Source organism: Hibiscus syriacus, unplaced genomic scaffold (assembly GCF_006381635.1).
Source record: "Hibiscus syriacus cultivar Baekdansim isolate YM2019G1 unplaced genomic scaffold, ASM638163v2 tig00110419_pilon, whole genome shotgun sequence".
NCBI classification, from domain to species: domain Eukaryota; kingdom Viridiplantae; phylum Streptophyta; class Magnoliopsida; order Malvales; family Malvaceae; genus Hibiscus; species Hibiscus syriacus.
Genome location: NW_024062731.1, coordinates 663,066 through 735,154, shown reverse-complemented (window position 1 = coordinate 735,154; position 72,089 = coordinate 663,066). Strand labels below are relative to the sequence as shown.

The window sequence follows — 72,089 nt, the reverse complement described above, 5'->3', positions numbered from 1 at the left end:
GATGTCTTATATTATATCAAGATATCGCGAGATAAAATGATTGTGATATGAGGTGTGATAAGGTTGTCTGAGTCATGAACTTTTATTTAACTTGGGTAGTCATAAGGTCTTGGTAAAGACCACTTATGATTTGTAGAATCAAATGTGATTATTGCTCCTCAATAATAATTTAAGATAATGAGGTATTTTAAATATTTTAATGGAGTTATTTATTATTTGAATTTAAGAGTTAAGTTTGTATTAATTTAACATAATATTTATTTATTATTATTTCTTTATTTGATTCATAAATAATATTAAATAAATTGTTTATTAAGTTTTTATTGAAATTAAATTACTTGTTAGATAAGGTATATCATTTAAATTATTATTTAATTTAAAATAAGTTTTAAATTAATTAATTAAAAATAGAGGATTTAATTTAACCCTAATCAAATCATATATATAAATATTATATGCACGGGACAAAGTTAATCACTATTTACATCTGTCCAAAACCAAAACCATAAAAACTGTGTAGACACCCGTTTTGTCCGGGATATTATTATTATTATTATTATATTATTATTTTATTATTAATAATAATATTAACGTTATTTATATTATCATTTTGCAGGCCAAGGTACACCGAGCACAAATCAGGTCCCAAATTACAAACAGTGCACGCCATCCATATTGATCACCAATTTTGAACATGTTACAAGTATATTTGGATGAGGAAGTCTTCATAACATTTAATCCTCTATCTCTTAGCTTTCCAACGCACTTTTAATCGTATCAATCCGATATCGATAGCTCAAGATATGATCAGATAACTGAAGACTGTGCAGGCTGGAAAATCAATACGGGAATTACGAATTCAATTCAACAAACCGTAGTTTTCTTTGCAACAGCACATTAGACCATGACTCACGTTGGGACAACTTGTTGAAACCCTTGGAGACATAAACAGCTGATAATCCACTCAAACCAGATTGGATTCACTCCACAAACACGTCCAAACTGCTGCACGTGGATAGCATTCATCTGCTGGAATAAAACTGCACTACAAGCTCACAAGTTTAGGCAACGTGTTGAAGCATTTTTCAAGGCATTTCCAGCTCATAGAACATGACAACAATGGGTGTTAAAGTATGGCACATATTTGGCAGCATATTGGAGCATTCTCAAGGCATTTTCCAGCACAAAACACGGCAATATGGGCTAATAAAGAATGGAGAACGTTTTTCAGCATGTTAAGTACTTAAGGACATAAACAATTCATCAAGGGAACATCAAGAACATGTCCCATGATGCACGGTTTAATGGAGCATTATCAAGACTCTTTCCAGCTCACAAAATACACCTTGTCTTGAGGATTTTCGGCCAGCAAACATTCTCCTTTCATTGACCGAATATATGAATAGTTTATGCATAATATTGAGAAAAATATGTTGGATTATATGCTAAAGGTTACCACATCAACAAAGCACCATTCAAGCACATCAAAGTGGGACATTCGGCCAGAATATAGAGGAAAAGAGGGGGGACGGTAGGGAGACCGGCAACCCTTGTTTTGGGGGGATCTTTTCTTACACAAAGGGCCATCAAGAAAAAAGGTCGGCAATTCAAAGAGTGGGGGGAAGAAGGTTCACGAAAGGTAGAGAGAAAGAAAAAAGAGAGGCTACGTGGAAGGGAGCATTCATCAAGAGAGGAAAAAATTAGAGAGATTTGGAAAGGGTCTTTCCTATCTCTATTTTTCTTTCAGCAGAAACAATCAATGTAAGGGGTTCTTCCCAAATATTCGAAGCAATACAAGACACTTTATTTTCATTTTTTGGGTTCTAAAGGCAGTATCATTTGAAATTCCGAAGCAATCAAAGAGGTTCATCAAGGGTATTTTCGTTCCTATTCTGATTCTTTTTTTCTTTTATTTTCATTTATGTTCGTGTGTATGCATGTGGCTTTTTTTAGAGTGTTAAAAGCAATAAAAACAGTAAAGAGAAGAGCCTATTGTTTTACCTGGCGTTTGGTCCCTTCATAGGTGTAGATTGGTCCACCGAAGGCCCTTGTGGCCATCCATGTTGGGGTCGAGGGTCGTTCATGGTTTAGGGGTCGAGTTAGTGAGTCTTAGCTTCGGTTTGGTGGTCTAGAGGGAGAACCGAGGAGCTTGGTTTGTTTTAGGGCCTTACCCGGTGGTGGAACGGTGTCGTCTTAGGGATATAAGGTTCATGTTTTGTGCATGGTTTATTCGGGTTAGGGGTCACTGTGGTTTCTCCTGAAGTTCATTTTAGTCCCTAGGTCAAAGTTTGCATGTATCTAATTCTGTCTATTTATTTTATGTTCATTTAATTTTCGTCCTAAATGTTGATTTGTTTAATTTCTGTTGTTTAGATATTAGACTTTAAGGTTTTTGCATGTCACATTTTAGTCATGTGGGTATGTTATTTTAAGTTTATGTGATGTGGCATATTTGGCATGACATTTTCTCGGTTTTCATTTTAGTTTTATAGGTGGTCTCGGTTTTATTTTGATCTTGGTATATGTAATGCATTGATAGGTTTTTTGTGATCTTCGTTTAATAGTGATTTTACCTTTAGATTTATTTACTCATTTATTTTAATCGCATGTTTAATTAATTTTTACATGACATCCTTTTTGCATAATTTGCATGATATCCTCATATGCATAACACGACATCGTTACATAATTGATTTAAGGGTAATACCCTTTTAATTTAAAATTGTTTTAAGTGGGTTGTCTTAACTGATTAGATATCCGCTTTTGACGATTTTAAATTAAAATCGCATCCCATCAGTGACACCTAAGAAATTGATTTATCACTTTAAAAGTTTGGGAATGGAAGAAAAAGAAATATTCGGTTATTTAAATCTATCGAGAAAAGGTTGTTATAACTGATTTAAGATCTGGTCTTGATATTTGTAAATAATCGAATATTCTTTATCTTTCTAAAGAATGGGTAATTTTAATTTAACCTATTTTGGTGCTAATCCTTCCCCACGCGTAATCGACTCCCGAACTAATTTTCTGGTAACGCGGACCTAAATTTGTTGTTTTAATTAAAATTAATTTTTATTTAAAATGACAAAAATGTTTTTGGGTGCCCAATCACACCCTAATCAAAGATTGGTGGCGACTCTTCGAACCTGTGTTTTATCGTGAATGAATTCCCAAATTTTTGAAACGAGAGGTTTTCTAAAATCACATTGTTTTTAATTAAAAATTATAATCTTAAGAGAATAATTAAAAATAATGCGGTTTTCCAAATCTCGCTTCCCCACCCGTTTAAAAATCGTTTCGACAGCTTGGCGACTCCGCTGGGGACTTTTTAGAGAGTCAGGCCTATAGTCGATTAATTAATTGTCTTTGCAAATGAAAGTTAGAAATTCTTTTTAATTTGGTTTTTGATCCCCTATTTGGTTTTAATGTGTTTGTTCAGAATTTGATTAACCAATAAATAGTTGTACTGATCTGTTTGTTAATGGTTTCAGATTAATTACGTGTTTAAAGAAGTTTGATCTTTTGAGTGTTTAAGTGAATATGTGTTATTTTATTTTCGCTTTTCCTCACACACTGTATAGTTGCATTTGCATAACATGAGCTAAAACCTCGCTCTGTCCTATTTAAGTAGGAGTGAGAGACTACTCCCTCGTGTGGTTTTCACCTCTGTATGGGATAGTGGATCACTCCTGGAGCTCACACCTTATGGTCCTCGTGATGGTATTCACCTCCGCATGGACATAAGGAGATGTGTTCCCTCGAATTGAACTCGGTCCCAAAAGCCTGTGATGGGCAGGATTGAGGGTTCGGTAGCCCAAGGGGGCACCGACAAGGACAATTTGAGAACATATTGCTTTAGAACCTAACCCAGCATGTAGTGAACATAGAGCCCAAACTTAGGTCAAGTTTGGTCCGAACGATAAGAGTCCTGTGAGGAGTGTACACAAGGAAAAGCTTTTTGAGTCGTTTATTTTCGCTTTTTCGAATAAATGCATCCGAACTAAAAATCATGCGGTTAGGTTTATTTTCTCGAACAAGCATGCGAATTAGATATCATGCTGTTAGGATTATTTGCAAATAACAAAAGCATGGGGGTAGATATCATGTCGGGTAGGATTTACTAAGCATGATTGGGTAGTCAGCATGTGAGGGTAGGTTTTATTTGTTACGATACTCATCATTTTATTGTTTATATTATGTGTACTAACCCATTTTGGTTTTATGTCTATTTTATTTTGAATTTATTGCATTTTGCATATTCATGTCATCCAAAGGTGTTAATTCGCAAGTGATTGACTAATAAGAAGGCTGGTCATAATGAGGCAAGAAATTCTTAACCACGTAGTCAAAATCGGGAGTCCAAAGACGTTCAGATGATTCATGAAGAAGGACATCTGATGAATGAAGAAATCTAAAACTGATTAAAGATCGATCTATGAAGAAAGACATCTGATGAATGAAGTTTGAAGTTGATCGAAGACCTCTTTCAAAGGGGCGAAGACCAAAGATGTTCCAGGAGATAGATGCAGTAATACCAGGGACGAGAAGACTCTTCACAAAGACATGAAGACCACTTTGCATTGAAAGTAAATAGAAGATCCAAGATTCAATTTAAGGACGTCTGGCATCATCAAAGGTGACAAAATACGCCTACAACTGAGGGGTGCAATGTTAGATTCCACGAAGAGTATGATTCATGGAAATAAAGAAATTAAGAATCATAATTGTATTTTGACTACATGGTGTAATGAAATCTTGTTGTCTAAATGAAGGTTGTTCTATAGTGGTCATTTTTGGAATTAAAACCTTTTGCATTTGCATTTGGCATCCACGTTTGCATTTACATTGCTTTAATTTAAGCATTTTTACATGCGTCAATCATGAAAACATGAGAGTAACTCATGAAAGATATTGTGATAAAAGCTTTGAAAGATAATTAAAGTTACCTGGTGTGTGTTTTCTGGAAATATAAAGAACAATGAATGAGATATTAGCACATATTGATAGGATCGAGAGAATTCATGAGTAAAAGTTGGAAAAGGGTTAGGAAGTCAATTGCAAGGATTGGTTAATCCAATTTACCCTATTACTAAAAGAGACAGGTTTGGTTTAGGGTATCAGTCGACTTTGAAGAAAAACTGAAGGGCATCAAGAAGATTCAGGAATTGAGAAAGACAAGATTGATTAGTGAAAACCCGAGCTGGGAACCTACGACCTTCCCTCCATTAAGCATCACTTTCATATCAGGAAGGCATATGTTTCGAATTTGAGGAACAGTAAGGTGATCGTTGAAAATGCCTTGGAGGATTTAGGCATTAATGTTATAACCGATGAGGGGTTCGAAGAAATGAGAGCTATGGGCATTTATTCTGCGCCACCGGGCTTTGTGTTGAACAACTGGACTGTGGAGGAACTGCCTGTAGTTTACAAATCTCTTGAAGAGTAATACACTAGAACTCTTCCCTATTGTTCATACCCTGGGGCAATAGGTGATCTGATGTAAAAGGTTAAGTTGTGTGTTTTTACTTGCTTTCAATAAAGGATGCATTCCATTGATCCAAAATGGCAAACATTCTCCCATGCATTTTATTTTTGGTTGTATAATGTATATATTATTTCTTGTTATTTATTTATATGGGAAAAGATTCTCCCATTTATATATGTATATATATATTCTCTTCCGTTATTCTTTCAGGAACTCAGATATCAATGATACAAGTGATAATGACTCTGACCCGGAGATTGATTTCGAGATGCCCATATGTCAAGGGGAAATCGAAGGTTGTGATGATAATGAGGGATGTGAACTACCTTATTAATTGCTAAAGATGGTGGAACAGGAAGATAAACAGATCCTGCTTCACGAAGAGCTTACGGAGATCTTGAATTTGGGCACGGATGAGGATAGAAAAGAAGTAAAGATTGGTACTACCCTATCTATTGAGGGAAGACAGAGTTTGATAGAATTACTTCAAGATTTCAAGGATGTATTTGCATGGTCGTACGAAGATATGCCAGGTTTGGATACAGAGTTGGTTGTCCATAAACTGCCGATAAAGCCTGATTGTAAGCCCGTTCAACAGAGATTGAGAATAATGAGACCGGAGATGCTGTTTAAAATTAAAGAAGAAGTGAAGAAACAATTTGAAGCTGGTTTTCTTACGGTGGCCAAATATCCTGAGTGGGTAGTAAATATTGTCCCAGTGCCGAAGAAGGATGAGAAAGTGCGAATGTGTGTCGACTATAGAGATCTTAACAGAGCCAGTCCGAAGGACAACTTTCCTTTACCTCACATAGATACGTTGGTGGACAACACTGCCGAAAATTCCTTATTCTCATTTATGGATGGATTCTCCTGCTACAATCAAATTAAAATGCACCCTGAAGATATGGAGAAAACAACGTTTATCACTATATGGGGAACGTTCTGCTATAAAGTCATGCCGTTTGGATTGAAGAATGCAGGGGCAACCTATCAGAGGGCTATGGTGACGTTATTTCATGACATGATGCATAAAGAAATTGAAGTCTACATCGATGATATGATAGTCAAAGCCAAGACAGATGAGGAACATATCGAGAATTTGAGGAAGCTTTTTCAAAGATTAAAGATGTGCCAACTAAAACTTAACCCAAATAAGTGTACTTTTGGGGTGACCTCGGGAAAACTGTTGGGATTTGTAGTGAGCAGAAAGGGAATTGAAATAGACCCTGATAAAGTAAGGGCCATTCAAGATTTGCCAGCCTCAAGAATACAGAAAGAGATTCGAGGATTTTTGGGAAGATTGAATTATATAGCCCGATTTATCTCACAGTTAACAGAGAAATGTGATCCCATATTTCGCCTTCTTCGGAAGAATGATTCAGGAGAATGGAGTGAGGATTGTCAAGAGGCTTTTGAGGCGGTAAAGAGGTATTTGTCGAATACTCCGATCCTAGCGCCACCCATCTCAGGCAAACTTTTAATTCTGTTGAGTTAATCGAATGACGAAATTGGCCAAGAGGGGGGTGAATTGGCAATAAAAATTTTGTGGAAGCTTTTGCAGAAAATTGAAAGCAATTGCACAGCGATTTACAGTGGTTCGACTTTCTCAAACAAAGTCTACGTCCACTACCTTAGCTATCCACACTAAGGATTTTCCAACAAATTCACTAATTTGTTCTTTCTTTTGAGGCCAAAGAGATAACCTTACAATTCCCTCAAGAGTATACCCCAACTCTTGAGAACACTCTTTTCTCAAAGAGAAGATTACAAATTTGCAAACTTACAAGAAAACCTCACAAGGTAAGATGTTTGCACAATTCTAGAACAAAGAAAAGAACACTCAAAGATGAATACAATTGAGCACAAAAAGTGTTCTTGAAAGCAAAATGAATATTGAATGAAAATGGGCTTGAAATGCTCAAACTTGAGGTTTGATGCTTTCTCTTTGATTCTCTCTTGATTCTAGTTGCTTGATGTTTCTTGTTATTGATCAATGGCTTCTAAGCTTGCTTAAATACACCTTGAATCACTTCTGAACGTTGGGGATAATTAGAGAAGATATTATAGCCGTTTTAGTGTGAAAACATTTAATAAAACAGCTTGGACAGTGGGGGGAATCGGTTCCCTATCATAGGGAATCGGTTCCCTAAGTGTAAAATTCAAATATTTCGACCGTTGAACAGGGGGGAATCGGTACCCCCTTGGGGGGGGAATCGGTTCCCTCCGAGCATTCTGGAAATCTCGGAGCCAAACCATTCAGGGGGGAATCGGTTCCTCCTATGGGGGGGAATCGGTTCCCTCTGAGTATTCTGGAATTTTTGACTTTGAATTGGTTCGAAATACTTTGTAAAATATTTTGAAATTGTTTTATGATTAAAACTTAATTTTACACTTAAGTAAGGATCAAAAATGATTTTTGAAATATTTGGAGTAATGTTTTGATATTCGAATAGTTATATCGAATATACTTAGAAAATCATTTGGAAAATCTTAAAATCCATTTAACTTAATTTGTTATATCGAAATATTAAAATGTTTCAACAATCTCCCCCTTTTTGATATAACAAAACATTTTAGTAATTTTAAGATTTTTGAAATCAAGTTTTGAAATTAGAAAATTAAAATTAGAAATTACTCCCCCTTACTTTAACACTTATTCTTCTCCCCCTTTTTGTTAAATCAAAAAGACATTGTAAAACAAGGTTTTGTAAATCATTTAGCCAATTGATTTATTAATTATAAGCTGAAGCTGCTAAGATCATAATCAAAAGAGAGGTTAGCCATTAGTTTCATAAATCAATATTCATAAATAATGTGATATGGCAAAATTGGTCATATTGCTAATGATAATGTAAATGATGCAAAAATGAATAAAACACACCAAACATATAAGTTCACACCATTCATATATCCAAAATTCAACAATCCACAAATAAAACATATCAAAATGTTGAAACAATATTCATTTTGTTCAAAGTTTTAAAGCTAAACATAAAATCAAGCATCCGGATCGGTAGGAGGAAAACGGGCTCGCATGGCGGCCATCTCGTGTGTGAGTTCATTTATACGAGCGTTGGTTGATTCATTGTTTGCACGCATCTCCCGAAGAATCTCTAATTGTTGAGCTCCCATTGTGGATAAATGAGACTCTATAGAGGAAAAACGCGAGTCCATGGTAGCGTATCGGTAATCGAATGTCTCCATAAAGGATTGAAAAATATGGAGGCATTTGATGCGTTTGTTGTGCTTGCTCCTCGGGCTGCTCTTCGGGCTGATCAGGTTCTTCTTCAACTTCATCAATATCCCTCATTAATTGTTCAAACTCGGGATCTTCGTCAGCTTCGGGTGGAGCTTGTGAAGAACTAGCTCCCGGAGTAGAAGAACGAACCCATTCACCGGTTTCTTTGTCCTTTACCCATCCCGCTCTCGTTAAGGAAAGAAGATTTATTTGTTTCTTAAGAGGAAAAACGGCATCTAGACTTACTCTAAGCCCAGCTTTGGAAAACAGATTACTCAAAAAGCAACCGTAAACTAGAGATGAACAGTGTTTCTTGTTAGGAACAAGATTTACGGTTTCAACAATTTCAGCAAAAATAATCTGAGGTAGGTTAATTTAATACGGTTTTCGAAACAATGTAACCACCAAAGATCCAAAGCTCTAAGAGTAGAATAACGACCTCCGGATGGTCGAAACCACCAAGAAATCATTAGATGAAGAAAACGCTCATGTAGGTCTAAGACACTCGCACTATCTCTTCTTTTGTAACGAGAACCTAAAATTTGTTTTTCATTCGAGATACCATCATTATCTAATCCAAATGTATTGGCTATATATGCCGGGTCAATATATAAGAATTGTCCTAGGAGGTAGAACGAATTCCTATAGTTTCTGTTTCAGCTTGGTTTTTAACACATACAGCATTAGAGTAGAATATACGAACAAGTTGATGGTAAACGATAGGTTCAAGATCAAATAGTTTATCAAATTTCCATTCTTGTAAAATGGGAAGATATTTAAAATCGATAGCTAACATAGCTTGACGAGAAGGAATACGTTCTTCCCGGATTTTGTAAGAATCGAAATATTGATAATACCAATATCGGTGATTTCTAGACCCAGGATGATTGAAACACGAATTTTGGATAGTCAAGTTAGGATCAGTGGGATTGGGATTAGAAATTGGAATAGAAGGAGGATTTTGAGGTGGATTTGGTTGACGACTAGAACGACTAGATGAAGACCTAGGACGTTTAGGATTTGACATGGTGAGGAAATCGGAATAGATATAATAACCTGCAATTTTAAAACAAGTGTATGCAATTCAATTAATCCCAAAACTCAAATGAGTCCTCAATATTTCAAGATTCTCTAAAACAATCCTAATGGGCAAAGTTTTTGAAAACTTTTGAAAAATATGGTTTTGAGAAACAATATATGTATAGTTTTCATAATAACAATATAATTTGATCAAAACACAATAATTTGAAAAATAACATTTTTTTTTATTTCGAAAATTTTAAAAAAATTTGAAAATTCTTGTGTTTTTGATGAAATTAGTTGTAACATCTAGTTTCTAATCACTAAATAATCAATGCCCGATCACTATTTCAACCTAGAACTAATTGAAACTAATCATATGTTCAAAAATAATGAAATAAAGAGTTTAGAAAAATTACCTTGAAATATGAAGATTGAGTGGATTTAGATGTTTTGCACGATTTTAATGATTCCAACAGGTTTGGAAGATGATTTATGAAGCAAATTCCGATTAATATCGTTGATTTGAGGCAAAAATGGAGATTTGAGGGGTTTAGAGGGTGAGAACGGCGGAGAGAGAGAGGAAGAGGGTTTTTGGAGAGTTTGGGGTTATTCTGCCCGATTTTAGCAGAACCCAGGGGGGTATCGATTCCCCTGTGGGGGGAATCGGTTCCCCTTCAAAGGGGGAATCGGTTCCCTCAAGGGGGGAATCGATTCCCTCTGCACCAAAATGCTAAAATCCGAATTTTTAAGCACAAAATGCTAAATTAATCTTTTCTAGTGGTATTGGCAACTCATATATCAAACATTAATTATGTTCAAATAATTAAATTAATCTTTAATTGATTTTTGAACATAAAATTAATTTTCATTAAGAATCACAAACTCCCCCTAACTAATAGCAAGAATGCAATCAAAAAATATAAGCATTTTTCAAGATTTATTAAAAGTGCTAAAATTATTTTAAACACTAAGTGAAGATAGATTGGTCAAACCTAATTCTCTCCTAAGTGTCCAAAATCTTTCCTTGTCTAAGGGTTTTGTAAAGATATCCGCTAATTGGTGCAAAGTATCAACAAATTCTAGAACTACATCTTCCTTAGTGACATGGTCTCTAATGAAGTGATGTCTTATTTCAATGTGCTTAGTTCTAGAGTGTTGGATGGGATTTTTAGTGAGACAAATAGCACTAGTATGTCACACTTGATAGGAATAGTACCTACTTCAATTCCATAATCAAAAAGTTGTTGTTTCATCCATAAAACTTGTGCACAACAACTACCAGCTGAAATGTATTCAGCTTCAGTGGTAGATAATGCAACACAATTTGTTTCTTTGAAAACCAAGAAATCAGCATATTTCCAAGGAATTGGCAAGTACGGAGGTGCTTTTCCTATCTAATTTGCATCCTCCATAATCCGCATCAGAAAAAGCATGCAAGCTAAAACTAGAGTCTCTAGGATACCAAAGTCCTAAATAGGAGTGTCCTTAAGGTATCTAAAGATTCTCTTAACAGCTAGTAAATGTGATTCCTTAGGACATGATTGAAATCTAGCACATAAGCAAACACTAAACATAATGTCCGGTCTACTTGCAGTTAGATAAAGCAAAGAGCCAATCATTGACCTATATAATTTAACATCTACACATTTACCTCCTTCATCTAAGTCAAGTTTTGTTGAAGAGCTCATTGGAGTGTTATGAGGTTTCCCATTTTCCAGTCCAAACTTCTTGAGCATATCTTTGACGTACTTAGCTTGATTAATGAAGATGCCATCTTTCTTTGCTTGATTTGGAGTCCCAAGAAAAATGAGAGCTCCCCCATCATGCTCATCTCAAATTCACTTTGCATTAGCTTAGAAAATTCTTGACAAAGAACATCATTAGTAGAACCAAATTATATCATCAACATAAATTTGAACTACTAATAAATCTTTACCTTTTCTCTTTAAAAACAATGTAGTGTCAACCTTTCCTTTTAAAAAACCTTTTTCAATTAAAAAATTTGACAATCTTTCATACCAAGCTCTAGGAGCTTGTTTTAAACCATAAAGAGCTTTTGTCAATTTTAAAACATGATCCGGAAAATTTGAATCTTCAAAACCTGGAGGTTGTTCCACGTACACTTCTTCTTTTATAAAACCATTTAAAAATGCACTTTAACATCCATTTGATATAATTTAAATTCATTGAAACATGCAAATGCTAATAACATTCTAATTGCTTCCATCCTAGCTACGGGAGCGTATGTTTCATCATAGTCTAGCCTTCTTCTTGAGTATAGCCTTGAGCAACAAGTCTAGCCTTGTTCCTCACTATATTACCACTTTCATCAAGTTTATTTCTAAAAACCCATCTAGTACCTACAGTAGATTTATCACTAGGCCTTACTAATGTCCATACTTTACTTCTCTCAAATTGATTTAATTCTTCTTGCATAGCCATAATCCAATGTTCATCTTTTAATGCTTCTTTGATGTTCTTAGGCTCTATGCATGAAATAAATGCAACATAATTACAGATATTTCTAAGAGAAGATCGAGTAGTTACCCCTTTTGATAGATCACCTATAATTTCACCATCCTTGACATAGTTGTACTCTCTTGGAAAAGATACTTCCCTTTCTTCATGGTTGGATTCTCGAGGGGATCATGAGTTCCTCATCTTTGTTTCTTCCTTTGATGATGATTCTCCAACGTAATGTCTAACGTCATTTGCTTGTACAATACCTACATCATCATTAACAGAAGAATCCTTCCTCGGAAGGGGATTATCATCGAAAACAACATGTATAGACTCTTCTACAACTAAAGTTCTTTTATTAAATACACGATAAGCTTTAGAATTTAAGGAATAACCCAGAAAAATTCCTTCATCACTTTTAGCATCAAATTTACCAAGATTTTCTTTACCGTTGTTTAAAACAAAACATTTACATCCAAAAGGATGAAAATAGCTAATGTTAGGCTTTTTATTTTTGAGAATTTCATATGGAGTTTTCTTTAAAATTGGCCTAATCATTACTCGATTTACAACATAACAAGCGGTATTTGTGGCTTCCGCCCAAAAATATTTTGGCAAATTATTTTCACAAAGCATGGTTCTAGCCATTTCTTCTAAAGTTCGATTTTTCCTCTCAACAACTCCATTTTGTTGAGGGGTTCTAGGTGCTGAAAAATTGTGGCTAATACCGTTAGAATTACAAAACTCAATAAATCCAAGATTTTCAAATTCAGTTCCATGATCACTTCTAACACTAGTGATAGAGTAACCTTTTTCATTTTGGATTATTTGAAAATGTGATGAAATTTTCTAATGCTTCATCTTTAGTACTTAAGAATAGAACCCAAGTGTATCTAGAATAGTCATCTACCAAGACAAATGCATATTGTTTCCACCCAAGCTAGTAGTTCTAGTTGGCCCAAAAAGATCTAAATGGATCAATTGTAATACTCTACTAGTTGATACATCATTAATAGATTTAAAAGAAACTCGTTTTGTTTTCCTTTAGCACAAGCATCACAGATTTATCATTATCAAATTTAAGCTTAGGCAACCCTCGAACTAAATCACCTTGAATTAGCCGTTGCAAAACACTCATACTAGCATGACCTAGTCTCCTATGCCATAACCAACTATCATGCTCATCCTTAGCAACTAGGCATAAATTAGTCATATCAATAGAATCTAAATGCACCATGTAAATGTTTCCTATTCTATGACCAACAAGCATAATCCGATTAGATGCAATGTCAATGACTTTACAACCATTAATTTCAAATAAGACATGAATCCTTTATCGCATAATTGACTAATACTCAATAGATTATGCTTTAATCCATTCACATATAAAACATTTTTAATTTGTATGGAAGAGGTATTACCATTGTACCAATACCTTTAATGTGACCTTTTGAATTGTCTCCAAAAGTCACTTCTCCTCCATTTTTGGCGTTAAGCTCAATGAACCGGCTTTTGTCTCCGGTCATATGTCTTGAGCATCCACTATCAAGGTACCATGAGTTTGAATTTGTTTCCCGTGCCTTGTAGCAATGCTCCTTTCCCTACAAACATAGATTAATTTTGATTTTTGGTACCCAAATTCTTTTGGGTCCATATTCATTAGTTTCCAAAATCCTAGTTCCCTTAGGTATCCATTTTTGTAGGATATCTTTATCTTTAGTAGTAATGAGTCCTTTAGGAACCCATATACTTCTAAATATTTTACCATTTAAGGTTCGTTGAGGATTTCTATGATTGTAGTTTCTAAATCTTTTCTAACAAAGTTGGATTTGAATTTTCTCCTTTTTCAAAACGTTTTGTTCCAACTTTTTCAAAAGAGATTTTAAGATCATCAATTTTCTTTTGATGATCATCATTGACCTTTGAAAGTAAATTTTGCAAATCTAAATTTTTCTTTTCAAACTCTTCTAGTTTGATTTGCAAATCTTTAATTTTACTTTCAAGATCATTGTTGGTTTTGGATATGAGTTTATTTTCATTTTTCAATTTTGAAACATCATTTTTATATTTAAAAATAATTTCTCATAATCCGAAGCCAACCCATTATATTCCTCTAATAGCTCATCATAAGATAAATCATCAAAATCAGATGAGTTAGAGGTTACCTTAGAATCTTCCCGAATGCCATCAAGCACAAGTTTGCTACTTCTTGTTCCTCTTCATCGGAACCTTTTCATCGCTCCATGTAGCCACATGAGCCTTGTGCTTATCTTTGATTGACCTTTTTCTTCAATTGTGGGCAATCATATTTGACATGCCCCGGCTTTTTGCATTCATAGCAAATGATTGGGTCCTTCTCTTTTGGTTCATTTTGAGGCCTTCGTTTCGTTTGAATTTTCTTCCTTGGTAAGGTCTCATCATTTTTCTGAACCGTTTGGCAAACAATGCCATTCTTCGTCATCATCATCATTAGAATCACTCTCATCTTTTGTGGATTTGAGAGCAACTCCAATGTTTTTCTTCTTCTCCTTCTCCTTTGGTGTCTCTTCAACTTTATCAAGGTCCACCTCATCTTCAAGCATCATCTCATGAGTGAGGAGTGAACCGATAAGTTCTTCAAGAGTTAAGGACGATAGGTCCTTAGACTCGATGATTGCCGTCTTCTTTGATTGCCATGATTTTGGGAGGGAGTAGACTAACTTCCTCACAAGCTTTTCATTTGAGATGATCTCTCCATATGATTTGAGACCATTGACAATCGTTGAAAATCTATCCGTCATAGCTTTGATGTCTTCATTTGGTTTCATCCTGAAATTTTCATAGCTATGCGTTAGAATACTAATTTTTGATTTCTTTACCTCATCTGTACCTTCATGTGTGACTTGAAGTTTGTCCCATATTTCTTGGCGGTTGTACACGATGAAACTCTTCCGTATTCATCTGGTCCAAGAGCACAAAAATAATATGGATGGCTTTGGAGTTGAGCTGGAACATTCTTGTCTCTCCTTCACTCCACAACCTTGGATGAGTGAGAGGTTTGATGTATCCTTCTTCTACAGCATTCCATGCTCCCATGTCACTTGCTTGAATGAAGTACATCATTCTATTCTTCCAATAGGCATAGTTAGCTCCATTGAAGAAAGGAGGCTTGTTGACGGGCATCGAATCAAGACCGGAGTCGAAGTTTGAAGTGGAGGCCATTGATGACTTTGTAATCGATGTAACTCTTCCCGGATCGACTCAAGAGGCGATTAAACCTTCAAATGAGTTAGGCTCTGATACCAATTGTTGAGTTAATCGAATGACGAAATTGGCCAAGAGGGGGGTGAATTGGCAATAAAAATTTTGTGGAAGCTTTTGCAGAAATTGAAAGCAATTGCACAGCGATTTACAGTGGTTCGACTTTCTCAAACAAAGTCTACGTCCACTACCTTAGCTATCCACACTAAGGATTTTCCAACAAATTCACTAATTTGTTCTTTCTTTTGAGGCCAAAGAGATAACCTTACAATTCCCTCAAGAGTATACCCCAACTCTTGAGAACACTCTTTTCTCAAAGAGAAGATTACAAATTTGCAAACTTACAAGAAAACCTCACAAGGTAAGATGTTTGCACAATTCTAGAACAAAGAAAAGAACACTCAAAGATGAATACAATTGAGCACAAAAAGTGTTCTTGAAAGCAAAATGAATATTGAATGAAAATGGGCTTGAAATGCTCAAACTGAGGTTTGATGCTTTCTCTTTGATTCTCTCTTGATTCTAGTTGCTTGATGTTCTTGTTATTGATCAATGGCTTCTAAGCTTGCTTAAATACACCTTGAATCACTTCTGAACGTTGGGGATAATTAGAGAAGATATTATAGCCGTTTTAGTGTGAAAACATTTAATAAAACAGCTTGGACAGTGGGGGGAATCGGTTCCCTATCATAGGGAATCGGTTCCCTAAGTGTAAAATTCAAATATTTCGACCGTTGAACAGGGGGGAATCGGTACCCCCTTGGGGGGGAATCGGTTCCCTCCGAGCATTCTGGAAATCTCGGAGCCAAACCATTCAGGGGGGAATCGGTTCCTCCTATGGGGGGGAATCGGTTCCCTCTGAGTATTCTGGAATTTTTGACTTTGAATTGGTTCGAAATACTTTGTAAAATATTTTGAAATTGTTTTATGATTAAAACTTAATTTTACACTTAAGTAAGGATCAAAAATGATTTTTGAAATATTTGGAGTAATGTTTTGATATTCGAATAGTTATATCGAATATACTTAGAAAATCATTTGGAAAATCTTAAAATCCATTTAACTTAATTTGTTATATCGAAATATTAAAATGTTTCAACAAATTCTTTACTTATCAATGTATGACAATTCCATGGGATGTGTGTTGGGGCAACATGATCAAACTGAGAAGAGGGAGAGGGCTATCTATTATCTCAGTAAGAAGTTCACTGAGTACGAGGCACGATACTCACCAATTAAAAAGTTGTGTTGTGCTTTAGTATGGGCTACCAGAAGACTTAGACAGTATATGTTGTATCATACTACTTGGCTCATATCCAAACTGGACCCTTTGAAGTATCTAATGGGTGTATCTGCTTTGTCGGGAAGATTAGCCCGTTGGCAAATCCTGTTGTCCAAATTTGATCTCCAGTATGTAAGCCAGAAGGCGGTTAAAGGGAGTGCCATAGTAGAATTCATTGCAAGTAGGGCTTCTGAATAATATGAACCGTTGAACTTCAACTTTCCAGATGAGGATTTAATGGCTATCTCAGAGGAAGAAACAATTGCACCTACCGATAAATACTGAAAGATGAACTTTGATGGCGCTTCAAATGCCTTAGGGCATGGTATTGGGGCAATTTTGGTTTCGCTAGATGAAGATCATTATCCTTTTACCAGTCGGCTTAATTTTGATTGTACAAACAATATAGTTGAGTATGAGGCTTGTGTTATGGGTCTTAAAGCTGCAGTTGAACTCAGAGTAAAAATGCTCAAAGTATACGGGGATTCAGCTTTGGTAATTTACCAACTCAGAGGAGAATGGGAAACAAAAGATCTTAAGCTTGTGGAATACCGTAAATTAGTCCTGGAACTCATTGAAGAATTCGAAGATGTGACTTTCAATTACCTCCCCAGGGAAGAAAATCAAATAGCTGATGCCTTGGCTACTTTGGCAGCAGCCTTTAAGAGAACGAGCATTCAAATATGATGTTTATTGAGATGAAGGCTTATGAGTATCCAACCCACTACTTTAACATTGAAGAAGAAGAGGATGGAAGACCTTGGTACTATGATATCATATAATATATAAGGTATCAAAGTTACCCCGAACAGGCAACTGAGAATGACAAGAGGACTATTAGGAGAATGACAGCAGGATATATGCTTAATGGTGAGACATTATATAAGAAAAGTATGGATCAGGTCTTATTAAGGTGTGTGGACACTAAGGAAGCCAAAATGATCCTTGATGAAGTACATGAAGGGATATGTGGCACCCATGCTAATGGGCATGTAATGGCCAGGCAGGTTATGAGATTTGGGTATTATTGGTCAACTATGGAAACTGATTGCATTAATTATGCCCGAAAGTATCACAAGTGTCAAATTTATGGGGATAGAATGCATACCCCTCCTCATCCGTTGCATGTAATGACAGCTCCATGGCCGTTTTCTATGTAGGGCATGGATGTTATTGGGCAAATTTTGTCAAAAGCGTCAAATGGCCATCGCTTTATTCTGGTAGCAATAGATTACTTCACTAAGTGGGTAGAAGCAGCTTCCTATGCAAGTGTTACCCAGTCAACGGTATGTAGGTTCTTGAAGAAGGAAATCATATGCAGATATGGCTTACCGGAGAGAATTATCTCTAACAATGCATTGAACTTAAACAACAAGATGATGAAATCTGTATGTGAGCAATTCAAAATAAAGCACCATAATTCCACTATTTATCGCCCAAAGATGAATGGGGCTGTGGAGGCGGCTAATAAGAACATTAAGAGGCTTATAGAGAAAATGATTGAAACTTATAAAGATTGGCATGATAAGTTGTCATTTGCTCTGTTAGCCTATTGGACTTCTGTACGAACGTCAACTGGGGCAACTCCGTTTTCTCTAGTGTATGGGATGGATGCTGTCCTCCCTGTTGAAGTGGAAATTCCCTCACTCAGGGTTTAATTGGAGGTAAAGCTAAATGAGGTAGAATGGGTACAGGCCAGATATGACCAATTGAATCTGATTGAAGAAAAGAGACTAAAAGCTATTTGTCACGGTCAGATGTACCAGAAACGGATGATGCGAGCACACAACAAGAAAATTCGCCCTCGAGAAATTCACGAAGGAGATCTGGTGCTTAGAAGGATGTTGCCCATTCAAAAAGATTTCCGAGGGAAATGGATGCCCAAATGGGAGGGACTCTATGTTGTCAAGAAAGCCTTTTCTGGGGGAGCTCTAGTCTTAACTGTGATGGATGGGTCATAATTACCCTATCCAGTGAATTCTGACGCAATTAAGAGGTATTTTGCCTGAAGATGAAAAAATGAAAAAGAACAAAAGAACAAAAAAGAACAAAAAAAAAGAAAGAAAAGGAGGGTTCAGGATGAAAACTCGAGAAGGGCATCTTGAAACCAAAGGAGGCCTCAAGTTGAAAACCCGCAAAGGGCGGCTTGAGTTTTGAGATTCAGAATTCATGCATGGTGGAGGTTCTGAATTGTTTTTAGAAGTGGAAAAGAGCTCCTGACATGAGCAGCAACGGCAGTGGGTGATCAGGATTAAGACCAAAGATTAATGAGTCTCGATGGAAACAACCAGGGGAGAAATTGAATGCACCTGGGATTCAATACTGGTTTAGGGCATCCGATAATGAGAGATTTTGGAGTTCAGAAAAAGCTTCACACTCTTAGGCATCATCACAATGTTGTAAGTCTTTTTGACAGAAGCTACACTCGGGTCATTTTAACGGCGTGCCAGTTCAAAAGCATTTCTGTTATTGATATTTGAGGGCACCTATCCCTTTGGTTTTCAAATCAACGTTTGCCATATAGTTGCCAAAGATTCTCTGCATTTATATCAATAAAGAGATATTTTTCCCTTTTCAATTTCCTTTTTTTTACAAGCATCTAATTTTGAAAAAGTTAAAACACATAGCTTAGCTTATGGTACATGAGATCATTTTGTATTATTATGCAAAAGGTTTTGGAAAATGCAGGTATTCTGAAGCTAATAATGGTTTTGACGTGTAAGCTTGTATGGTTGTGGGAAGCTAGAACCTGGGAATTCATAGAAAATCCCAGTCATTAAGAGATAAATCAAAGAGATTGTTATTTATCAATAAGTGGTCCTGAATACTGACAGGTTTCAAGAAAAAAAAGAAGTCAAACCCCTGTCAAGCCGAAAGTCATGGTATTGAGATTGTCAACTGGGGTGAACTGGCCAAATGTTCTGTGCCCAAGACGAAACCAAGGTCCATCAAGATTAAAGGAGACAGTGTTCCTTTGAAAAAGAAAGTGCATTAAATTGCATGATTGCATACATCGTAGGCATAAATAGGATCATAGCATTGCATGATGATTTAAAATGGCTACAGGTTTCTCAATGATAGTTGAAGATTAAAGATATTGAAATATGAAGATGATGATAACTAGTTTGGTGATCTTGAAAAGATTGATGACGACGATTGAGCCCGAATAGATTCTCGTATCTAAGGGCTCTTAAACAAGTTTCAAGATGAAGACAAATTTTCAAAAATTTTCTTGAACTCTGAATTATTGAGTATAATATTTTGAAGCTTACATTAATGAGTGATAATGTTTGATTTTCAGGTTTAACCTTCGAAGAAAATCAAACTTAAGTCTTCACAAGAAAGTAGTGAAGCGGAAGAAGATGTTCGAGTTCCATACTCCCTAGAGAAAGAGGGAGCGAACCCGTTTGAAGATGTCCGAGTTCCATACTCCCTAAAGAAAGAGGGAGTGAACCCGTGTGAAGTTATTGGAGTTCCATACTCCCTAGAGAAAGAGGGAGAGAACCCGTGTGAAGTTATTGGAGTTCTATACTTCCTGAAGAAAGAGGGAGCGAACCCGTTTGAAGATGTCCGAGTTCCATACTCCCTAGAGAAAGAGGGAGCGAACCCGTGAGAAGTTATTGGAGTTCTATACTTCCTGAAGAAAGAGGAAGCGAACCCGTTTGAAGAAGATGTCCGAGTTCTATACTTCCTGAAGAAAGAGGGAGCGAACCCGTTTGAAGAAGATGTTCGAGTTCCATACTCCCTAGAGAAAGAGGGAGCGAACCCGTGTGAAGTTATTGGAGTTCTATACTTCCTGAAGAAAGAGGGAGCGAACCCGTTTGAAGAAGATGTCTGAGTTCTATACTTCCTGAAGAAAGAGGGAGAGAACCCGTTTAAAGAAGATGTTCGAGTTCCATACTCCCTAGAGAAAGAGGGAGCGAACCCGTGTGAAGTTATTGGAGTTCTATACTTCCTAAAGAAAGAGGGAGCGAACCCGAAAGGAGAAGATTGTTCGAGTTCCTACTCCCTAAAGAAAGAGGGAGCGAACCCGAAAGGAGAAGATTGTTCGAGTTCCTACTCCCTAAAGAAAGAGGGAGCGAACCCGAAAGCATAAGATCGTTCGAGTTCCTACTCCCTAAAGAAAGATGGAGCGAACCCGTAAGCAGAAGATCGTTCGAGTTCCTACTCCCTAAAGAAAGAGGGAGCGAACCCGAAAGGAGAAGATTGTTCGAGTTCCTACTCCCTAAAGAAAGAGGGAGCGAACCTGAAAGCAGAAGATTGTTCGAGTTCCTACACCCTAGTTCCTACTCCCTAAAGAAAGAGGGAGTGAACCCGTAAACATAAGATCGTTCGAGTTCTTACTCCCTAAAGAAAGAGGGAGCGAACCCGTAGGCAAAAGATTTTCGAGTTCCATACTCCCTAGAGAAAGAGGGAGCGAACCCGTGTGAAGTTATTGGAGTTCTATACTTCCTGAAGAAAGAGGGAGCGAACCCATGTGAAGTTATTGGAGTTCTATACTTCCTGAAGAAAGAGGAAGCGAACCCGTTTAAAGAAGATGTCCGAGTTCTATACTTCCTGAAGAAAGAGGGAGCGAACCCGTTTGAAGATTGTTCGAGTCCTTTACTCTCTGAAGATATAGGGAGCAGGCGCGACTGTTGAAGATTGTTCTAGTCTTTTACTCTCTGAAGATATATGGAGCAGGCGCGATTGTTAAAAATTGTTCGAGTCTTTTACTCTCTGAAGATATAGGGAGCAGGCGCGATTGTTGAAAATTGTTCGAGTCTTATACACTCTGAAGAAATAGGGGGCAGACGCGATTGATGAAGATTGTAGGTCTTATACTCTCTGAAGAAATAGGGGGCAGACACGATTATTGAAGATGGTTCGAGTCTTATACTCTCTGAAGAAATAGGGGGCAGACAAGTTTATTGAAGATGGTTCGATTCTTATACTCTCTGAAGAAATAGGGGGCAGACAAGTTTGTTGAAGATGATTCGAGTCTTATACTCTCTGAAGAAATAGAGAGCAGATACGATTGTTGAAGATGTTTGAGTTCCATTTTTCTGAGGAAAGAGGGAGTGAATATGTTTTCCGAAGACTTTGCAAGTCTCATCCTGGGAGAGGAGTGAAGCAGATCCCTTATCAAGTTTTAAAGCAGAGATGGAACTGGACAAAAACATGTTGTCTCTTTTTTATCTTTGCTCTATTCTTGTTAACACAAGGATGAGCAAAGAGGGGCAGCTGTAGACACCGTTTGTTCAGGATATATTATTATATTATTTTATTATTAATAATAATATTAACGTTATTTATGTTATCATTTTGCAGGCCAAGGTACACCGAGCACAAATCAGGTCCCAAATTACAAACAGTGCACGTCATCCATATTGATCGCCAATTTTGAACATGATACAAGCATATTTGGATGAGGAAGTCTTCATAACATTTAATCCTCTATCTCTTATCTTTCCAACTCACTTTTAATCGTATCAATCCGATATCGGTAGCTCAAGATATGATCAGATAACTGAAGACTGTGCAGGCTGGAAAATCAATACGGGAATTACGAATTCAATTCAACAAACCGTAGTTTTCTTTGCAACAGCACATTAGACCATGACTCACGTTGGGACAACTTGTTGAAACCCTTGGGAGACATAAACAGCTGATAATCCACTCAAACCAGATTGGATTCACTCCACAAACACGTCCAAACTGCTGCACGTGGATAGCATTCATCTGCTGGAATAAAACTGCACTACAAGCTCACAAGTTTAGGCAACGTGTTGAAGCATTTTTCAAGGCATTTCCAGCTCATAGAACATGACAACAATGGGTGTTAAAGTATGGCACATATTTGGCAGCATATTGGAGCATTCTCAAGGCATTTTCCAGCACATAAAACACGGCAATATGGGCTAATAAAGAATGGAGAACGTTTTTCAGCTGTTAAGTACTTAAGGACATAAACAATTCATCAAGGGAACATCAAGAACATGTCCCATGATGCACGGTTTAATGGAGCATTATCAAGACTCTTTCCAGCTCACAAAATACACCTTGTCTTGAGGATTTTCGGCCAGCAAACATTCTCCTTTCATTGACCGAATATATGCATAGTTTATGCATAATATTGAGAAAAATATGTTGGATTATATGCTAAAGGTTGCCACATCAACAAAGCACCATTCATTATTTTAATCGCATGTTTAATTAATTTTACATGACATTCTTTTTGCATAATTTGCATGATATCCTCATATGCATAACACGACATCGTTACATAATTGATTTAAGGGTAATACCCTTTTAATTTAAAATTGTTTTAAGTGGGTTGTCTTAACTGATTAGATATCCGCTTTTGACGATTTTATATTAAAATCGTATCCTATCAGTGACACCTAAGAAATTGATTTATCACTTTAAAAGTTTGGGAATGGAAGAAAAAGAAATATCCGGTTATTTAAATCTATCGAGAAAAGGTTGTTATAACTGATTTAAGATCTGGTCTCGATATTTGTAAATAATCGAATATTCTTTATCTTTCTAAAGAATGGGTAATTTTAATTTAACCTATTTTGGTGTTTTTGAATGTTGTAAATTTGTATGTTATTGTTTTGTCGGGGATCATAAATCAAATTAAAATCGAATTTGTAAATTTCATTGCAAAGACATTAATTAATCGACGAGGTACGATTTAGGGCGCTGTGGGGGTGCTAATCCTTCCCCACGCGTAATCGACTCCTGAACTCATTTCTGGTAACGCGGACCTAAATTTGTTGTTTAATTAAAATTAATTTTTTTTAAAATGACAAAAATGTTTTTGGGTGCCCAATCACACCCTAATCAAAGATTGGTGGCGACTCTTCGAACCTGTGTTTTATCGTGAATTTATCGAGATATGAATTCCCAAATTTTCGAAACGAGAGGTTTTCTAAAATCACATTGTTTTTAATTAAAAATTATAATCTTAAGAGAATAATTAAAATTGATGCGATTTTCCAAATATCGTTTCCCCACCCGTTTAAAATCGTTTCGACAAACTGATTTTGAGAAAAACATATTAGAAAAAGTATTCTATAATTATTCGTTGTTCGTTTCGCGTGTGGATATTGCCGTCTTCAGAAACGCAACAACTTTAAAGATCATAAAACACAACAAAAAATAAATTTCGAACAAAAGATTAATGTAATCTCACGATTTTTTATTATCGTAGTTAGTGTGATATGTATCAAATCATAAGATTAATCGTTATTTAAATTTTCGTTGCGTTTTTACTTGCCTTATTTCTAACAATAGTGGGTGGTGGCTGCAATAGGTGTGTGGCGCGCAAGAAGAAAAAAAAGGTTTGGAAAGAGTGCATGTTGAAAATAGGTAAATTGATATTTATTTTTAAATTATTTTGAGTCTATATAAAAAAAGCATGATTAGTATTTTATTTAGTTATAATAACAAAATTATCTCACATTTACACAAATGATCATTTTGCCCCCGTCCTTTTTGAGCATTTTATTCCCAACACTTCACTTTAGAGCAAAATATCTCCTAATTAAATGAAAATTATTAGTCGACTAACTGTCAATGTTTCACGAACATGATAAGTCTTGTTGATGTCACTTCAATAAAAAATTATTTTTAAAGTAAATTATCCATCCAGGGGACATTTTGTTTCAAAATAAAACATTGAGTGCTAAAATACTAAAAAAAGGATAAGAGACAGAGTGATCATTTGTGCAAATATTGGGGTAGTTTTATTAGTATGTGTTTTATTTAAAGTTCAATGGTTAAAATAAAAATTAATCTTTTTTACAACATGTTGTGTAATCAAACTAACATCTAATGTTTTAGTGACCAAATCTTAATAAAACAATAATATCTGACCAAAATTTATATTTTGAATTTAGTGAGCAAGCATATACAAATATTAAACGAAAATAACCAATATAATTTATCCATGAATATAAATGAAATGAGAACAACAAAACAAAATTTTGTATAAATTTTATCTAAAAAATAACAAACGTGTATGTGTCAACACATATAGTACAAACACGTGAGCCAAATAACAACAGTAACGGTCGTATATAAATTTAAGGCTTAAATGTATTTTTGGCTCCTGAAGTTTAAAAAAATCCAATGTGGTCCCTATTTTTTTTATCAATGTGGCCCTTCAATTAGAAAAAGAAACTCAATATGACCATTTGAACAACGTTTTCCATAATTGACCGAAATTCCGTCAATCACTTTCGTTATAAATTGGGTAAATTACACCATTCATCACTCAATTATTATTCTCTTCTATTTGGTCACTAAACTCTAAAAATTTTCAATTTTAGAAATCCTAGAGACTTCAAGGACTAAGTATGTAGTTAACCCATTTTACCCCCATTTCTCTAGGATTCGTTTGTTTCACTGAAAATGTTTTCCGAATTTTTTTTCGTAAAATGGATTACATTTTCTAAAAAATATTTTCTGGAAAACGTTTTACGATGTTTAGAAGATGATGTTTAAACTCTTTTTCCACTAATAGATGATTTTTTTTAAAATTATTTATTAAATATTATACATAATATTATATTTTATCATAAAACTTATTATTATTATTTTTAAAAATATTCAAATAATTTATTTATTATTAAAATATTTATATAATTTTATTAATAAAAATATTAATATTGGTATTTTATTGAAATAAAATATATAAATTATAATTATTTATTAAAGTAATAGTGTTATATTATATTTTAAAAATATTAATTAGTATATTTTAAATATTATTAAAATATTAGAGATTGTTTTATTAATATTAAATATAAATAATTATCATTATTAATAATAATATTATTTTTAAATTAATAAATAATAATTTTTTAATAATTTATAATATTATCAAAATAATATATTATCTTATATTATATATTGACTATTTTTTATAATATTAAAAATATTATATATTATTAGAAATATTAATAAATATAGTTGAAATATTTTAATAATTAATATTTTGATTTAAATGATATTAAAATATTTTATTAATATAAAATTTATAAAATAAAATTATTTTGAGTATTTATTATTTGAAGTAAAAAAATTAAAAAATGACTACAAAAAATTAAATCGTAAGTTATTTTCTAAAAAAAAATCTTGTTGATTAAAAAAATATTTTACGTTAACGAACTAACTTTTCTACCCTCAATTGAGGAAAATTTTTTTAAAAAAACGTTTTACGGTAAACAAACTGAGGTAAGTTATGGTTTTTGATAAAAATCACTCGATTTCTGGCCATTTCCATGATTTGACTCGACCCCATTGATGAAATCAACCTTTCCCAGTTCTTCCAAGAAGTGGCCTCGATCAAGACAACAATGGAGGGGATCACAAATCGTGTTTGATCTACAAACCCTAAAGGAAGAAACAAAGTGCAGTCACAGCGCCAAGGTCCTCCGAGGGTTCCGAGACAGGATGGAAGCCGACACCGTTTCGATTCTCAGAAAAGCAAAGGTTGTAAAGGAAAAGCTGAAATCACTCCACAGATCTAACACAAGAAAATGGTGAACCAGGGAAGGGACGTATGTGGACCGAACCAGGGTTTCGGTAACAAACGGTTTGTGGGCTAATCTCAAGCAAATGATGAACCATGCCTTGAGGGAGAAGATTTTATCTGGTCATAAAGAAGATCTCAAGAGAGGATATCACGACGGCACCGGAGAGTTTCCGGGAGACGACACGGTCGAAAAGATAGTTACCCGCGGCGGTCATTGGCTGAGATATTCGAAATGGATTCGAGGAACAAGGAGAGGCGTGAAGCCGTGGTGGACATTCAACTGAGTTTGGAGAGGCTGCACATGGTGTTCCTCGACATGGCTGTTCTTGTTGAGGCACAAGGGGAAACGATGGCTGACATTGAAGAAAACGTGGCCCATGCCGGTGATTTTATCAGTGGAGTAACCAATCAACTTTACTACCCAAATCAAATGAAGAGGAAGAAGACGGCATGCGTTTAGTGGTGGTGTTTTTGTTCTTGTTATTCTTTTGGTTTGTATAATTTCCATGTTTGCTTCTTGAAAAGCAGCCTTTTTGGGTGTTTGATTCTGCCATTTGACATTAGTATCAGACTTGGAGATTGCTCTTATAAATCCATTGTTCTTTGATTTTTTTTTCTTCCATGCATCAATTTGAGTTTAATATCCAAATATAATTTTCATTCTGATTTTTGTTCTAGTTGATTTTTTTTCTTCCATGGATATTGATTTTGAGTTTCAGTCTTCCCCCCGTCACATAGAAGAGAAGGGAGGTGGGTTGTCTTTAAAATAAAATGGATTAACTACAGCCTTATTCCCTGAAGTCTCTAGGATTTCCAAAAATGAACACTTTTAGAGTTTAGTGACTACAATAGAAGAGAATAAAATATTTGAGTGATGAATAGTGTAATTTACCCAACAGGAATTAACGGAGTTGTTGGTCAACGATGGAAACATTGGTCAAAGGGTCACATTGATTTTTTTTTAAAAGTTCAGGGGTCTTTTATATATTTATGCCTAAATTTAATCTTTAATCCTCAATAAGTGTTTTATAAGACAACAACTGTCTTTAACTATAGTATTAATTATTTTATATTAGACAATGATAAAAACAATACTACTAACATAATATTTCATTTTACATTTTTGACAGAAATATGCTAATTTTATTAAAAATAAAAAATATCTAGAATTATAATAAATATTTCAAGTATAACGTAAACTTAAATAAAATTATAATTAGGATATTTTTCTATAACAATTGACACAAAAACTAACCACTTAGATCACGCAGTGATCAAATAAGGGAAAGGTTAAAAAAACCTAACAAAAAAAGCTCGAACAAAATAAATATTCAAACAAATCTGATTGTATCGGAAAACAAACCACAGAAGGGGATAAAGCTACTGAAAGCCACCGAAAAATCGTAAATCAGAGTCAAGTAACGTGAAAAAAACTATCAACGAACGCAAAACATATATCCAAATCAATCCGAGGGTCCAAAGCATGGAAGATCGCGCCATCTTGATCAGTCGTGGCGATGTCAAATCTAACATTGAGAAAAAAGATAAACGAAAACATTTGTGCCACACAAAAAAAATATATCATAAAAACACATAAAAATGTGTCACACAAGCATATATAGATATACCATAAAGACATAAAAATATATCATAAAGACATAATAATTATTCTTATTAAAAACTAAAGAAAACAAAGAAAAAAGTTAACCGACGGGCGACAACCAACATCAAAACTGGTGTCACCGTCGGTTAAACAAAATTAAAGAAGAAAAAAGTTGGATTGATTAATACATTAAATAGCTATATCATAAAAACTTTATATTTTAATTTTAGTAACTACCCTAATAAATATAATATAATATAATTACTTATAATAATTTTAATTATTATAAATATTTATATAGATGTCTATCTCTATATTTTATCTTTATCTATAAGAAAATAGATATACTTTATTATTAGGACTTTAATATCAATTAGAGTTAGAGTTTTATTTGATATCTACTTCTTATGCTTATAAATATAGAGTTTAGAGAAAGCATTATACACAATTCATATTGAGATAATAATAATACAATTCTCATTTATTCTTATATCACTTGTTCTTCTTGCTCCTATTATTGTTTCGTTTCATTTATTTCATAACATGTTATCAACACGAGTTTGCTCAAGGGTTATCTTTATTTATTTTGAGTGTTTATGATAGTTTACGTGAGAACAATCTTGATGATGATGACATAGTTAACAACTTTCAGGTACACTTACTATGATTTATATTTATGTGTCATATTTCTCATAATGAATTGATTTAATATTGACGTACAAAAATTTATTGCAAGCTTTAGAAGAGCTACATGTATTCTTATTGGAATGAACAAGTTTATGACAGTTAATGTACTTTCGAGTTTTGAGGAAACTTTTGTATCTTACAATTGTATAACTTCTTTTGTCCGTACTACATAGATTATAGTAAACCGATATTGCAAAAGTTATTGAAAGCTCCAGAAGAGCTAAATGTATTTTATTCAAAATATTGTCCTGCAAACATATATCTTGAAAAAGGATTTTAAGAAGTATTTTTTAAATTAATATTTTGTTTTCTTGTGGTTAAAAAAATTATGAGTATCGATTTATTCCGTTCTCTGAAGTGACGTGATATCTTATAACAAAGACCCTTTTAGCAATTGTGGTTGTGATAGTAGACGTGTCCATAATCATGGTCATAATTAATGACGTGGATATTGTGATCATTTTAAAAATACTTACACTCTTTAGAAGTGAGAACGATTGAAATTTGAATTTTTATTATTTGTTATAGTTTATTACTTGTTCCTAGAATGCATATTGGAAAGGCAATAGAGTATGAGATGGATATGAAAATCGGTTTAATGCAAACATGTCTCTTGACTACTATTGTTAATTTGTATATATAATTCTTTATTAACGATTATGTAATTTTTCAGATAAAGGGGAAGTTTATGAAAATGAGAGTTGATAACTAATACGTTGGAATATGTGGTTAAATGATATATTTCAAGTTTGTACTTTCATAAAGGTATGTACCTAGTATTGAATTCAATTAATTATAGAAGTTCATAATTTTTGAATAAGATTAAACTCATAGTAAACTAGAAGTTTACAAGTTTGTATGAATAAGATTGAATCAAATGTTATGATAAACCGGAAGTTTATAAGTTCAAATTTTAATTTGTTGACATGATTGGTTAGATTATCCAATCAATAACGATGCAAAAATTATTGGGATTTACATAACTTAAAGTTCTTGTGTTATTTGTTCTCAAAAGGAATTCAGAACATCATTAGTTAAAGTTGAGATCGAATGTCTTGCATATTTGATTGAAATATGGACCCATTTATCAGCAAAATAGAAAACTTTGATATGATTTCAGTAGATGCATCTACGAGACAAATCACATATATTACCAACTCACAACCTGTAGTTTGTGAGAAAAAATGAAAAGTTTCAGATTATGCAATTAAGACTATTCTTCTTGCTAAACTTAGTGAGTTTATATTCCACGTTTTCAAATATTATATTGTATATCAGTTGAAATAACTATTACAAAGCCTATAGTTTATGAACAAACAGTTTATCGAAATTTTTTATTGCCTCCTTTTAATAGCTAAACTATTAGAACAAAAGTTCTAATATCTATATAGTAATTCACATATAGAACTATTACGCATCAAGCCAATAAGTTATACTCCTCCGTATTATTGGCTTATGGTCAGAAGCCAAATATTTCCCATTATAAAAGTTTTAGTTATGAATTATGTGTTTATATTGATCCACCACAAATGCACATAAATTGATATTTGACATAGATTGAGAATAATTAAATATATTATGAGTCTCAATTTATTGAATGCTTTGAGATTCAATTATTTTTTCATCAGGGAAGAAAAGAATCAGCTGGATGAAAATATAAATGAATTATCATTTTATTTAGATCCTCATACATAATGATGTGAACCAAAAGTTCATAAGATAATTCATTACAAGTTATCTGCCATAAATATTTGTTTACCTAATGAGAGTAATCAAATCTCATATACCAGCGAAAAATACTCTAAATTTGAATTGAAAATCATAAGGATAACATATTAGAGAAAAAGAATGTAAACCATGCCCGAAGTATGATAGTTTCGATGGTTAAAATTCTCGTAAATGAAAAGTAGTATAAAGTGATCATATACCAGAGGTGGGTACCCCTGAAGAAACCCAAGACATAACTAATAATACAACTCTAGAAGAGTTTCAGGTACCTGAAAAATGAAAATGAAAATAATGAAGAGATCTCAATAAGTTATGTCATTACGAGAAAATGATGGAACCAAAAAGAAAAGTTGTCGACAACGATTTTGCAAATAATATTTCTATAGAAGTAAAGAAATAAAATGAGGATCTTGAATTGGAATCTATCAAGAAGTATAGATGTGAAAATAATTTGACATATATGGAAAAACGTTATCTAAGTAAAGTTAAATCAACTTCCAAAACATGGACAAGTTGTCCAAACACCTAAAGGTGTAATGCATGTAAAGTATAAATGAGTAGTTGTAACATATACAATACGACTTAAGTCATGAAGGTTTTACTTCGTGGTGGATGTAATTACTTTATCACTCTGGCAGTTATGGTAAACTTCTATGACGCATTTGATGATTCGTGGATCTATATATAGTGATATTTACCTTGAAATATTAAAATGCCTAAAGCATTTGAAAACTTTTTGGAAATTTGTACATATATATTTGCTTAAATATTTAGACATAATGTATATATTATATGGTATATCTGAATTGATGAGAGCTTAATGGCTCATTTTTTTTATAAAGACATCAAGATCAAATTATGATATTGTATACTTTTAATTGAAATTCATGAAGGGCTTTCAAATATAATTCTTGAAGAGTTTTAAAGTATCTTGATTGTTTAAAGAATATTTGAGATAAAAAAATCTTGAAATCAAGTTTTATCTTGACTTGTAGATCGAGTACTTAAATTAGATCAATTGAAAGAATGATACATCAAAGGAAACACATTTTACTAAAGTTTCCTCCCTCATGATCTTCGAAAGAAGAATAATGTAAATATTTTACGAATCAGTTCAAATGGTAATTTGAAAAGATGTATTCATCGATATATTGTTTACTTGAACATTTGAAGATTGTATTCAAGATTGAGTTGTAGTACTCAAGGATCCTATGTGATATTATTATAAGGGAGTAAATACACATTGAATTTTTCCCTTAACCAAGGTTTTGTCCCACTGGATTTTTCTGGTAAGGTTTTTAATGAGGCAATATGTTATGCGTATTAAAGATATGTGTACTCTTTTTCTTTCATTAAGATTTTTTTTCCCATGGGGTTTTTATCTTAATAAGGTTTTAACGAGACATTTACCTTCGTAGACATCAAAGAGGAAGTGTTATGAATCTTTATTTATGTGAATGTCTATCTCTTTTATCTATCTATATGATAGAGTTTGATATACTTGTAACATCCATATTTCAACATAAACACCAAAATATAATACTCCAAACATACATGTAAAAATTCAAGAATCTATTAAATAGCATTTCACCTACAGTTCACCGTAATACAATTAATCAAATCACAAACTTGAATGGTGTTGCTCATGGAAACATTTTGTGAATAATATATAACCCAGGGCTGAAATGCTTTCCTCTGGCATGGGCCAAAACTGAACCTGGGAATCGAACTTACAATATACTCCCATAGAGAATGAAGAGAATATATAATTAAAGGGTTTTTTTTTATATATAACAAAAGTGGAAAAAAAAAACATAAAATATTTACAGATTTCATCAATTGATTGGGATTGCAAACTATCCATTCTTTCCCTTTACAACGATCAATTGCCTTCATTTTTGCTCCAGGAAGTGCAACTGGAAATGGAATCACAAGTTCACAACCACCTACATGACATAACAACCTTGGGATTTCCACGTATACAATAGAACCAAGAACCGGCTTCCTTAATTTCGTGTTACTCTACATCGGAACATCCAAAAACACTTGTGCATGTATTAGCAGTTAACCAAATACAGCTAAGAACGTTACAAGAATTTTCATTTTTCCTTTGAAGTTACTCTAAACAAGGGGTAATTCTGTTGTGCGGCGCCATAACCTAAGGCAAATTTGCGATGGATTTTAACCTAAAATGTTACCTCGTTCAACCTAAAAAGTTATAAAATTGATAATCTTTTTTGTTACAACCATGAATGTTACATTGTGGTGGGTTTTAACCTAGAATATTACCCTGTGGTGGCCTTGAGCCTAAAATGTCTCGACGATAACTTTTTAGATTGCAACCAGAATAATTATACAATTTATAAATCGTATGGAAAACATGATATTTTTAGTTTCAACCTAAAATATTATCCAGTTTACTCTAGAAAGTTATTCTCTTCATAAGTTTCTTTGGTTACAATTTGATTTTTTTTCCTTTTTTTAACCTTATGTTACCGGTAGTATTTTACACTCACCCCTAGACAAGGGGTTGAATCCATGCATATTTATTTTCGAAATTATTGCTAGCTTCCCAAGTATTCTCTTCTAACCTGGACAAGTAGTACCACATATGAATACAATTTATTCTAGTTTCTCTTTTTCAGAGTCATTTTTAATAGTAATTCACAGTTTGGCTAGGCTGAACTTATCTATGTGGCTCTTTAGATTTTATACCGAGTAGGGTAACTCTATTACGAGTTTTGTTTCTGTCCTAAAATTAAAATAAAAGGGCATTTACTTCTAAATCTAACGCACTTAGAATTCATAGTCCAATTATGATAAAAAGAAAGGTGTCTGCCTGTTGATACTTGTATGAACTTTTCGAACTTGGTACAAATGATTCTAACAGAAATTTTACCACTGAATGGATTGTTAAACCTATCATTGTTCTTTTACCTCTACAGCTTTTTTATCCTTCTCAAGGCTCGGGTGCAAGTGTTCACAATTCGAGGCAACGGCAACTATGATGCTATCTATTCTTGCAAAAGGCAGAGCCACACACCACTTACAGTATAATCTAGAGCCTTACCTATCAAGTTATTTTTACCTTACAGAATACTTTATCGTTAATTACTTGATATTATTAATTCATTACTTGATAATTATCAGGTTTAGTGCTTTTTTTTTTTGTAACAAATTTAGGCATAAGGCCAAAAAGAACTAAGAACTAAAGACTAGGCCATGCACCACGTTTAATCATACGTAGATGCAGCAAGGTTAACTAGGCAATCCAGTACTGAGTTAGCTTTGTGGAATGCATGTTGTTGTTAATTACTTTGCACTTAATAACTTATCACATCTAATTTATAGAGCAGAGCAGATACAGTCGATCCAAGACTTGACATCTTACAGAATTGAAAATCATGAGAATCATTGAACGGGAAACAGATCCTACATAATGACTAACTTGAGCATTATGAAAGTTTCAAAACTAACTACAGAAATTTGGATGATGAACGCCCATAAAGTAATTCCCTTGGAAACAAATCAACATTGGTATCTTCTACTCTCTTTTTGGCTGCCAAGTCAACTTCTACTTGATTGTTATTTATGTTTGTAGTAAATTACTTTCCACTCTATCATGTCTCATTTTAGAGTGAGATCAAAGACTTTGCACCTTAAATACTTTAAGATCATAAATTAAAGGGAGTCGTAGAGAATTATAGGAACATAAACATATCAAAAGCCCAATTCCGCTTGACTAAATACTTGGAATTGGAATTTCTCGAATATGACCAACTGAATATAGAAACTATCAATGTTTTACGAACGGATCATAGTATATAAATATATTAAAGTCAATAAGACTATAGATTAATGTCTCCACGATATTACATCAAATGTGCATAAGGCTCAAGTCAAAACAGACGGAACCAAAAATGAACTGCAAGAACAAGAAGAAAATGCATCACTGGTATTCGAAAAATTAAGTCATAACTTGTTAGATCCTATACTGAAACACCTAACACTTTTCCCCCTCAATTTCAACATCATAAGTTGGAAAAGATGGATCCTAGTGATATATACCTGTTAGACCTGCAGTTACTAGCCTATACCCGTAGAAGCAAGAGTGGAGATGAGGCCTAATAACCATGCTCGTTATTATTTACTATTCCTAACATAACATTCCAAAACGAATCATATTTGAAATGAAATATAGAAGGCACTTTCTTGTCCATCCTAACATAAACTAAGCCCCAGGACATCCCATGGCCTAAGCAGGGTAGTTTTGTTGTGTAGTGGCCTAACCTAAGACAAATTTGCAGCTGGTTTTAACGTTATCTTGTCTAATCTAAAATGTTATACAATTGGTAATAATTTTGGTCACAACTGGGAACGTTACATGACGGCAGATTTAAACCTAAAATGTTGCCTGTATACTCTAAAAAGTTACACAATTGGTAATCATTTCTGTTGCAACCGAGAATGTCTAGATGGTAACTTTTAGGTTGCAACTGGAATAGTTATGCAATTTACATGAATTGTTAAGGGAAACATAATATTCAGTTTCAACCTAAAATGTTACCCAATTTACTCTAAAAAGTTACTCTTGGTAAATTTTTCAATTACAACAGATTTGTCTTTTTTAGCCTTATATTAACCGGTTGCATTTTAGACTCATCCGCATAAGCAAACCCGTACTAACATGCAACTCTAATTGGAGTCTCTGCCTAAGCTTTATCCCTTCCACAAAAGGATGAGGCACTCCTAAACTACAAGAGAAGGTAGTCAACGACCTAGCTAAATCCAAGTATTCATAAGAATTCCTAGAATACATTTTAAGGAATAACTTACCGTCGAACTAACAATTTTACCAAGCTCTCAGTTCTAAAATTTCAGACTACTACAAGTTTCCATTATAGCATTTGACTTTAAAAAGTTAAAAGATCATCTCAAAAGAATATATAAAACAAAAATCAGTGTAAATAAAGCAACATATACAATATCTTGCAGTAAATCAATTTCAAAGAAAAATTGAAAAAAAAAGATTACAAAGCAAAAGTTTACCACAAAGCAGAACACAATCTTTACCACATCTTAAAAAGATGTGTCAAAACCTTCCCACTGACCCTTTCAGCCATTATGTTGTCTGCTCGCCGAAAAAGAGGTGTTGAATGAAAAATCTATTATAGAAAAAAGAAATTCCACCAGAATAAAAATCAATTCTATCAAGTTTGAAAGAATTGTGATGGTATTAATCATTGGACCCAAAAATTATTAAATATAACTAAAGGAAAATATTGTCTTAAAACAGATATTAAAAAAGGATCGAAATGGCAATAACTTGGATAAAAAAATTCCTGAACTTCAACTAGAAGAAACATGAATTCTTTAAGAAAGGATACTGAACCTATAATAGTATCACAAACCACCACAGGACGGAGATAATTTCACCCTTAACAAGAAGCTTATTCTTTAAGCCAACAATGCTTATCCTCTACCAAGGAAGATCTATCTCTCATGGCCTTAAGTCTTCAAAAGTTCATATAAAAGGAACAAAGTACAAAAACCAACAATCTTCTGCTTATGGTTATATTAATTTGTGCTTAGAGTGATCAAGCAGGCCTCATTTTGATGTTCATTGCATTATAATGATAATTTCCACAGGTAAAGCTACACATAGATCCTCAAATTGACTTGACTAGATGACAGAGATTAAATGCTTTGGGCTGATAGGTTTAGCAATCTATTGCACAAACATGTTCCTAGCAAAATAATACAGCTCATTAAGCAATCCTAGCTACAAATAAGGCAAGGAACACCCATAAACCTTAACAAGTTGCAACATTAATGGCTTTTAGCATTAAAATGTTTTGGGTAAAATACATTAGAGGTCACCGACTATATGAATATGATTTTTGTTCAGCAACCTTTCAAATGTTACAGTATAGTCAAACTTTCTAAACAATTACAAATGGTCCCTTGCAAAGTTAAAATAACAATAAAATTTCAAAAGTTGAAGGACCATTTTGTAGTATTTCAATATGTTTAAAGATCATACAGTTTGAAGTTTTTAATGACCATTTTGTAACTTTTGGGAAGTTTAATGACCATTTCCTAACATTTGAAAGGTTGCTGACCAAAAGATCATTTTTATATAGTTCAGTGACTTCTAGTACTTTACCCAAATGCTTTATAGATTAACTGTAGCCAGTTCTAAATATATCATATTTAAACTTAGCATACGCCCCCAAATATATTTTTTGTTGCAGATCATGCCATGTCAAAACTGTTTGATTAAATTTAATATTGAGCACTAATATTTAGAGATCACAGCACTTGTGTACTTGAATTATGGAATACAAAAGAAGAATATTTTCAGATGAACTAAATTTCAAATGCAACATTAACAACTTAGATATTAATTATAGAAAGCATATGAAGTCACAATTAGACTACTAGTTTACATCAATTTAAGAACACATTTCCATATATACTTCGCCACATCATGTACCAATGTTTATCATCTGGCTGTCTCATAATAATTTCTAATGACATTCCAGTGTAACTTCTATTTTCTTCACTTCAATATTAAGAGGCAACAAAAGTTGGTAGAGCAAAAGCATCTGCCAATAGAAAGATGGTTGGGTAGCAACATTTTTATAGAAGTGAAAAGTTGCATAATCAGTTCAACAGTGTCGGTGATTGAGAAAGGAATTCATATATTTAGTTAAATGCCACACAATGATACAAAATGATTCTGATCCTAAATATACACACACAAAAAAAACTAGAGTCAACAGTAGATTGAAGCATGCAAGCAAAAGCTTATATTGGATCTTCGGTGATCCAACCTAATAAGCATCTGGATAAGGAAAGGCAATAGAGATACATACATACTAAATTATACCATCTCAACAAGCAAATAAGCACTACTTCAAAATATCCTGATATATCAACTTTTAACCAGATAATGCTTAAGTAGCCACAAATACTGAAGTTCTAAAAGAAACAGATATCATGTTAAAAAAGTAAAAACAACAAACTTAACTGCCACTGAACTTCAGTTCCAAAACCATCTCCATTAACATGTCAGCAACCTGAATGACAGGACCAGCATAAACCACCCAGAAGTTGAAAAGAGACAAGGGTGAGTGACCTACATCACTAAGCGCCAAATAGCAAACCGACAAACTCAATTCCAAGCCAGCAAGGGGACAACCACAATCTACGGGACAACATATATCAAGACTTAATCTTATTTGAGCGGCTTTCAAATTTTGCATTCTTTGATTTGTTTGAATCATTGCGTAGGGAGTGATCACTGGAGGTTCTACAAAACAAAGCAACATAAAAAATTAAAAGATATTTTACATAAGCAAATCAAGGTTTAGAAACCACCATGCACGATATGGAAATAGAAAACTTACTGTTTGAGTTTCTTTGCATTTTGTTTGATGATCAGAACCATATCCATAGCCATTTTCTGGTGCTCCCTTGTTTGTGAGTGCATGTCCAAGCCTTCAACTGTTTCACAATCCACCTTACAAATGCGGCACCAACCCATGCTTGCCGGTTTTCTCTTTCTCAAATTTTCAAATGATTCCATATCACCCTGAAAAAACCGAGTCAAAATAGATCAAGAGCAGAAACATATATGGAACTCAATGATATATTTCCCAGGTATAAATTAGTTCTCCAGAAACACTATGAATGAGCAGTATTTTTATATCATAATCGACAAGAATAGAACAAAATCAACACTTAACTGTATATCTTCCACCATCATTGGGAAATTCTCTAAGCGAATAGCTGCTTCTAAATCCAGGTTCACCAAGTCGTGGTTGACGGAAGTTTCCAGGCCCATCAAATTCTCCCATATGTTCATGGCTAGAAACTCACCAAAGCCAATAGGTCCTTCCATCCGCACCTGACCAGGCATGTTATGACGACCAAAATTTTCACCCTGATGAAGTGTGGGGGTCGAGTATCTGGACCAAAATGCTCTGCCATGTGATCAGAACTCTCAAACCCACCCCTATGTATAGGAAAACCTGAAAATCTATCATCGAATCCACGCCGCCTATCTATCTCATCACTAGGACGTCCTCCAAATCTGTGTGACGATATCCCTGAATAGTCTCTGCCTGGACTTCTAGAGACAAAACCATCCATAAGATGCCGACCATAGCCGGGAACTGTTCCAAGAAAACCCGGTCTGCCTAGAGTATCTTCAGGAAGACCAACTGGTTCTCCTGCATCATCAAGATGATATGGTGGCAAGAATCGAGAAGGGCCAGAGTCAATCATAGGATCAAAATTCAAACCACGAGGGTCCTTCTCATGAGCCCATGGTCCCATATCCTTAGCAAAACCATGAGGACCTCTATCGAGGGATCTTGATGAGGAAAAATAGCTCCCATATTTAGGAACAGGACCAGAATCCAAATGAGAAGGCCTAGAAAATTGTTTAAGATCATCATCAAATTTTCCTCGATCACCGAATTGTTGGGAATGATCCAAAGGGAATGGATTCAAATGTTCACCTTGTCTAGGCAACCTAGGAGCACCAGAAACAGGAGCTTCATTATAAGGCCCTTGAGGACCATAACTACTTGGTCCTCCACCAAAGGGAGGAGCAAAATTTTCAGGTGGAACTAGAGTCTGTCTTGGTCCCTGAGGCCTAACTTGATTGGGATGAAGTCCTGGTGCTTGTGCATGTGAAGGCAGTCCGGGCGGAGGTGCTTGTAACATTGCAGATGCAGCAGGTTTTTGTTGGTTATTATTAGACCCATATGTTATCTGTTGAGAATGATGCCTTCCCTGATCAACAACTGGAACTAAATGAGAATGCTTCACCTGACTAGATCGAGGGATTCCAGAAAATTCATTGCCTGCAAGACCTTTAGCTGTACTTTTATCTTGATGTTGAATTCTGTCTTTCTGCATCTTCCCATTTTTTCTTCACAAAGTATCCCTCTGCAATACAAAATTTGTGTCTAGATTCTCGTGTCACATTAGTAGAATTGTGAAACCCAGTACTATTATCCCCAACATCACTAGCAGGTTTTTCATCAATCAATTTCAAATCAGCATTGGATTTTGAAGTATTAGTGTTGACCATATCAGCTCCAAGACTAGATGTCAAATCCAACTCATTAGATTCTTTTTTAGCAATTCCCTTGGAAGATAAACCAGCTTCTTTCTCAGCCACATGTAAAGTACCATGATCTCCTGGTATCTCTGACACGGGTTGTGAATTAACCCAGATTGGTTGTTGGTTCTAAGCACACTATTCGATATGATGGCTGGTTGGCACCAAGCTGTATGGGTTTAACCAGCATAGCAGGTGCAGACTGTGGATATGGCTGTGATTGTAGTCCATGACTTGGTGTCAAAGGTCTTCCAGCAGGATTAGGTGTTGGATAGGGATGCACAACATTCGATTCTGTGACATTTTGTTGTGGTAGTTGATAAGCATGAGGAGGCTGCTGAAAGGACAGAGAGGGGCCTGGGGGCGAAATTGAGATTGCATGGGCTGTTGTTGCTGCACAAAAGGACCCTGTTGATGCATTTGAGTCTGAACCAAGCCCACCGGTTGGGTTGACAGCTGTTGCTGCTGCATATATTGATGAGACATAAGTGACGTAGGAGGCTGCATAACTCTTTGTGGTTGAGTTGAAAGTGGATGTTGAACAGAATGAGGATGTGCTTGTTGCAGCATATGATTGGGTAAAGGCAACGAACCAGGCTGCTGTTGGTTTGGAATTGCAACATGAGACTGGGGTGGCCGCATCTGCGGAGCATGCTGAGGGTAGGAATTCTGTATTTCAACAGGATGCTGTTGTGGATGAAGGCCCCCTTGAGCATGCGTATGCAAGGGATTTGTAGTGCTACCAGCTGATGGGCTGTGATTGCGAATAATTGATGACCATCACTGCCTGGGCTGCAGTGGGTTGTGTCTGTGGTAATAAATTTGGATTCAAGGGCTGGCTTGGTTGAGGATGTGGCTGGAGCTGAGGCTGGGGTAGAGGCTGAAGCTGGTGTGCCTGTGGCTGAGCTTGAAAATGATGTTGAGCTTGAGGACCAGGAGGAGGTTGGGGCTCTGGGAGTTGCATCTGGGAATGATGTTGCTGATACTGAGGCATGTTCCCATGTTGCAAATGAGGTTGAATAGTTTGGACCTGCGGATGTGGCTGAGCTTGAGGAAGTGGTTGAACCAGATGTTGGGAATGGACCAAGATGTTGGGTAAGTTTGAGCTAGAATTTGAGAGTGCAGTGGCATTGTAAGGTGAGTTTGGTGCTGTTGATTGGCTTGTGCCTGGCTCTGAGGTTGAGCAACTACAGAAACCTGAACAGATAAGTGCGACTGTGGCTGGACCTGTGATTGAGGTTGGGGCTGGGTCTGCAAGTAGACTGGATTCTGTCCAGCCATATGTGATGCATTAACCTGCAAAGGTTGCTGCTGGTATTGTGGAAATGACTGATGTTGATACGGGTAATGTTGTTGATAATACAAGTCATATCCAGAAAACTGCTGGTAGTATTGCTGACTTTGTTGTTGTTGTTGTTGTTGAGACCAGTGCTCTGAAGTAACTGCAGAAACCTGGGAGACAGCTTGAGACTGAGGATTTGGATTGGCCGGCTGAATGAGGTCCTGTACAGATGTACTGGATGTTGCAGTTTGAGATGTATGGGCCTGAGAAGCAGTTGTTTCTGCCTAAGAAGCAACCTGAGTCTGATCAGAAATAGAGCCCGGGGCTAAAATTTCCTGACCACTCACAACCTGTTGGGCCTGAGGTTGCACCCTCTGTATTAATAATATGTAAAAAAAGTCAAATTTACTACAAATGCTACATAAAACATGGTTCAACAACAACACAATGATCTAATGCACTCACAGGGCAATTTTGTGCATGTTCTTGAACTTGACGATGCACAATCTGAACACCACACCGATTACATACAACAGAAGAATTGCCAAATGCACACCCAGAACAATGAGCTGAACATTCAGAAAGAGGACCCTGCCATGTGCATCCACTCCTATGATAGAGACAATGAACAATGATCTTCCCAATCACTCAGCAAGTGACTTATTTGACTCAACAAGTGGCTGTAATTTGATGTGGCGGGAAAAGTCAAAGGGAAGGAAACAATAATCGTAGCAATACAATAAGAACCAGTCAGCAGAGTATTGGAGACTTACCTTAGAATCAGCTTCTGTTACCAAGTAACCATATAAGGACAAGCTCGAGTAGTGCTGACAATATAAGTTAAACAGGGTTTGCAGTAAAGATGGGTGCATTGTGACTGTAATGCTTCATTTGGGTTGACAAGTAGGCGGCAAACAGGACAGAAGTATTCTCCAGCCAGGGATTCGATATTCAGTATGCACTCATTATCAAATCCCATTCTGCCCAAGAAATTTTTCTTCAACTCCCAACGAGCATCAAGTTAATTAGCCTCTGGAAACAAAAAGACATTAAGTTTTTCATCATTTCTAGAGTAGCAGCATTAGAAAAATCAACAATGTGGCTATGAACGAAAACAGTAGAGTAAAGATGACAATAAATAAATCAACAAACTGCGAGCAGGATACCCAAAAGTTAATCAAATTTTATCAGCCTTCGACATTAAATAAAAGTTTAATCCGGTAGAACCTAGTAATAAATCAAACAAATAACAAAATATATATACAGCTTATGTGAACCAGAGAGGAAGATTTTCAACATGGAAAAAGAAAACACTCTGAAACTTCTCCCAGACTTTGATTCAGGTTCTTCTTAAACCCTAATTGAAATCAAACCAGCAAAGCTTAGCGAATAAATGAATTAGGGTTTTCTTAAAAAAGGATATGAGAATAGTAATAAGGTAGAGTAAGTAGAACGCGACTGATGTAAAGCATTGATAAGAATCTTACATCGGGAAGGCGCAGAGCGACGGAGAAAGCGTGCGAGAGAAGAAAGACTGAAAAAGAGAAACAATACAGCAAAGATTGATTTAACAAGAAGGCGATTAAGGATTTGTTTTTAATGTAATCAGTTTATTCTATAAATAAAACCCAAGAAAAAAAGAAGACAGATTAAAGAGCAAAATGAAAAGAAAAAGGAAATTATATTTATTTTAGGGTAAAGTATAGTAATGGTCACTGAACTTTTCAAAGTTTTCATTTAGGTCTCCCAACTTTGAAAACGTGTAATAAAGTCCTCCAACATTTAATCCGTTTGCAATATGGTCCCCGATTTAACCGGTCATTTGACGCGTTACACTGCCGTTAGTATGTTTGCAATATGATCACTGAACTTTTCAGGTCTTGCATTTAGTCCCCCAACTTTTAAAACTTGCAACACAGTTCTCAATTTCCAAAACATGTAAAAAATCCAATTCGTTCACGTTATATCAGTCCCATAATCAACATGAACTTATTAAAAATAATACGAGCTCACAGGACGCCGAAAACCATAGGTCGGATCAATACAATTCCCAGTAAACTAGTACCAGCAGTCTCTCGGATTGAACTTGGTGATTTCACTATGTCAATACTCAACCAAATCCCTGATTTAAAGAAAAACCAAACAAGAAGATAAAAAAATTTAGCCTAGGACCCTCTTTCACTTCTATTATGATAGACTGAATATTTCATAAGAGTACTAAAAGTTTTGATTAAGAAGAAAGAAAGAAAATTAGATGGTTTTGGTTCAAACTAACACTGAATATTCATATCATTAACATGCAGTTACAGAAACATAAAAATTTCACAAAAAACACACAATGTGAGCTGAAAATGGGAAAGTGCGAAAGAGGAAAAACTTACTTCCGAATAGCCTAAAAGAGAAAATAAATACCTTCTTGCAAGTGAGGGGAGAGGCTAAAAATTAAACGCAATCGGTGTTGCGTTCCAGTAATTCTTCCTCCATTTTTTTTGTAAATAAAAAGTTAAAAGACAGAGCACTGCTTGGGTTTACAATTTTACATGGCGGAAAATTGAAAAACAAAAACCAAACGAAAGTGCACGTGAGCGAAAGAGACTAAGAGGTGAATGCACTGTTTATGATTTTATTATATTTGATCATCTGTTGGAAAATCTTTAACCACAATGATTAAACGAAGAAATTATTATAAGCCATTTATACAAAATAATTTCAGCTTTGTTGGTAACTTTCAACAATGATACTTAGTTCATCTTAGTAGTATTTGTCAACTCTGCATTTCTAACCCCATTTTTTCTCAAAAGCATTTCATCGAACATCTATGTTTCACCTTAGATGACTTATATCTAACATTACACATTCAATCGTTGATGGTCCCGATAGTCCCTTGGTTGGGTCTTCTCTCAATGGACCCTTATTCAAGTTAACACCTCCACATAATTCAAAGTTATATTAGAATTTCCCATGCATCCCCGACTGAAAAGTTACGCTGGAAATGAGAAGAGAAAAGAGAAAAAGGAAATTAAAGATCGAAAAGGAATTTGGGGTTTAGAATGATTGAGGGATGTGTTGTAAGTTTTAGAAGTTGGGGGACCTAAATGCAAGCGCCTGAAAAGTTTAGTGACCATATTACAAACGTACTAACGGTAGTGTAACGGCGTCAAACAGGCGATTACGTCAGGGACTATATTGCAAACGGACTAAATGTTGGAGGACTGTATTTAGGGGTGTTCATTCAGTTAAAACCGAACCGAAATACCCTAAACCGAATTTTTCTTCTTTAACTGTTAACCGAACGAAACTTTTTTATGAAAGTATTAACCGAACCGAATAAATTTCGGTTAATTTTCGAATTAACCGAAATTTTTTAAAACTTTCGAATTTAATATTTTTAATTAAAAAATAGTTTATAATATCTAATTAATTTGATTCAAACATTATATTAAAATAAGATATTTGTATCTATCAATTTAGTTCAAACAAACCAACAAATTTAAAATTCTACAAAATAAATGGTGCATGAAGATAGCTACTATTGCTAGGTGAAATGCTTGATTTTTCTGATGCTACAATCAGGAAGATATCTAGCTCCTTTATATAGGACTTACTGCACATGCCTCTTGAACATGAAGTGGATGAAGAAGGTAAGAAAATTGTGATCGGAGATAGCATAAACCTAGGTTTTGCAATTGATAAAAAACTCAAACTAAAACACATAAAAGTTCCCAAGATTTGACTATGTAATTCAAGCAAAGTATGAACAAAAAGGCTATTTCTCCCAAGAGAAAGTAAAAATAAAGAGTTTCAAAATGAAGATAGATATAGAAGCAAACAAAAGCACCGGGACAGAATTGTATATATTATTGTATATATTAACTTTAGATAGATATATAGAAAGCAAACAATAGCACCGGGACAGAATTGTTTCATTACCAAAATTAAATGATTAAAAATATACATATTCCATTAATTTGTATTATTAAACATGGTATGATGGGTTTTATCATTTTTTTAACCTACATTTAAAATTTTAAATAGTAATGAAGTATATACATATATATATATATATAAACAAGTACTTCATCCACTCATAAATATATGTAATTTTATATAAACATTGATGAATATAATAAATACTTGCCCGCATGTATTATATAAAGAATATATTAAGTAGTATTAGTTTGAAGGAACCTTGAATAGAGAATTGGAAAAGGAGAGAGTGGAGGGTAGTATATTGCTCATGCAGATTCATGCTCCACGCCTCCACCCATCTCGTGCCCATAGCCCCATACCTTACACAAATCAAGGTAAAAAAATTGATAATCGAGGAGCAATTAAAGAAAGTGGAGGACAACATATTATGGGATGAAAAAAATATTAATAAATATTTAAGGGTTAATTCGGTTAATTAACCGATTTCAAACCGAATTAACCGTTAACCGAATTCTAAAAATTTTCTTAACCGTTAATCGACCGAACTAATTCGGTTCGATCGGTTAACCGAATTAGTTCGAAAATTTGAACACCCCTAACTGTATTTTAAGTTTTAAAAGTTAGGGGGCATAAATGAAAGCTTTAAAAAAGTTCAGTGACCATTACTATATTTACCCTTTATTTTATCACTAAGATATGTAATGGACTGACGTCATTATTGGGTTCAAAAAATTGGACTCAAGCCTGACCTGGTCTGATTTGTCCAAATGATTTCTTTGTTAATTTAAATATTAAAATATAATATTAATATTTATATAATTTATAATAATATTTTAACGAAATATATTTTAAAATCATTTAATTTTGTCTTAATTCCCAAACTATAGCTTTTGTGCCAAATAAGTGCCTACATTTTTTGGCCCATCTAGGTGCCTAACGTTACAAACGTTAGCACTTTAGGTGCCCGGGTCGTTAACGTATTTAGTTTTCTCCGTTAAGTTAAACATGTCTCAACTTGATATTTTTGAAATTTATTTTTTTAAAAGAATATTAAAAATATTATTATATTTATAAAGAAAAAACCCTAATTTTTCTTATATTATAAAAAAACCCGAAAATTCTAAATCCTAACCTTAATTCGACGTCGCCGCCCTCTTCGATCACGACCACCACTGCTGACGTAATCCTTGTCATCGTCCTAGTATATCCATAGTTGTTGCCTATTCACCATCGAAATCGCATGGATTCATCCTAGGGTTCGCGGGATATAAAATGTAGATTTGTCGTAGATCGATTGTCAGTCGATCACAATTTATGAGGGTTTTAGTAGTTGGGGGAGAGGTCGGGTGGAGCTTCTTCGACGGTGGCGGTCGGCATGGGTTTAGGGGTTGAAATGAAGGTTTTCAAAGTTTAGGGGTTATTTCAAAATTTATGTGTTTTCTTTTTAAAAAATATATATAATTTTATTTTTTTTAATTTTATATAAAGTGTTTAAAATTATCATGTTGTAACACTTGTCAATTAACGGAGAAAACTAACGTCGTTGACGGCCAAGGCACCTAAAGTGCTAACGTTTGTAACGTTAAGCACCTGGATGGGCAAAAAAAATGTAGGGGCTTATTTGGCACCAAAGGTATAGTTTGGGCATTTATTTAGGCATTAAGCCTTTAATTTTTATACATATCAGATCGAATCGATTGTGGGGAATGAAATATAGTATCTAAATTGACTCAAAAATTTCGATCCATAAATGTCTATATTATTAAGACTAAGGATTAAGACCATTCCAAAAGGATTATTATCTTATATGCTGAAAATATATCGCCTATGTTTTTTGTTTGATATTAATTTTCTTCGCATTTTAATGTTAAAAATTATAACACATGTTACCATGCCAGCATTTGTATTGTGATTTTGTGTAGTATTTTTTTCTTTTGCTATTTAATTTTTTGGTTCCCTTCAAATTTGAATGCAGAAAAAGTTTATAATGGAAGCAAAGTTTTTTAAAATGAATTATAATCATTTTGAAAAAAAAAATTAAAAAAAATTGAGTTTGATTTCATATTAGTGGTTGGTTAGTTACATATGATGTCCGCCCTAAAATTCTTTTTGTATCAAACCTGTTAAAAAATTGTTAATATATGTGTGATCAATCTTAAAAAAAATGGATTCTTTCTTGATTAGGGTAGACAAACACAAATGGTAGGAACTTTAGTTTTAGAACCAGATTCAGATACCAATTACAATTCTTCTGCAAGGCAAATCCCGGAACTAACGAATGGATTCCAGCTGCTTCAGATGTGGTAACCAACAAAACTTGATTCTCTTATTAGTTAGCATCTACGCTACACGATATTGATGCCTCAACTTTTGTTACTCTCTTTTAGGTTTATTTCGCTTCGCCAAGCCTAAGAAGAGTTATGATTGAATTCGATGAACCGACTGTTTTCATTGATCTTTCATCTTCTTTCACCTATTTATAAATTTAGAGTTAAGGTTCAAAAAGATTTTCAAAACAACAAGCAGACGTTGTGCTTTAATCTAAAACCTCAAAGATAATATTCTCTCTCTAAGCATTGAGGTCACTGGTATGTGCAAGTTATACAAGTTAAAAGATATGTATGGCTTGAAACAATCACCTCATGCTTGGATTGAGATTTTTTTGTTCTAAACAATGGATTTTCGCAACAAAAATATGTCACTGATCTAAAGAAACATGAATGCTTTGAAGTAAACCAATTACACCAATAAACCCTAATCATATACTCGGAGAGGCTACTTAAGTCAACCAGTTACAATACAAAGGTATTAAAATATGGTTGGAAAACTCATCATGCTGAAATCTGATCATATAAAAGTCAATTCATGCATAATCTCAAGAGAATTCACCTTCAAGCTATCTATCAAGTGATACATTACCTGAAAGTTAATATTGAAGAAAAAAACTATAGTTCAAGAGAAATTTTGAACTATCCTGAAGCTACCGAGACATATTACTTACCATAGATCGAAGGTCACTTTAGGTCAGTGTGTTTCTTAGAACTTGGTGACATGGAAGTGTAAGACACAAAAACTGTAGCCAGATCAAGTGCGGAATCCGAATTTGGAGCTATGGCACAAGGTATTTTGTGAGTTATAGCTGAGATTATTCTCCAAAAGTGTGCTAAATATCGTGTATTATCATATTTCCTTGTAAAAAATAGTATACAATTGTCTTTGGCTTTCTTGTGTAAATCAGCAAATATTTTGTTCCTAAAGATTTGGGATTAGATAACTATTTTTTGGTAGAATTATTTCCTTCCTTTTATCTCTTGTACTTCTAGTCTATAAAATAGGTTAACTAAGAAAATACAATACAGAATTTCATTCTTTTGAACAATGTTCATCATACTTTTAAAGACATCTAATGTACAAATCGAAGTTTAAAAAAGGTCGAGGCAACTAGGTCGATGGTAATCTTGGTAAGGTCAAATGTCTTGGGTCCTGACCTGATCTGTAGATGGAAACAATCTCAATATGCTGGCTTCCAGAACTAAAGGCAAAATGGTTACAAGTTGTTTTGATTAAAGACTATCATCTTATCTATCCATGCCATAGTCATTAATCACAGACTAATGTACATGTCACACTCCAGTGAGTACAAACTAGCTGCAAAAAACTATATCACGCTTTATGGCATTGGAAGCAATGTCCTTTTCTTGTAAAGCGATGAATTACCCATTATAGCTGCAGCGGTTTGAATTCACGACAAGTCTCATCCAGCCTGACAATGTTCGTACTATAAGGCCTTCGGGAACATCCGTGAGCTGACAAATATCGGCGAATGGGGTACCCTGCAACAAGGAAGATATAAGATGACAAACCAAAACCTAGATCAAGGTCTAATCAGCATGTTAAGGTATGAAACCTTCGCCCATTCATAAACCACTTCAACAAGACCAAACTTGAGATTTTCTTGTGCATACTCCTCGGGTGTTACTGGTATTTTGAACTCTGCTTGAAGGTTACCAAGTCTAATAGCTGTGTCATACACCTGTAGAAATAATTATTCAGGTTAAATTCTCACCATAGCAAAGAAGGGGAGCTATAGAACCCTTAATTTCAATCTAAAAATCATAGTCTCAGAAGCGTAATCTATAATTTCTTGTAAGTACACAAGCTGAAGCACAACCCAGCTCTTATGCAAACTATAAGTGTGAGGATATTAAGCAAAACAATCTTTGTGAAAGAAATTCAAGCATAGGACTATGGTTTGGACACATTAATTACACCAGCAGCATTCAGACGAGAATATCAAAGCAAAATAATCTATGCAAAATAAACTTCATATATAAAGAGAAGGATAGGAAGATAACCTTTGTTTGGCCTGCGAAAGTTTGGATGTAAGAGAAGGTTCAGAAGTGTTCTTTTGCTGAAACACGAAGGCAGACATTATAGCTACTGCTTCTTCGGGTTCGAGGTCATCAAGTTGATTCTCAAATAAACATTCTGTGCATATCAGTTCCTCCCCTGATTCATCTCACACGCAACTCGACCTTTATTTGAACCACAAGGTCTTCATCTATACAACCAATTTCTTTCAGAACATAATCTGCACTAAGTTTGAAGTGTTATAAAAGATGCCAAATATAGAGGTCAACATTGGAAAATCCATCTTATTCATAGCAGAACATGGCAAGGGCATACCCGGCCTTGAAATTCTGGCATCTGTTGGAGTGCTTCATTAGATAGCTCAAATTGAAGAGCATTAACTTCCTCTTTATGTTTCTTAATTTCTCTAGCCAACATAATGTGCTCCTCCAACTTTATACATTCGTGGCATTTACTCTCTGACATTTTTTGCAGAAGACGGGTCCATTCGTAGTATGTTTTAACAAGATCCATGTCTTTCAATTTCAGATCTGAACAAAAAAAACACTACCATTAGAAAGGTCTATTTTGGTTAACCGAAAATCCCAAGTTATGATGACCAAAGTCCAAAGTGCTGACAGATCCTAAGTTCACAAGTCACAACATCAAAAGAACATGTTCATGAATGGAAAGAAAGGACTAAATTTGTATTTTAGGAACGTTGTACTTTTTCCAAATCTTTCTTAAATAGTTTCCTGAAATAATTCTTCTCGCCAAACGTGCTGCTTGCCATACCAATCTATAAGGTTTAGAGGAAAACATGTTCAAGTTCAACCATAGTTACATAAATCGCTCAATAGCCCACGATCTACGTACTGTACGCTACGATCCAAAACACGGTACGAACGCATTCCACCCCACAAATCTCATTTCAGTTCGTCCGTTCCAATTCGCCGTCCGTTCGCGTACCGAAACGGTGAAATTAGTGTACCAAAAACCCATAGCGAAAATAATGGAAGCATAAACCCCATGAAAGCAAACCAAAGAAAGAAAAAACCGACCACAACAAACCAAAGAAAACAAAAACCCTCACAGCAAAAGCAAAGGAAACAAAAGCCCATCACAACAAAAACAAAGAAACAAATATAGGGGTAAGGATTCAGTAGGAGAAGGGGCAGTAACAAAGACGGTGGAAGGGCTGATCTTGCCAGTCGGCGGTAGAGTCGACAAATTTTTTTGATAGGTAATTTGGTAAAGGAAAAGAAAGGAAGATGGACTGGCATTTTAGAGAAGGAAAAGAAAGGAAGATGAGGAAGCGTTGAAGTGTGAGAAGAAAAAAAGTAAAGTTAATATTTCATAAACCCAAGTAAAGACCAACTCTTTTTACTGTTGTATGTTACTGTTTAAAATATTGGTTTAATTATAAATTTAGTCTTTCAACTTTGAAGTATTGAAGTTTACTGAATGAAATCTATAATATTGAAGTTACTCTAAGATATTTGAAGTCTTGAAATTACTTATAAAATTTGATGTAGAAAAATAGCAACCTAAGAAACTAGTACATCGTACCAATTTTTATGGTACATCGTACTGGAGCAATCCGAAATGAGTCTACCCCCCTCGTACCGAATTTTAGGGACCTAACGAATTGCGATCCCATTCCACGTTCCTGAGCGTACCGCGATCCATGTGGGTATGAGTTCAACACACTAGGGCAAAAAAAGAAAACCCTCAATGTGAATTATTATCCTATATGCTGGAAACCTGTCTCACGTAGGTAGGCAGAATAACCTATAAGCAACAGATAGCAAATTGCATGAGGGCTTTTGAGTTTTTCTTGTTTTAGACTAAGATGTCATCATTGTCCTGTGTCAACAAGGCAGCAAAAGTGATTGTTTATACTACTATGTTTCTGAGAACATCTAGAATTGCATGTCACACGGCTAAATCAGAGTCTTTAAGTTGCTGAATTTCTTACCATCATTTACAGATCTAAGAAACTATTAGAGGAGATGCAGTTAAAATTTCCCCAAAAAATAAACATCCCCATGGGTAAAATAACAGCCATACCTTTAAGTGGATCTAAGGCAGGAGGATATTTGTTTCCATTAGACTTCAATTTCAAGAGCTGCTGAACAGTGTAGGAGAAGGCAGTATTGCTACCATATTCAAGAAGTCCAGGTATGTCCAATTTTAACTTGCTATTGCATATGCATAAGAATTCTGTATTGTCAGCTTCTCTGACCTCAAAACTCAATCCTGCAGCCACACCATGGTGGGGAAGTGTTATGTTGATGATACCTGACCCTTTACGTGGACCAGCAGATAAGCGGTAATCTTCTTCAAGGCCACGCTTGGATTTTGGTAGTAGCACATAGCCTTGATGGAAGTCGGCACCTTTCTTATCTTGCAAGTTACTTCTGTCTGAGGGAGTTTGGGTCATTGTTGGAACATCAGGTTTAAGAAGTAGCACAATATATATTGTTTGTTATTGGCAGAAGATGATTTCAGGACAACTCCTAGTAAATGGTCCTGCGCCTGTCAATTTTAAGTGCATAAGTTTAATGCCCATGACCAAACGATGAAATGAAAAATGCCACCGTTTTAGATGGATCAACATGAGTAAGACGCTGAAATAAGATCCTCAAACAAGAGATAACAGGAAAACCAAACCAAAAATACAGCACAGAATGTCGTAGCAGCAGCAAAAACTATACATGGGAAAGAACATTTCATTTCATCATAGTGATCGGATTTTAATTTTACTTTCTCCTCCAATAAATTAACGTTGAAGAATATTAGAAAACTGTGCTGAAAATCAACCGGTTTATTATTGCATGGTTAGTTCTTTAATTTGCTTCAAAGGTTGCAAAAGTCATGCATACTGCATGTTATAGAAAATAATCCAAAAAATTAAGCTGCATGTTATAGAAAATAATCCAAACAATTAAGCTTCAAGTAGTATAATCATCATCGAGACAATAAGTGCAGAAGACAAACTTTTCTTGGTCTGTCAGGAAGGGGGAAGATACATGAGAAATTCTTAGTGTTCCAAAAACTTGCCCCAAAAACCGAGGCTTTCAATACTGAAAGAGATAAGCTTCCTTCGGTCATAAGTAAAACATCGTTCTACGTATATGTTATTGAAGGAGGTTATATAAGTGCATGACTAATACTGTAGCACCATAATATGACAGGCTGAAACATGCAAAGAACAAATTTCAATTAACTCACTGATTGAGATTTCACCACAACTACTCTCCCTGGGGTTAGAAATTGTTGGGCTACAGGAGACTGCATGACAGCTTTTGTTATATGTTCCCTGTGTTCCTCAGCTTCAGTGTGCATCTCATAGTACTCTTCAAATGCTGGTTCACATTTAATACATCTACAAACAAATAATGACTTCTAAAGTGAGGATAAATATCAACCTTGAAAGAGCTGAGCCTTTAATACATCTACAAGCAAATTTTAACCATTAAAATGGGGATAAATATCAAACTTGAAAAGAGCTATACACACAGAGACGCTGCTGAAAATCACTACACCAATGACTAGCTTCAATAGTGATTACAAATTAGTGCATTATGATAGTGCTACCAACATCCAGTAAGGGTACTGGAACATTATATCTCAAAAACTAAAGCCCACTTTGATTCCGTTTCATAGAATGCTATTGAAATTACAATCACAAAGAATCGGAACACGGTCTTGCCATGTTACTTTCAGCATTTAGAAAACTAGATTAAGTATTTTCTTTTCTCAGCTGATAGAAGTAAACATGCAGTACAATTAGGGATGGTCATTTTACATGAACCAGATGGCGTCTGACCCAGCCCGACCCTATAGTGTAGGGTTTTTTTTTAAATCCGGGTTGGGTATAGGATAAAAAATCCCCGACCAAACCCAAGATAATAGTATAATTGTCCTCTATATATTTAGGGATAATTGCTATAATACCCCTTTATATTTTTTATGTGGTCCCTATTTTTCCAAATAAAGCAATTTTTTTTTGCGTAGTCGGGTCAGATGCGGGTTCTTACCCCAAAATTCTGGTCGGGTGGAACCTCCCAAAACCTTAGTCGAGTTGGGTATCAGGTGGGGGTATAATACTCAGGTCGGCTAAAAACCCAGCCAGACCAGACCATCACCATCACCAAGTACAATATATAAGACCAATCCAGTATAGAACTTCTCAAATCACAAAACAGAAAAAAGTAGAACTAGAGTAGTATCAATTTAAAACATAGCCCAAAGCCCCAAACCACCCAAATGAGCACTAACAAAGCATGTTTTGCAGGAAGAAAGCTTTCAAACCTATGACATGTCAGCAACCAAGTTTTTATCATGCAAACACTTACTCTATAGTTTTCTTTGGCTGCGCAAGCTTTCGCATTAGGAGTTGTTGCTGCTCTGGAAGCTTTTTCTGAGCATGAAATTCAGCAAAACTCCGTTTTAACATGTCCTCTATCTGGAATCAAAAACCATTATGGTTTCCAATTAATGTCAGTAAACTAACCGGTAGCTAAACTTTGTATAAGGATAGAAAAGAGAGAAGGTTAAGAAAAGGAAATAATTGTGTATTTTATTGTTAGAATAATTAAAATTAATAAACGGAAGAAAAGAAAGTAACTTTTAATCTGTTTTGTTAAACAGTGGAAAAGAAAGAATGATTTATTATATATATATTTTTTTGCAATTATAATCATTTCATAAAATAATTTATAAGAAAGATGAAGAGGACAGAGAAGATAATTTTATATCTTAAAATATTTTGGGATAAATAGTCCGTCAACTACAAAACCATGAAGTACCTTCAGTTCTTCCACACGAAGGAGATGCAGTATCATGATATATGTCAATCGGAACTGAGATTCAAGCTTCATAGGAGTTCCAGTTATAACAAGTTTCAAATCGTTTTCTTCAGGGATTTCATCACGGCACATCACAATAACTGTACCAGTTTTATCAAGTCCTCTTCTGCCAGCACGACCGGCCATTTGAGTGTATTCCCCAGGAAGCACCGATCTAAATTCCTTGCCATCAAATTTCCTTAACGTATCAAATACAACCTGCATAAAATCACAAGTCAAAATCAGATTAAAGAAAGTACATATAAGTAAACCAATATGTATAGGTTAAAGACGATTTGCTTCTATACTACAAAGTGCTAACTTGTGTAAAAGCACAAAATAGCATTTGCCAATCATCAAAACTTCAAATACATGCACAAAAAAGAGATGAATTCTAGTGCAAGATAAGAATGTGGCTCACATTCCTTGTAAAAGTTGGAACAGACAAACTCAGTCTTGAGTGCATCCAATTAAGCAACACAAGATGGCAGTCCAGGATATGAATTATGCAACTGTAATCCTATTTAGCATCAATAGCAACAATGTCAAATATCACTAACCGTTCTGGCTGGAGCATTAACCCCCATCGCGAATGTCTCAGTTGAAAACAAAACCTACAACATAAATAACAAGCAATAACTAGTTTGCACATCTAAATTGTCTGAAGGAAAGCAAAATGCATGCTAAAACAAAATCCTAATAACACCAAACCAATACTCATTCCCAAATAGTTTCCTGAAACACAAAATGCAGCATCGTTTAAAAAGTCTGAGCGTTTTCAAATTTCAAATTTCCAGGGGAAGAGGGAGAGAGAAAATATGAGTGTCGTTTATACAGCCCTCACTACCGTCACCCATCGTTAGCCTTCCACCGTCCGTCGCTTGTCGTCTGCCGTCCTCCGACCACCGTCCACCGCCGCACTCCGACCTCCTTTTGACGCCGTTTTTCTCAAGGATCTTCGTCTACCCACAGCGTTTCCTTATTCCTGGTTCTTTTTGTTAGATTCCTCTTCAATCGGAGCAAATCTACTTGCCTTTCTCCGTCGTTCTTTTCCACCAGCAGTCTTCCAAGTTTCATTTCAACCGTTCCACTGTGCTCGCCGGAAGCTCGTGACAAAAACCCAAGTACTCTACTGTGAATACCCACTGCCGTTCAACGGAAATCTTCCTGAGAAAAACTTATATTTCCAGATCGCCGTTGCTGGCTCTGGGTTTTCACGTACGGAGGCATATCTTCCCTAGCATTATACTTCTCTGGTTTTTCGTTCAAAACTGCATTCAAAAATGACGTCCAAGAATCGTGTGGCAGTTACAGAAGATCGAGTCAGTCCGAGATAGAGGAAAATGAGCTCGTTAAGCCTTTGAAAAAATCAGATTTTAAGACGAAACGTATGGATTTTATACTGTCGAAGGTGACTGAAGCAGAGCAACGAAATCAGAGACATGGGCAGTAGACAAGGACTGTGCAGAAATCAGAGGAGGAGAGGAAGAAGCTGAGTAGTACAGTGGCAGCGGATGAATATGAGAGGATGGTGTTGGTGACAAACAAGAATAGGGATGATTCGTTGGTTGAAGCAAGGAGCGTGGAAGAGGCCATTGCGCAGATTTCTAAGGCGGAAATCCTACCACAGGATTCCCATGGTCTTAATCACTGGTGGAAGAAAGATTATCCAAGAATCAACAATGGGTATAGAACTGGCTGCTTTACGTTATACATTGTTAATTTACCAGAGAAGATCCATTGGAAGCGGTTTGGATCGTTATTTTGCCCATACGGTCAAGTTATTGAAGCCTTCATTCCAACAAAAAGGAATTCAAAGGGGTTTCGGTTCGGTTTCATTCTCTTTGCAAAGATTGGAGAAGCCAGGAGAGCGATCTCAAAGACGAATGGCGCTCGCATTGATGGTAGTAAAATTGGAGTCTCTTTTGCCATATACAACCCAAGACATTCTTTTTGGAGAAAGTCTTTGCCTGTGGTTCACCAAAAGCATGAGAGGGAAGATGTTACAAGTAACAATCTCCATACAGTAATCGGTGTGGTCGACGAAGCTAAACTTCAAGTTTTGGATAACTGCCTAATGGGGTGGTGCAAGAACTATACCAAAATAGGTGATCTTGCTAGCCAAATGCAAGACAAAGGTCTCAATGGTTTCTCGTTAATGAGAGCTGCTGGGAATGTAGTTCTCATGATATTCGAGGACTCTGTTTTGTTGAGAAGGGTTAAGAATGAACAATCAGAGAATCTTGCAGAGTGGTTTTCTAGAGTTGAACCTTGGTCGGAGAGTCTAGTGGTTCAATGCCGTCGAGTATGGGTTGTTTACGAAGGGATTTCGTTTCACGCGTGGAATTGGGGTACGTTCAAGAACATTGCAGCTAGGTGGGGCGAACTAATATCAATTGATGAAAGCTCTTAGTTTCCTTCATCTTTTGATCGTGCAAAACTTTAAATCCTCACAGAGTCTAAAGTGAGAATTGATGAGTCGTTGAGTTTGAAGGTCGGCTCTAATTTATATGAAATCATGGTGCATGAAGTTGAGCCTTCTTTCAAACCAACTTCTTGGACCCCTGAGGAAGTCGATGATTCTCCAGATCTGACTTGTTCTCTCGGGGATACATCGGAGAATTCTTTGTCAGGATCGTCAGTGTCATCCTCAGGTTTAAATTGCCCCGTCGAAGATGTTGCAATTGAAGGTACCCAATTAGAAGAGGTTCCACTCATAAAGAGTGTCAAAAGCGATGAGAATTCGAGTATTAAATTGGGGTTACACACAATGGAGGTTGTGGATTATGATGGAGTTAGCCTCAGGGCCTCGGAAGATGTTCTTATGATGGGTCTCTTTACTTCTCATGGTTCATCTAGTGACGCAATTCAATTAATGGAAGACACCCCAGTGGTACCCCCTATCCCTGGGAAATTTAGAACTAATCGTGTGGTGAAGAAACGCAAGAAAAAGAAAAGAGTTTTGAATTAAGTGGCAATGATACTTTGATTGAAGGGAAGGAAGTGTGGTTTTGGTTCATTGAAGACATCTTATCGAGCTGATTTTTTGGTGATTTTGAATCATGTTGGTATTTTGTGGAGTTCCCTTCAGAAGCGGATGTTTTTGGTTTAATGGTTTCAGGTGTTGTTTTCTTGTATTTTATAACATTAACTGTTGGGATGTTTTCCTTTTGATGGAGGGTTTTTTAGGTATAGGGTGGTTGCCTCTAGATTTTTGTGGTCGAGAAGGCGAGAGTTTTAGGTGATTATGTTTCTTGTAAGGGCATTTATCCTCGTTTGAGGGTATTTCGTGGTATCGTATGTAATGGGTGTTTTATTCAATGAAATATGAGGTACTCTTTTCTTCCTTCCAATGTTCGTTAACATACTTCTTAGTATATAACGAATACGAAGGGATTTTTTAATGAGACCTCCAACTTCTATAAAAAAATGCAGCATCGTTTAAAAGCAGAGCAATCAAATGTGGATGTGCCACCATCAAACCAATACAGCAAATGAATGCTTTTACCTTAATCACACCTCGACAAAAGAGCATCTCAACAACTTCCTTTACTATTGGAAGCAAACCTGCATGATGTACACCAATTCCTCTGCAAAGAAGGCCTTGAACTCTGACAACCTACATCACAATCAAATTAGAACTTCCGGAATAAAAATCATTTATACAAATTTAAAAATTGAATATCTAGAAGATGAAACCTGAGGTAAGTTACGATCAGATCCCTTCAGCCGTGAAAAAGCTTTATCACAAAAAACACGAATCTCACTTTTCTCGGAACTACTAGTGAGGTCAGTCCCCGTAATGCTGTTGGCTGATTTATCACATTGATTCTTTGAGAAACCAAATATAACTGCCTACATGAAGGCAATGGAAAAATTGTCATGTTAAGAAAGAGGGGGTAAAATTGTGGGGGAAAAAAACATTGTGGGGTTCTACAAACATTTTTTAATTAAATATAATAATAATGAAGGCATCTCGAAAATAAGTTCACACAGTCCTGGTAAAATTGGTAATGCAAAAGTCCATTGACTAAGGATGAACGTGAAAGTTAGCACTGAGACAGTCAGAAAGTAAATGTCCACTTAAAACAGTCACCAGGATCAAAATCAATGATACAATGGATCAAACTGGAAGCTTGATGATGTGAACATCGCAAGTTCATAGCAGCTATGAAAACTAAATATGCATATTAGAAATCACACTACTAAGAGATACATCTGCCAGCACTTTTTCCTGTTCTTGGCCTCTTTATTGCTACCAGAAGAGGCTGGATTGTAGTGCAAATTGCTGGTTTTGTGCAGTTATTAGAAATAAAATTCAATATCACTTTAATATATATATATATATATCCGAAATCAACATACTGAAGAGGTATATTTGACAGCACTTTTTCCTGTTCTCTGCCTCTCTGTTGCTTCTGGAGGATTATTATTTGTAAATTGTCGTTCTCTTTTCAATTTTTTTGTTTTGCATTTCCCATTCTTATTTAAGATGGGAAAAATAAAGAAACCAACATATAATCCATCACAATCATTTTCAAATACAAACCAAAACAAACATGCTACGCAGTTAAAGAACGTAAGCAACATGATAGTACAATGCAACTTACAGGTAATAGTGAATTCTTTGAGAGCTTGTCAATAAGCGTCAACCATGTTGTTCTCCTAGAGCTCCAGCTATTCTGGCCACCTCCATTGCTTTGATTCCCCCAACCAGTCCCAGAATAGTTCCCAAAATTTTGTGGACCAGAATGTTTATTTTGTTTCCCTCGATTAAAAGTTTCACGTTTCTGACCTCTAGCCCCCTGAACTGCAGAAGACCCAGTAGATGAACTAGTCCCACCTCTAGCTGCATTTGAATTCTTTTTCTTGTATGCATCTTTAGCAGCCTTTAGCCCCTGTGGTAGAAAATTTTCTCTCTCACATATTTTGTAAAGTTCTCCAGAATAAAACAGGCAATGCTCCAGCGGGACTGGTCTTTTTGATGTCCTGATGGAATATGCAACAGGAAGCTAGTGTCAGAAGTTAACCCAAAAAGACACCACAGATATTTTCTGCAGTATCCAAAATGTTGAGCAAAAAAGAAGCAATGAAAGGTGGGAGTAAACGAAATGAAGAAAATATCAGTAGTTTGAAAAGATCAAAAACTAGTGGTAGAAATCAAGAATCTAGCTTCATCCACAAGCAGATACTGACTACTTACCCAGTGACATGAATTTTCTTTTGTTTTGTCCGACCAATCCAATCAGCAAACTCAACTGTATTAGGCACCTGTATATTATATTACACTGATGTCAGCATGTGGAAAGCAGAATAAGAGAAACAAAGAACGCAATTGTTTTATTAAGGAAGTAAAATGAATCAAAGAACGAAATAGCATAAGTTAAGAATGATCAGTTAATTGTTAATTTTAGAAAGTCAAAAGGGAAACCATCAAGAATACACTCTATAGCCAATGTTCATCACCAATTGTAACTAGTTTCATCAGGCAAACAATAGAGGGTGCTTCTCCAGTTACTCAATATCAGACCCCGCCATTTAAGATGGGGAATTCCAAGTTTTAACATATACTAGCACTAAGCTTATAAGGAACTCTAATGCTAGAGGAGAAAATACCGTGGCTGAAAGGAGGACGATATTAATATGCCTCGGAAGCATGATTATGACTTCTTCCCAAACCACACCTCTTTCAACATCATTCACATAGTGCACCTCATCAAAAATAACCTACATTCATAGTGTCACAACAAAAAGCAACAATCTAAATATGATGTTTACAAACTAGGGAAAAAAACTAACAAGAGCTTTCAGCAGCAAAAGACATGATAAGACTACAATTAAAGGAATGCTACATAAAACCCCTTTTACCCATTCAATGTCGCGAATAATATCTGCACCCCGATAAAGCATCGACCTTAATATTTCAGTTGTCATGATGAGACAAGAAGCCTCTGGTCTCAAACTAACATCACCTGTGAGAAGGCCAACATCGAATTTCCCACAGAAATCTCTATATTTCTGATTGCTGATTGTTTTAATTGGAGCAGTATACACAGCTCTAGTACAATGCTGCATGAAATGAAAACTTATCAAAAATCTTCAAACTAAATCAAATTTGACACAGTACTTCAGAAACTAGAAATTCAAAAAGATACGGCCTATGTTTTAATTATTTTAAAGGATTTGTTACATCTCCAGCCATCAAAAACAATGTCTGTAGATTTATGAGAAAAAAACCAAACAATGAACTTACTTTTGATGCCAAAGCAAATGCGTATTCTGCAACAACTGTTTTTCCAGCAGAAGTATGGGCTGCCACAAAAACAGACTCCCCCTTTTCCAAATAATAAATAGCCTGTAAACATCACAATAAACAAAATATTCATGTGAGCAGCTTGTTATAGAATATAAAAGAGTTGCCGTTGAAGAAAAAACAGACAGCAAATATAAGCTGGAAAGAAAAGAAAGAAAGAAGAAGAACAAGCAAGCCATACAAGGGTTTTATTAGGGATGAACATAAGGCAAATATATTATCCACGTGCACCAATAGAAACTCCACAGAAAGAATGATTTCTTTGAAGCAATTATGATACCCTAGTTCTATTCAGTTCAAAAATATTCCATGCCAAAATGTCAAATAAAACAAAATACATCAAGCAATCAAAAATGGAAAAACAAAAATTAATACAATCAGATAAAAGGGCACTGCTCAATGCTTTGTGAGAATTGGGTTGAGAAGTGTGACAGATAAATGATGCTTTGACACTGTAAAATCTTGAGCAATAAAAAAACAAAAGGATGACATCAATATTTAAATGTATTTTGGGTCACTTGACCAATCAGGATTCTAATATAGAAGAGATTCTTAGTAGAAAATGAATCACGTAAAAGAATCCATTTTGATTAAAGGCTAAAGGATGGACCAGTTATTTTCACAAGTCTAGCAACATCATTTTCTACCTTAACCATAACAAGTATTTCAATCAAATGATAAACATTTTCATGGTAGGTACCTCCTTCTGGAATTTATCTAATTCAAAAGGAAATTCAATTGCCATGTCAGGAACTAGTTCATAAAACTGATCTGCAATCCATTCACTACCTCCACTAACAGCCCAAGCCTGTAAATAAATGTTTTAAGTAATAAATCATTATCAAAAGGGAATAATAATAAAGGTTGCATAGAAAGGAGAGTGTTCTTTATGTGACAAGTTGGGAACTGCCATTTCAACTATTTTACCTCCTTTTGTTGCTGACCACCCCCATCACTGTTCTTATCTAATTTTTCAGTTTCAACTGATAAAATTTCATCCAAAGCAGATGATCCAGTATCAAGAGTGTTGAGAACATCAGCTTGATTTGCTTCAGTTTCTGACTTAACAGAACCCGATTCTGCTGAACACCCTTCTATACAAGTTGCATTAGCAGCAAAGCAAATGGATTGCAACAAAAAAGAGGGAACATAAGATACCAGTCAAACAAAATCTTACCGGACCCTAGATTGTAACCCAAGTTTGAGCATGAGTTAAGCAGAACTTAAATGTTCATTTACAAGTTAACGGTTCCCAGAATTTATATATGACTAGACTAGCAAGCCAAAACGGAAGAAAACAAGATTTTCAATCAATGACATTGTCTTCTAAGGGTGCATGGTCACATATATTCAATTTTGAGAAAGGTCAAACTTTAGCAAGGTAAACAAAGCCCAGCATTTTTTTCCAAGGCAGCTCCATATAATGTACCAAACTGTTAAAAGGATTCAAAGGAGTATGCCAACCACAAGCAACTTATGCTGTTACAAATATGAAAAAATAAAGAAATAGATCTTGACTAACATACAAAATTCCAGTCATGATAACAATATAGTTCCTTTTTTTCCAAATATTTGCTCAAATAGATTTTGAGCAAACGTATAATCCATAAAGTATAAAAAGGGTCAGAACTTTTAGCAATCAGGCAACCAGGGGCAAAGCCAGAATTTTATTTTGAGGAGCTAGAAGAAATTAGGCATTTTTTTTATAGGAATTGAGGCCTCATTAAAAAACCCCTTCATGATTTAAGGAACTCATATTGAAAGAAATTAGGCATTGGTTAATTTGTTTTTCTCTTGTACAGTGGGATTGCGTTTGTATTTAGTTATTTCTGTTTTGGCTTGGTGTTTGTCCCTAGCTAGGTTATGTCTCCTCCTTTTTGTACTGAATTTGATTTTCTAATAAAATTTTGAGGTACTCTTTTCCTCCTTCCAATGTTCGTTGAAATACTATAATGTATTTTGATGGATATGAAGGGGGTTTTTAACGAGACCTCCCATTCTTATCAAATAAATAAATAAATTTTAAAAGGATTAAATTGAAATTTTATCATTTGAGGGAGCCAAATTGCAATTTTACCATTATTTTTTTAAAACTTTTAAGATTCAAAGGACTAACTAACAATTTTAACATATAAGGGGGGTGGATTGCCCCTACCAGCCCCCTCTAGTTTTGCCCCTGCAGGCATCCTCTAGATCTAGAACAAACCTGATATACCACAAGTTGATTAAAAGATCATGAAAATGCCTAAGCTTTTTTACTATCTTCTGCTAAAAGCACCACCCCCAACCCCAAATAAAAGAAAAGAATAAAAATGCTTGCAAACTTCTCTAATAGTAACTACATCTCAATCATGCATAGATAAAGTTTGATTTTTCATTAGCCAAACAAAAGCAAGGCAAAGCTCTTCAAGTGCTTTCATACTTTCTATCCCATGAGCAGACACAGACAGTCACGGAAGCCAGAGGGGCCAGGCCCCCAATTTTTTTTGAGAAATTAACATTTAACACTTTAAAATTTTTAAAAATTTAATTTGGCCCCTTCAATATTTTTAAAATTCACATTAAGTTCTAATTTCTTAGAATGGATTTTAATTAAGTCCCCTTTAAATTTTTTTAAAGGTTCTCATTAAGTCTTATTTAAAAAAAAATTATTTTAGACTTCTAAAATTTTCAATAATTTTAAGTAGAGCCCCTCAACTTGTTTTGCCAAAATCCACCACTTCCCATGAGATAACAAAATTACTAACATCTTCACAAATGATAAGAACATAGTTTGAGTGATGCATACCTTCTTTGTCAAGTTCTGCAACATCCTCTTCCCAAGCTTTATTGAATAAGTCATCAAATTGTACAGTCAACTCACTCTGCAAACACCACGAAGATGCAAGACACAAATCATACATAAGACAATGTAACATTTTTCATAAATGTTTTCGCAGAATTCACAGCACATATATGACACTTATATTGTTTTCATGGTATATACCAGGTTTAAGTTCATTCAGTCCTGACAATATATGTGCAAAACAAGGACCATTAACAAATAAATTGGTAGTAGTTTCAAGGGGATTACAATACAGCAACGCAAAAAACTAACCAATTTTCCATCTGCTGTGTTATTGAGTGCACTTTGGTCCTTGTAAACATTCCATGAGCAAGGACGTGCCTTCGAAATGGAAGGTGCAAAAGAATTAGGAAAGGAAAAAAGTATGATCTAAAGAGGGGGGGAATACAAGTTCGATATTTAATTAGAAGATTACCGTAAGATCACCAAGGTTTAACCCTTGCCTAAAGCCTGGAGGAATTGTCTGAGCAGGACCACCGTTTAGCACCTCATGAACCCATTCACCATTAGATGCACCGTCAGGAATAATCCTCTCCAAAGATTGATCCTCCAAGCCCCCTGGACGAAATGGGCGGTTATTAAACTTCCTCGCACTATATCATTGGCTCCAGACCGGTTTGGAAAAGAACCACGAGTATCACTTCCAGCTATTATGTCTGATACGTCCACCTAAACAATATAAGAATCCAGTTCTTAATATAAAGAACTAAATAGATGTACCATGAAACCACTGGCCAATGTCAAAACCATAAAAAGGAGAAGAAAAAACCAAAGTATAGAATATAATCCCTTTATGTTTTTGCAAACCAAACCTGCATTGAATTAGGCTCCCACTTTCCGTCAGTTGTTCCCTCTTTGCACCGTCTGAAAGGTAATTCCCAGACTGGGACCATTATACTTCTAGGCATTGACGGCTCCAATGGTATGTTTGCCCTGGCAAACCAGTCAAAATCCCATTGCTTTCCAGCATTTTCAGGAGAAAAAGCACCCTCGTCCAATCTCGGTAAAAGATATTTCTCCTTTATATGCTCCTCAATCGATTCAGGTGTTTCCGCCGGAAACGCAGGTGGCTGAAACACACAAATTATTATAAAACTAAGTTACTACGAAACCCTAGACACCGGCAAAGAACTCCGAACGTAAACCTTTCCGGCAAAAACAAAAAAAAAAGTAATGAAATGTCAAAATCAGACAATAGATAACTGCTTGAATATGACGAAAGTGGAAAATGAACTTACCAGAACAAAGTCAGGGAGGGATTTAATAGGGTTGTCACGCTCCTCGCTGTATAGAGGCTCGACTCTGAGGTGGCCTCCGTAGCCGGAGAACCCGACTCGGAAACTGAAACCGTTTGCTGCTTGGATCGGTTTCATTTTCCGGTGGAGGAATGTTCCGGGGATTGGACGTTTATAGAGCGGTTTTTAGCGTGTGGTTTTGATTCGAAAGCTTTTTCGCGGGTTTTAAGTCAAGTCAGACAAGGGTTCACCTTCATCTTCCGGGATCCGGTTTGTTTGTGCGTTGATTAGAGTTTTGGAGTGTTTTGTTCGGTGTACAATTAGGTTCGAGAATAAGAGAGTACAATTCACACTTCAATATCTCAACTATTGTTTTCGTTTGGTTTTGGTAATTAAACTATCTTTTATTTTAAAATTATATTTAATGTTACGTTTTTGTTTTATTTTGGTCAATCGCCGTTAAAAAAATTAATTATGATATTGATGTGTCATTATACGATAATATCACATTACCATAAAAAAATTTAAAATTATCACGTCAACAGTTCTGTTACTTTTTTAACAACGGATGGCTAGAATGAAATCAAAATATAATATTAGGATAATTGGGGTATTCGACATATAATTTACCCTATTTAAATTTAAATTATTATTTATTTTGAAAAATATAAAATGTTTGGTTCTAGAAAATATTTTACGTTTTTGTTTTCTAATTTTATTTTTAGAAAATAGTTTTTATTTACAATTTTTTTTAAATTAAAAAATGTGTTTAATTAATATAAATGAAAACTTGAATTCAAAAATAAAATAGTGACAATATTTTGTATCTAGTTTTTAAAATAGAGAGGAACAAATAATTATTAAATAGCTAAATTAAAATATAACTATTAAAAAAATTTATGACATAAATTTAACATGTGAATTATGAAAATATAAATAATAAAATTGATAAGAAATTTCATATCACAAAAAAATTTTTAGTTTATAGTAAGAATATAATGTTAATGCATATTAAATATCAATTGAATTTAAAAAAATACACAAAAAATATTGTTGCAAACAAGAGTGCACAAAAGTGTCCTTAAAATAATAAATATGTTGGATTAAAATCTATAATTATGGACACATATTTCTAATGTATATTGTTATCATAAAATATGACATAAATTAAGTGACCAATTATGTTATAAAGTCATAAGGTATTAGAAGTGTCATAGAAATAGAAGTGTAAATACTATTAAAGTTGTATTTATATTTGATGAGGGACAATTATAATTTAGACAATAACTGATTTTTAAATCAGCTATATAAAAGGGTTATGGTCCCCAAAAAATAGACAATCTCGTATTTTTATCTTATCTCGTCAGAGAGTTTATACTCAAGAGAATTTCATCTTCTTGGAATATCACAACTAAAAAAAACTTAAAGAATTTAACCTATCAATTAATCCATGTACGCTTCCGTAAATCTAGTGTTTTTTGTTTTAATGATTTGACATAATTTGATCATGGTTTAATTTCATATTTATTATAGTTTGGTTATAAGAAATGCATATTGGATATCAATTGAATTTAAAAAATACACAAAAAAAATGTTGCACTTAAAATAACAAATATGTTTAGTGGTATTTGAGGCCCACAAACTTTTGAGAAAAAACTATTGTAGCTCTCGGACTTTTTTTGCATTCAATATGATCCTTAAACTAAAACTAAAAAAAATCTGTTAAGTCAATCGATCAGATGAATTAGCCAAGAGGGGGTGAATTGGCAATTAAAAATTTTGGTGGAAGCTTGACAGAAAATAGAAATAATTTGCACAACGATTTAGAGTAGTTCGACTTTCTCAACCAAAGTCTACGTCCACTGCCTTAACTATCCACACTAAGGATTTCCACAAATTTATTAATTTGTCTTTCTTTCGAGGACAAAGAGTAACCTTACAACTCCGTCAAGAATTATACCTCAAATTCTTGAGACGCTTTCTCTCAAAGAGAAAATTACAAATTTTGAAAACTTAAGGAAACCTCACAAGGAAAGATGTTTGCACAATTCTAGAACAAAAAGAACACTCAAGAAATAAATACAAATGAGCACAAATTGTGTTCTTTTGGAAAGCAAAATGAATATAGATGAATGTTGCTTGATTTCCTCAAACATGAAGTTTAAGGCTTTCTCAATTGTTTCTCTTGTTTCTCTTGTGTATCTCTTGGTCACCAATGGCTTCAAAGCTTGTTTAAATACTCCTAAGATGATTTCTAAACGTTGAAGATGATATTGGAGTCAATAGAGATGTTGTAATGTGTTTTCCACTCAAAATAGTTGTTGGGAGTGTCTTGGTATCGGTACACCACTAAGGGGTATCGATGCTACCTGTTATAAATTCAAATATTTTGACCGTTGCAGGCCAATGGTATCGATATCGTTCAAGGAGTATCGATACTACTATGTATAGTAGTATCTATACTGAAACATGGTATCGGTACCATTTTGACATTCTGTTAAAATTCGGAGTCAAAACCTAGGGAGTAGTATCGGTACCGTGTTTATGGTATCAGTACTACTATAACGTATGGTACCGATACTGCTAAGGCAGTATCGGTATACCCTATTGAAATTCTATTTTTGACTCGATTCAAGTTCGAAACACTATGTAAAAAATATTTCAAAATAAATTTGTTAAGAGTTAATTATATGATTGATCACTTATGTTTGTGTTTTGTCTAGCTTTCCTCAATGGTTTCAAAAGCATAATACATGGTCGTAGGGACGGAGTTAGGATTTTAACTTGAGGGGGCAAAGTATAACTTTTCTAAAATTGGGGGCAATTTCATAATCATCCCATAAATATTTAAATTTTATATATAAATTAAAGGTAACAAAAAATTTGGCGGGGGTACACAAGCCCTTAGTGGCTCAGTCCCTGCATGGTCGTTTTTGTTTTTATTTAATTAAGACGTAGTCATCACGAATTAATTATCGTTAATAGTTAAAAAATTAAGTGACACGGTAGTTAAATTTTTTGTATAATCTCACACGTGGTTTTTGTTATTTACATATTCTCTCGATTTAGTCATACTTTAATAAATTAAAATAAATATAATCCTCCAATCGAATGATGCCACGTCTCACCATTGAGCCAAGACCATTGCTTGGTCTAAAATAGATAACATGATGTATATTTTATGTCTTTGTATAAATATTTAACTTAAATTAATAGTATTTTATATTATATATTAAATTTAAAAAAATTATATTGATTTTTAAATATATTTATTATTAACTTAATTTAAAATTTTATTTTATTTTAATTTAAAATATATATTTTATGTTAAAATGTTTTAAAGCTAAGATAAAAATATATATTTAATAATTTAAAGTAATAATATATATATTTAGTAGACTAAGATAAAATATATACTTTGGAAATTTAAAATAATAATAAAATATATATTTAAAAGTTTAGATAAGAATAAAATATATTTTTTAAAATAAAATAAAAAAATATTTTTTTAAATTAAGTTAATAATAAAATATATTTAATAAATTAATATAAAAATATTTCTTAAAATTAATATATATATAATATTATGAATTTAAGTTAAGTGTTTATAACTAATATATAAAATGTATACATCATATTGTGTGCTTTGGACCAAGCATTGGTCATAGTTTAATAGTTGGGTACATGTTCGGTTTCTTAAGGGATCCAAATTTGAACCCCTTTAATACTAATTTGTTGTGTTCTGTTTTCTTTCAACAAGATTAGTAATATATATATATATATATATTAAATTAAAAGCGTTATTAAATTAAAAGAATGTATAAGTAATAGAGATTAAATGTGTGATTATATCAAAATATTTGATTACCACGTCGACAATTAATTCGTTGTAATCTTAATTAAATAAAAACAAAAATGATCATATATTATGATTTTTGAAATCAATGAGAAAAAATTGACAAAACACACATAATTATCAATCATGTAAATAACCCAATTGTTAATGTCTGTTGAAAAAATTATAGTTCGATAATCATTTAATGCATTATATAAGATTTAATCATCTTTTATTTCCTTGAAATAAAATACTTATTATTTCTCAAAAATAAAACTCCTAAAATTCTCAATGTCTAAAAAATGAAATCTGTAAAACCCCTCAATCGGTAAGAGTTTAGGTTATGTAATTCATCATTTCGATATTTATATTAAGGGTTAATTACATGAATGATCACTTATGTTTGTATTTATCTATTTTTGGTTACTAATTTTTAAAAACATAAGATATAATCACTTTTATTTTTTTAATTAAGATATAATCACTTTTTTTAATTAAGATATGATTACTTTCATTTTTATTTAATTAAGATGTAATCATCCTAATTTAACTGTTGTTAACAATTAATAGAATATGTGGCATGATAGTTGATATAATCACACATTTAGTCTATATTATTTACATAGTCTTTCAATTTATTCATAATTTAAAATAAATTTCAACATAAAATATATATTTTTAAATGAAAATAGAAATAAAATATTTTTAAATTAAGTTAATAATAAAACATATTTAATAAATTAATATAAATATATTTTTAAGTTAATATATATAAAATATTATGAATTTAAGTATTTATACATTAAAATACAAAATATATAAACTATGTTTTCTACTTTAGACCAAGCAATGGTCTTGGTTTAATGTTTGGATACATATTTAGTTTCATAAGTGATCAATGTTTTAATCTTTTTTGCCCTAATTTGATTTACTTTGTTTTCTTTCAATAAGAGGGTGACACATGTTAATCTTTAATTGGTGAAAATAAATATATTAAATTAAAATAAATTAGTCCTCCAATCGAATGGTGTCAAATGAATGGTGACAAGTGACATGATATGTGATACCATTCGATTAAATGATTAAATTTATTTTAATTTATTAAAATTATAATTAAATTAAAAAAATATATAAATAATATAGATTAAATACATAATTATATTAAAATATTTAACTGATATTAACAACAATTAATTATGAGTGACTATATTTTAATTAAATAAAAATAAAATTATCATATATTATATTTTTGAAATCAATAATAAAAAAAAACAAACAAATATAAAATATCATCCGAAGTATGGTTACAAACAAATATAAAATATCATCCGAAGTATGGTTACATTTCAATGGAGTCGCCGCCAGGCGCAGAAGGTCGGAACCTTACAAATCAACTTCAACAGTGGGAATTCCTCTGCTATCGAGCGGAGCTTTTAACTTCCTTATCACTGATGGAACTGCTTTCTTCATATGATTAGACTGCAATTTCATTTTGTTTATGAAAAATACATCATCATCAAAATGAAATTGAAAGTCGAAACAAATCAAAATTTAGCACGAGAGAGAGGGTTACGATGAAGAGGACGGGATCGGGAGTTTTGGCTCAGACGGCAGCATTGACGGTGTCTTCGATTTTGCGGCAGAGCATGTGTTTGTCAAGGTACTCTTGCACCGACATTTCTTCCTAAAATTCTCCAATGGTGAAACTCGTGTGGTGAAGTGGTATAGATCAGAGGGAGATGATTTGTTTTTTGACCTCCAAATCTTCACAGTTCTGAGAAACTCGAATTTTACAAGAGAGCTGAGCTCTCCACTGCATTTTTAAACAATCGGGATAAAAGTGAAGTGTCTTGTAATTTGAAATTTTCAACTTCTCAAAAGCACCCCCCCCCCCCCCGTCAAATAATGAAATTCGCACTTTCCACATCCGGCAGTCTGATAATTTATTTTAGGGATAATGTCATAAATGGTACATATATTTGACAGAATGTTCAATGAGATACCTATGTATTTTGAAGCTTTGATAATTGATACAGTATCAAGCCTAAAGCCCTAAACAATTAGTTCTATAATATAAATACATTATATATTTATAAAAAGTAAAAAAAAATTGATTTAGCTCCCAAACTATTTGAATCGAACATAAAATAACTTAAATTTGGTTCACTCGATAGTTTGAGCAACTTGTGCTCAAGCTCAATTTCAGTTAAATAATTATTGAATCAAATTCAAATTTCTTTTCATTAGCTGAAGCTGAGCTCAGTCTAAATCCTTATGCCAGGAGAAGTAATGTTTCTATAATTAAAGCCCAATTCATAACTAATAATAGAAAACCAAATTATACTGCAAGAGTTAAAATTTAAAATTAAGCATATTAGAGGGTTCAAAACCATAATTTGACCAAAACTAACTATGACAGAGAATTTGATTCGTCAATTTTAATTTATTGCACCGGAAATCAAAAGAGATACACGAGCTCAGCATTAGAGGTGCCCTTTTTGATCCGTCGTGAGGTAAAGTTTGTAGTCTAATGGCAACTCGTTACATATGGAGCGCATATGAATGAAAAGTTTAAAGCTGCCACATATGTATATACAAATAGTCTGAGCTATTTCCTCATGCTACCACGAAAGCGCTGGATGAACCCATGAAATGCTTAATTGATCCCAGAAGCTGTTTCGCGGCTCCGAAATGCCTTATTCTGTAAACTCCAAGCAAGGCGGAGGGAGGGATTGTCCATTCGATGGTTGCTTGACTTCTCGAGCTCAACTTTGAAGGTCTAGACCACTTAAACCGAAGGCAGAAATCACCATCATCGTAAATCGGAACCCATGTATCTTTCCCTCGGAGCATCTCAATGAGGGAAAATGTACCTTCCGTCATGAGATCGTTCCAGGGACAAGCTGACCAGAAGACAACCGTCACCGTGCTACCTCTCTTGAAAGTCGAGTTAGCCGGAACATCGGAGCTGACATCCCCGAAATTTATACCTGATGGGGTAGAGTCCATTACGACGGGAGTGAGAAAGCCTATTTGCTTCTTTAGAAGATCGGGAGGTTGTGGGCCTGGCTCAACAGGTTGGCCTTTGATAAGTGCACTTGCGAGCTTCTGGAACTCCTGAATATAGGCACCGAGTGTGTGTGGACCATACAGCGTGGAGGCACCCTAAGAAACAAGAGCTTGTAAAAGAACTAGACAAATGATATATACGAGACTAGAAATTCCGAACACAAATGAAATCTCCTTATCGGAGTCATCATTCCAAAAATTCACACGTTTTTCATACACAAGTGCATGTATGACCAAAGAGCAATCACATAATAAACTAAAAGTGAGTTTAATGCAAATATATTGGTAGCACAAGCAATATAGCAAGTTCAAGTTCGAAGAGCAGTGAAGTAAGACACGACAGTAACCATATCAGTTGCGAGTTCTAGATCAAAAGATCTCCAATCTAAGCAAAGCTTACTAGAGTTAAAAAAAATGCTGCCAATAAAAAAATATTGTAGAACCTAATTTTTATCACTCGGTTGTTTTATATAGCCGATGAATGTTAACATTCGGGTAATTATCTATGCAAGTAATGCTGATTTGGCACTGACCTCATATCTCTGAACTTGGTACTCCTCGAAGGTAGTAATATACTGTGAATATGTATTAGTCAACCCGGCTATAACAACATGCATGTTACTACTGAATTCTCCATGACCACTGCTTGTAAGCACGGTTTTTACAGCATCGCGAAGACGCCTTCCAGACATTGTTGTAAATTCTGCTTGAAACAAAATGGTGAGAATTCATCCTTATAATTGCTCATCGTAAAGAAAAGAAACATGGTGCTCAGAAGTCAACATCAAGACATGACATGGTAGTGAATATTCAATCCAAAGTGAAAACTGATGATAGAAAAAGGAGAAAAACTACTACCTCCAGGTACACTGAGAATGACTAGCTGCCCAATCCGAAGGATCTGTATTGGAAGTATTGAAGGTTGCCAAGATTATGAATGAAGCAAATGCATCATCATTGAAATTGTTC

At 34.5% G+C, this 72,089-nt stretch overlaps 1 protein-coding gene and 3 pseudogenes across 1 annotated transcript; 1 reads left to right on the top strand and 3 right to left on the bottom strand.

Moving 5' to 3' along the window:
* Positions 1–26,009: 26,009 nt before the first annotated feature.
* LOC120124552 lies at positions 26,010–26,775 on the top strand (annotated as a pseudogene).
* An 11,369-nt stretch (positions 26,776–38,144) lies between these two features.
* Positions 38,145–39,203, bottom strand: LOC120124551. The gene has a single exon (XM_039143202.1). The coding sequence runs from the start codon at positions 39,201–39,203 to the stop codon at positions 38,145–38,147; it is 1,059 nt and encodes a 352-aa protein (XP_038999133.1).
* An 8,742-nt stretch (positions 39,204–47,945) lies between these two features.
* LOC120124597 lies at positions 47,946–64,492 on the bottom strand (annotated as a pseudogene).
* Positions 64,493–70,619: 6,127 nt separating this feature from the next.
* LOC120124550 overlaps positions 70,620–72,089 on the bottom strand; it is a 3,397-nt pseudogene continuing 1,927 nt past the window's right edge.

Excerpts from the sequence above, each read along its gene's own strand:
- LOC120124551 (XM_039143202.1), bottom strand. The coding sequence starts at position 39,203 with ATGCAGAAAGACAGAATTCAACATCAAGATAAAAGTACAGCTAAAGGT.